The 70,685-nt window shown below is 45.2% G+C and overlaps 10 protein-coding genes across 10 annotated transcripts in view; all 10 read left to right on the top strand.

The window, feature by feature from the left end:
- Window positions 1–2,377, top strand: part of LOC128484019 (DC-STAMP domain-containing protein 2-like) — a 2,664-nt gene extending 287 nt beyond the window's left edge. Inside the window, exon 1 of the mRNA XM_053460339.1 lies at window positions 1–2,377. This exon is cut by the window's left edge and continues 287 nt beyond it. Coding sequence (XP_053316314.1) covers window positions 1–2,377 — 2,377 coding nt within the window.
- Window positions 2,378–6,273: 3,896 nt separating this feature from the next.
- LOC128484020 (DC-STAMP domain-containing protein 2-like) lies at window positions 6,274–8,937 on the top strand. The gene has a single exon (XM_053460340.1). The coding sequence runs from the start codon at window positions 6,274–6,276 to the stop codon at window positions 8,935–8,937; it is 2,664 nt and encodes an 887-aa protein (XP_053316315.1).
- A 3,905-nt stretch (window positions 8,938–12,842) lies between these two features.
- LOC128484021 (DC-STAMP domain-containing protein 2-like) lies at window positions 12,843–15,506 on the top strand. Its single transcript, XM_053460341.1, has one exon. It carries the CDS (start codon window positions 12,843–12,845, stop codon window positions 15,504–15,506), a length of 2,664 nt encoding a protein of 887 aa, XP_053316316.1.
- A 3,908-nt stretch (window positions 15,507–19,414) lies between these two features.
- Window positions 19,415–22,078, top strand: LOC128484022 (DC-STAMP domain-containing protein 2-like). Its single transcript, XM_053460342.1, has one exon. It carries the CDS (start codon window positions 19,415–19,417, stop codon window positions 22,076–22,078), a length of 2,664 nt encoding a protein of 887 aa, XP_053316317.1.
- A 3,896-nt stretch (window positions 22,079–25,974) lies between these two features.
- On the top strand, window positions 25,975–28,248 carry LOC128484023 (DC-STAMP domain-containing protein 2-like). The gene has a single exon (XM_053460343.1). It carries the CDS (start codon window positions 25,975–25,977, stop codon window positions 28,246–28,248), a length of 2,274 nt encoding a protein of 757 aa, XP_053316318.1.
- A 5,402-nt stretch (window positions 28,249–33,650) lies between these two features.
- Window positions 33,651–36,314, top strand: LOC128484024 (DC-STAMP domain-containing protein 2-like). The gene has a single exon (XM_053460344.1). It carries the CDS (start codon window positions 33,651–33,653, stop codon window positions 36,312–36,314), a length of 2,664 nt encoding a protein of 887 aa, XP_053316319.1.
- Window positions 36,315–42,392: 6,078 nt separating this feature from the next.
- On the top strand, window positions 42,393–45,056 carry LOC128484025 (DC-STAMP domain-containing protein 2-like). Its single transcript, XM_053460345.1, has one exon. It carries the CDS (start codon window positions 42,393–42,395, stop codon window positions 45,054–45,056), a length of 2,664 nt encoding a protein of 887 aa, XP_053316320.1.
- Window positions 45,057–48,965: 3,909 nt separating this feature from the next.
- On the top strand, window positions 48,966–51,629 carry LOC128484026 (DC-STAMP domain-containing protein 2-like). The gene has a single exon (XM_053460346.1). The coding sequence runs from the start codon at window positions 48,966–48,968 to the stop codon at window positions 51,627–51,629; it is 2,664 nt and encodes an 887-aa protein (XP_053316321.1).
- Window positions 51,630–54,525: 2,896 nt separating this feature from the next.
- On the top strand, window positions 54,526–57,189 carry LOC128484027 (DC-STAMP domain-containing protein 2-like). Its single transcript, XM_053460347.1, has one exon. The coding sequence runs from the start codon at window positions 54,526–54,528 to the stop codon at window positions 57,187–57,189; it is 2,664 nt and encodes an 887-aa protein (XP_053316322.1).
- A 2,902-nt stretch (window positions 57,190–60,091) lies between these two features.
- LOC128484028 (DC-STAMP domain-containing protein 2-like) lies at window positions 60,092–62,755 on the top strand. The gene has a single exon (XM_053460348.1). It carries the CDS (start codon window positions 60,092–60,094, stop codon window positions 62,753–62,755), a length of 2,664 nt encoding a protein of 887 aa, XP_053316323.1.
- The last annotated feature ends 7,930 nt before the right edge of the window (window positions 62,756–70,685 follow it).

The following is a 70,685-nucleotide window of genomic DNA, read 5'->3' on the forward strand; positions in this document are numbered from 1 at the left end:
AAAGGAGGTGAGAGCCCAACTCCGAGAGGACAACGCGGTGAAATCTTCTCTGAGGAGCTGTGGCGCCTTCACCTTTGGGTTGATTCTCACCGCCATGTATGCGGCCATCGTCCTCTTTGTGAAGAACTATAGCCTGAAGTACTGCATCGTGTCCTCAGTGGTCATCTGCATCCTCCTCACCCTCGGCATGGCCTTCTTCATGAAGATGCGGGTCACAGTGTTCCTTATGCTGCCCCAGCTCTTCTCAATTGAGGGCAAGACCATCGTGCTCCTGGTCGCCTTCTCGCTGGCCTTACAGGGACCTGCAGCCAACACCTTGGAGAATTTCCGGCGCTCATCTGAGTCCGTGTCCTGCGGCGTGGAACTGGCAATGAACCAGACCAAGGAGCTCCTGGAAAAAGTTAAAAGGCCGTTAGTGAGTGCGCTGGATATTCTGAGGAACATCGGCCAGAGGCTGAAAGGAGTGGCCGATCGGGCCAGAAAGTTCTTCAAGACGGTGACAGACGGAGTGAAGCACATCGGACGCGTCCTGCGGAATGTGTGGCGTTTTATCGCCAATATCGGGGAGGTCTGTAACGAGGAACTGGAAGTTCCCTATCTAAAGTGCAGGAAAATATTTGACACGGCACGGAATCAGTGCTTCCAGGTGATGCCATTCTTGTCATTCCTGTGCTACATTGTGGACGCCTTCAAACCGCTGTGTGGACTGGCTAAAACCGCTACAATCCTATGCCTCCTGCCAAAGTATCTCCAGAAATATGTCCGAAAGCATGTGAAAAACCCCATCATCAACATGCTCCGCAACATCAAGGACAAGTTTGAGTTTAACGTGACGGTTATTCACGACTTCGACATAAACCTGAACTCCAGCAAGAGCATCAAGCAGGTGGCAGTCGGCATCATGAGCGAAGTGCAGAGCACACTGAACCCCTATCTGGATGTGCTCAGCATGTTCAGCTATTCAATGACATTTGTTTGCCTCTTCATCTACATCATGGCCGCTCGGTACCAGCGCAAGTACCTCTATGAAGATAACCACGACAATATCTACATAACGCGGTCCTTCATAGAGCTGGACGTGATGAGAGCCAAGCAAGGGCGCAGAACCCTCCTGCCCCTTTCCGCCAGAGAGGCCTACAACTTCATCCTGCCAGGTTCGCTTTACCTGACCAAACGTGAGAGGAAGGGATATTCTTTTGACATCATCAACGTCTTCCGAAATGTTCTGGTGGTCGCATTTATGATGGTGATGGACTTCATCATCTACTGGGTGCTGGACATGGTGTATTACCTGCTGCAAGCAGACGTGGTTGCCAGAGCTCCGGTGACGTTCTCTGTGCTGATCAACGGCTCCGGTTATGCCAGCGAAATCTTCTCCAATGTGGTGTCTGCGTTTGACATCCTTCAGAGAGGGAACTTGACAGTTTTGTCAAAGAAATGCCTAGTCGCTCCGTCCGCCCCAGACTTTAAAGGATACATACTCATAGGTTCAATGTATGGCCTGTGCTTCCTCATTGCGATATTTGGCGTCTACATACGGAGGCTGCAGCGCGTAATCTGTGCCTATTATTACCCATCCCGTGAGCAGGAGCGCATCTGTTTTCTTTACAACAACTTGATAACCAAACGCACAAACATTGAGGACTCCTTGATCAGGAGCGTGAGAATGAATGCAGAGGACGGGGGGCACTCTAGCTTCCTGCAGGTCCTGGCGGCAAAACTCCCCGGGTGCCGCTGGTTTGCCCAGCTGTTGGGCACCAATGAGCAGTACTGCATGGCATGTGCCAAGACAATCACTGGCAGCGAGGGGCAGGACTGCGTGGCCTGCATCACCCCAGGCTGTAAAGGGATGTACTGCAGGGGCTGCTTTGAGATCCTTAATAACATCTGCACAATTTGTATGGCTCCACTGGCATACTCTGAGGCTATCGAAGAGGAGGTCGACTCCAGTGACGAAGAACAGGTCCACCTCTGGATCGATGCCATGAAAACCATTAAGGCTGAAGAGAAAGGAAAGAGGAAGAAGCTGAAAGAGGTTGTGAAGGATCGCCTCAAACAGGTTCTCCGTAGCCAGGGTAGCAGAGCAGCGTTAGGCGAGAAGCTCCTGGAGAAGTATAAGGAGGAGGTCCGTGGCAGGGAGGAAGATGAGAGCTCAGGAATCAGTGAGGTTGAATCCAGTGAGGACTCTGAAGATACAGATTTTGAATATCAGAACTCAACAGAGGACACTGGCTCTTCAGATTCTGAGGACCACACGACCCCCCCATTCACAAAGTGGACAGAAGCACGAAGGAAGAGGGATCTGGTCACCCCCGCGCGGCAGAGGCCACCCAGGAGGAGAGGACGGCGGGCGGTGAAGAATGGAGGTGGAAACTAGAATGGAATTCAGAACTATACCCACCCCTTCTTCTACCTAAATTTCCTTTGTAATCCCTTCACCACCAAGTGAATCGGCTTGCATCCTGTTCCTGCTGGTTTAGACCACAGTTTTTTGCGCCTTTCACTCTTAAATAAATTTTGACTTTGGGTTTGGGAAAACAAATAGCAGGTTTCTTTTAAGACATTTTAAATGTTCTTTTTTTATTATTTTTTTAGAAAACGAACAAAAAAGGATTAATACTTCAGGTCTACTGTACGTATTCCTTTCAATATTTAATGTCCCCAGATGTGAGTCGTTACTGCCAACTGAATGCCCAATCCATTCTTATGACAAGCAGATCCAACAGAAGCTAGCACTTTAGGTCAGTATTGCTGACAGTAGATCGTCTATACCTGCTGAATACAGAACTAGACTGATGCATCATTTTCAAAGAAATTCGCATCTGGGAGGTATTTAGTTTTGCTGGCTTTAATCGCCAAATTCACAGGTTTCAGCATCTCTTTAAATGTAATACTTATATTTTAATGCTACCGAAAAATATATAATGGGAAAACTAAAAAGAAAGTTACCCGAATGGTCAATTCCCGCATTCAGATTCAATGGTCATGTTGTAGTATAAGCTGCATAGCATAGTCCCAGATGTTTATGAGTACTAATGTGTACTGCTTCTATTTAAATTGTAGTAGATATGAACATAGGGATAAAAAAAGAAGATGGGGTGCAAGTCACATTTTACCACTCAGTAAATTAAGCCAAACACGCGTATAGATCATTCCCCATTATTATTATTATTATTATTATTATCTTTTATTTATATAGCGCCAATAGTTTACGCAGGGCTTACTACAGTACATGAATTCAAGGGATATGACAAGACAAGAATTGACAGAGAGAGCCCTGCTCGCAAGCTTACAATCTTGAGGGAATGGGGTGACAAACATAAGGCACAGAGAAACTGTGAGAGGTAGTGTGATGGTTGTATCAATGACAAGGAAGTTCTAGCAGCTAAGATGGTATGCTTCTCTGAAGAAGTGGGTTTTGAGATGTTTCTTGAATGTCGGGAGGGAGGGAGGGTGAATGCTGAAGGTTCCTTGGGAGTAGATTCCAGAGATATATGGCAGCTCGAGTGAAATCTTGTAGACGGGAAAAGGAAGAGGTGATAAGTGAGGAGGAGTGCCTTAGCCCATGGGAAGAACGTAGGGATCGAGTAAGAGAGTATTTGCTAATGAGGTCAGAAATGTATGGAGGAACCGTATAATGGATGGCCTTATATGTCAGTACCAGGATTTTAAATGTAATTCTAAAGGCAATTGGGAGCCAGTGGAGGGTTTCACAGAGTGGGGAAGCAGAAGAGGAGCGACGTGCAAGGAAGATAAGGAAGTCCCTCAGACCAGAGGAGGATGTCTGGAGAAAACCAGATCAAGTGAGTGTCCTCAGACCAGAGGAGGATGTCGGGGAGAGGAGTTTAGAGCTAGCAGAGTTGTTAGATATATCTAAAGGAATGTTAAAGTCACCCAGAATAAGGCAGGGGATATTAGGAGAGAGGAAGAAAGGGAGCCAGGCAGTCAAAGAACTGTGAGGTAGGGCCTGGAGGGCGATATATGACAGCAATTTGAAGAGAGAGTGGAGAGAAAAGATGGATTGTGTGAACTTCAAAGCAACAGAATGAGAGGGAGGGAGGGCTTGGTATATGCTGGAAGGTGCAGTCAGGTGAGAGAAGGATGCCTACACCACCACCCTTTCTGCCATCAGGCCTAGGAGTGTGGCATCCTGTTATCTATGAAATCAAAGAGTATTTTGTGTGTGGGGGGGAATCAGAGCTTTTGGCATACAAAGAAGAATGGATCCAGCCCCAAAATACCTTACCAACGATTAATGCATATTAAAGTACATAGGACCTACTTGAATATTTTGGGGTTTTGTTTACGTGAAAGAAAAGGAATAAACACCTGCTAGAGACACTGCGGCTCCAGAGCTGTTCAATGGAACGCATCTCCAGCAAGGCAAAAAGCTGAGGGCAGGGAAACAGCGCAAACGAGTTCTGATTAATCGCTCTATGCTTTTGCATAAAAAACAGGAAAATAATAGGTGACCCTCGGCTATCACAAACATCAAAAGACATATCGTGGCTAGAGTTTAACTTTAACCAATCTAGACCTTAGTTGGGTTTTCTCCACACTGTCCATCTCTCATTGTAATGTAGTGTAAAATAATTTAACCAACAAACTTTAAACAGAGTTTAAACACAGGTTTACTTTGAATCTACTTAAAATACATTTTGTACCTTTCACTTTCCTAGATTTCCTTTCAAGTCCTAGATTTTGCAGTTCCATACACTAAAACATATGCCACGATGTTTAAAGATTACAGATTTAAGACATTAATATATGCTTCAAAAAACTTCAAGGGGCAGGGAAATGACTAGATAATGCTGCCTGTTCCACAGTGAGACATAGATCTCAGCTTCCCTGAAGTAAACTAAATCACTACAAAATGACACTAATAAAACAATGTATCTCATTAGTTTATGAAACTGTTAGTATATGGCCAACTGAGGAGAGTTCAAAGATTCCAATATACTGATATGAATTTTGAAACAGCTGCCTCAGCGAAAAAGCTGCAAGGGTAAATCAATGTCAGGTTTGAACAGTATCAATGTATCTATTACTTATACAGCTAAGCCATTCTCCTAGCCAGTTTTAGTGGCTTCCACCCTGCATACACACATAAGCCGCTGAAATGAATCTTTCTGCGTGACACATTTTTTCTACTCTGCAATCTTGTGGTGTGGTGAAAATGTCATTAGGATGTAAGCCCCAAAAGGTAGACCGGCATTAACATACAGGCAACCCTGGGCAGGGCACCTAGATGGTAGGGGCACCTCTGCCAAGATGTCTGTTGGATTAGTAAGGCGGTATACACGAGGAGGCTCCAAAACCAGAGTTAGCCACAATTGACTCAATGACCTGACTAAACTTTAATTGATCTTAATGGTGTAAAACCAAATAAACACACTGGACAAGTAAAGCAAAAACAAAACCTTATAGCAAGGGTGTTTAACCCTCTCAATGCTGACCCAGTGACTTTGTCAAGTTCTGTGAATAATAGACTTAGAATTATAAGAGGCAAATGAGCCCAATTTCCGAGTTGCTGAGATCCTTGCATACTGTTAAGGGATTTCTGCCAAAGCAATAATTGGGCATTCAGTACTGTTCTGGGATCTCCACCAACTTAAATTAGAAACATGTGTCTGTCATTTTACACTTTAGATACCTCAGGTCTCTTTCTACAGTCCCTTTGGTCTAACTGCTGGTAAAGAGGTTTGGCTGCTCTCAAAGCAAACCCTTGTGGTTTCATTACGTGATATGGTCCTTACATGCATTTTGGCTCATACCCTTTATTATCTTTTAGTCAAGGACTGAATTGTGCCGCACAGATTTTTCTGACTACAACCAGATTTTATGGCTTAAAGGATATGTAATTTAATGTATATATATATAGAGAGAGAGAGAGAGAAAGAGAGAGATAAATATATATATATATATATATATATATATATAGTTTAATAAGCTTCTCATAACCGTTATGTCAGTTCATCTTTATAAAAAGCAAGGTGCCCCTCCCCCGTAGGTGCTGGCATGTGCCCTGCTCTCCCTGTCATGACAGCAGTGCTATTGTGACATCATCAGAGCATAATAACCTCACACTGGGCGTGGAGCTTCAGTACTAGAGGAGACAGCAAGCTACTTGTAGTGACTGAACCTCCAGTAGTGCAAAAGATTAGTAAAGAGACTGACTTTTATTTCTTCATTTTGACCCATTTCTCCTCCTGCTTTTGTGATCGCTGAGTGAGGCAAGTCAGGGCAGATATTGTCGCAAAAACAACTGACGAGATGGGGACAACACTAGGCCCCTGGGAATGGATGTGTACCTGCTGCAAAACCACATGTGGCCTATGCCGGCGTGCCTGCCCCTGCGCCTGTTCCTGCAACTGTCCTTGCTCCTGCAAGTGCCCCTGCAAGCGCAAGTGCCCCTGCGACTGCCCCTGCGACTGCCCGCGGGACTGCGACTGCCCTCGCGACTGCCCCTGTGACTGCTCCCGCGATTGCTTGTCAAACCTGTGCCCTGAAGAAGTGAAGGTCGAGGAAGTGAGCGCCGAGGATTACATTGACGAGGACAAAAAGGAGGTGAGAGCCCAACTCCGAGAGGACAACGCGGTGAAATCTTCTCTGAGGAGCTGTGGCGCCTTCACCTTTGGGTTGATTCTCACCGCCATGTATGCGGCCATCGTCCTCTTTGTGAAGAACTATAGCCTGAAGTACTGCATCGTGTCCTCAGTGGTCATCTGCATCCTCCTCACCCTCGGCATGGCCTTCTTCATGAAGATGCGGGTCACAGTGTTCCTTATGCTGCCCCAGCTCTTCTCAATTGAGGGCAAGACCATCGTGCTCCTGGTCGCCTTCTCGCTGGCCTTACAGGGACCTGCAGCCAACACCTTGGAGAATTTCCGGCGCTCATCTGAGTCCGTGTCCTGCGGCGTGGAACTGGCCATGAACCAGACCAAGGAGCTCCTGGAAAAAGTTAAAAGGCCGTTAGTGAGTGCGCTGGATATTCTGAGGAACATCGGCCAGAGGCTGAAAGGAGTGGCCGATCGGGCCAGAAAGTTCTTCAAGACGGTGACAGACGGAGTGAAGCACATCGGACGCGTCCTGCGGAATGTGTGGCGTTTTATCGCCAATATCGGGGAGGTCTGTAACGAGGAACTGGAAGTTCCCTATCTAAAGTGCAGGAAAATATTTGACACGGCACGGAATCAGTGCTTCCAGGTGATGCCATTCTTGTCATTCCTGTGCTACATTGTGGACGCCTTCAAACCGCTGTGTGGACTGGCTAAAACCGCTACAATCCTATGCCTCCTGCCAAAGTATCTCCAGAAATATGTCCGAAAGCATGTGAAAAACCCCATCATCAACATGCTCCGCAACATCAAGGACAAGTTTGAGTTTAACGTGACGGTTATTCACGACTTCGACATAAACCTGAACTCCAGCAAGAGCATCAAGCAGGTGGCAGTCGGCATCATGAGCGAAGTGCAGAGCACACTGAACCCCTATCTGGATGTGCTCAGCATGTTCAGCTATTCAATGACATTTGTTTGCCTCTTCATCTACATCATGGCCGCTCGGTACCAGCGCAAGTACCTCTATGAAGATAACCACGACAATATCTACATAACGCGGTCCTTCATAGAGCTGGACGTGATGAGAGCCAAGCAAGGGCGCAGAACCCTCCTGCCCCTTTCCGCCAGAGAGGCCTACAACTTCATCCTGCCAGGTTCGCTTTACCTGACCAAACGTGAGAGGAAGGGATATTCTTTTGACATCATCAACGTCTTCCGAAATGTTCTGGTGGTCGCATTTATGATGGTGATGGACTTCATCATCTACTGGGTGCTGGACATGGTGTATTACCTGCTGCAAGCAGACGTGGTTGCCAGAGCTCCGGTGACGTTCTCTGTGCTGATCAACGGCTCCGGTTATGCCAGCGAAATCTTCTCCAATGTGGTGTCTGCGTTTGACATCCTTCAGAGAGGGAACTTGACAGTTTTGTCAAAGAAATGCCTAGTCGCTCCGTCCGCCCCAGACTTTAAAGGATACATACTCATAGGTTCAATGTATGGCCTGTGCTTCCTCATTGCGATATTTGGCGTCTACATACGGAGGCTGCAGCGCGTAATCTGTGCCTATTATTACCCATCCCGTGAGCAGGAGCGCATCTGTTTTCTTTACAACAACTTGATAACCAAACGCACAAACATTGAGGACTCCTTGATCAGGAGCGTGAGGATGAATGCAGAGGACGGGGGGCACTCTAGCTTCCTGCAGGTCCTGGCGGCAAAACTCCCCGGGTGCCGCTGGTTTGCCCAGCTGTTGGGCACCAATGAGCAGTACTGCATGGCATGTGCCAAGACAATCACTGGCAGCGAGGGGCAGGACTGCGTGGCCTGCATCACCCCAGGCTGTAAAGGGATGTACTGCAGGGGCTGCTTTGAGATCCTTAATAACATCTGCACAATTTGTATGGCTCCACTGGCATACTCTGAGGCTATCGAAGAGGAGGTCGACTCCAGTGACGAAGAACAGGTCCACCTCTGGATCGATGCCATGAAAACCATTAAGGCTGAAGAGAAAGGAAAGAGGAAGAAGCTGAAAGAGGTTGTGAAGGATCGCCTCAAACAGGTTCTCCGTAGCCAGGGTAGCAGAGCAGCGTTAGGCGAGAAGCTCCTGGAGAAGTATAAGGAGGAGGTCCGTGGCAGGGAGGAAGATGAGAGCTCAGGAATCAGTGAGGTTGAATCCAGTGAGGACTCTGAAGATACAGATTTTGAATATCAGAACTCAACAGAGGACACTGACTCTTCAGATTCTGAGGACCACACGACCCCCCCATTCACAAAGTGGACAGAAGCACGAAGGAAGAGGGATCTGGTCACCCCCGCGCGGCAGAGGCCACCCAGGAGGAGAGGACGGCGGGCGGTGAAGAATGGAGGTGGAAACTAGAATGGAATTCAGAACTATACCCACCCCTTCTTCTACCTAAATTTCCTTTGTAATCCCTTCACCACCAAGTGAATCGGCTTGCATCCTGTTCCTGCTGGTTTAGACCACAGTTTTTTGCGCCTTTCACTCTTAAATAAATTTTGACTTTGGGTTTGGGAAAACAAATAGCAGGTTTCTTTTAAGACATTTTAAATGTTCTTTTTTTATTATTTTTTTAGAAAACGAACAAAAAAGGATTAATACTTCAGGTCTACTGTACGTATTCCTTTCAATATTTAATGTCCCCAGATGTGAGTCGTTACTGCCAACTGAATGCCCAATCCATTCTTATGACAAGCAGATCCAACAGAAGCTAGCACTTTAGGTCAGTATTGCTGACAGTAGATCGTCTATACCTGCTGAATACAGAACTAGACTGATGCATCATTTTCAAAGCCATTCGCATCTGGGAGGTATTTAGTTTTGCTGGCTTTAATCGCCAAATTCACAGGTTTCAGCATCTCTTTAAATGTAATACTTATATTTTAATGCTACCGAAAAATATATAATGGGAAAACTAAAAAGAAAGTTACCCGAATGGTCAATTCCCGCATTCAGATTCAATGGTCATGTTGTAGTATAAGCTGCATAGCATAGTCCCAGATGTTTATGAGTACTAATGTGTACTGCTTCTATTTAAATTGTAGTAGATATGAACATAGGGATAAAAAAAGAAGATGGGGTGCAAGTCACATTTTACCACTCAGTAAATTAAGCCAAACACGCGTATAGATCATTCCCCATTATTATTATTATTATTATTATCTTTTATTTATATAGCGCCAATAGTTTACGCAGGGCTTACTACAGTACATGAATTCAAGGGATATGACAAGACAAGAATTGACAGAGAGAGCCCTGCTCGCAAGCTTACAATCTTGAGGGAATGGGGTGACAAACATAAGGCACAGAGAAACTGTGAGAGGTAGTGTGATGGTTGTATCAATGACAAGGAAGTTCTAGCAGCTAAGATGGTATGCTTCTCTGAAGAAGTGGGTTTTGAGATGTTTCTTGAATGTCGGGAGGGAGGGAGGGTGAATGCTGAAGGTTCCTTGGGAGTAGATTCCAGAGATATATGGCAGCTCGAGTGAAATCTTGTAGACGGGAAAAGGAAGAGGTGATAAGTGAGGAGGAGTGCCTTAGCCCATGGGAAGAACGTAGGGATCGAGTAAGAGAGTATTTGCTAATGAGGTCAGAAATGTATGGAGGAACCGTATAATGGATGGCCTTATATGTCAGTACCAGGATTTTAAATGTAATTCTAAAGGCAATTGGGAGCCAGTGGAGGGTTTCACAGAGTGGGGAAGCAGAAGAGGAGCGACGTGCAAGGAAGATAAGGAAGTCCCTCAGACCAGAGGAGGATGTCTGGAGAAAACCAGATCAAGTGAGTGTCCTCAGACCAGAGGAGGATGTCGGGGAGAGGAGTTTAGAGCTAGCAGAGTTGTTAGATATATCTAAAGGAATGTTAAAGTCACCCAGAATAAGGCAGGGGATATTAGGAGAGAGGAAGAAAGGGAGCCAGGCAGTCAAAGAACTGTGAGGTAGGGCCTGGAGGGCGATATATGACAGCAATTTGAAGAGAGAGTGGAGAGAAAAGATGGATTGTGTGAACTTCAAAGCAACAGAATGAGAGGGAGGGAGGGCTTGGTATATGCTGGAAGGTGCAGTCAGGTGAGAGAAGGATGCCTACACCACCACCCTTTCTGCCATCAGGCCTAGGAGTGTGGCATCCTGTTATCTATGAAATCAAAGAGTATTTTGTGTGGGGGGGGGAATCAGAGCTTTTGGCATACAAAGAAGAATGGATCCAGCCCCAAAATACCTTACCAACGATTAATGCATATTAAAGTACATAGGACCTACTTGAATATTTTGGGGTTTTGTTTACGTGAAAGAAAAGGAATAAACACCTGCTGGAGACACTGCGGCTCCAGAGCTGTTCAATGGAACGCATCTCCAGCAAGGCAAAAAGCTGAGGGCAGGGAAACAGCGCAAACGAGTTCTGATTAATCGCTCTATGCTTTTGCATAAAAAACAGGAAAATAATAGGTGACCCTCGGCTATCACAAACATCAAAAGACATATCGTGGCTAGAGTTTAACTTTAACCAATCTAGACCTTAGTTGGGTTTTCTCCACACTGTCCATCTCTCATTGTAATGTAGTGTAAAATAATTTAACCAACAAACTTTAAACAGAGTTTAAACACAGGTTTACTTTGAATCTACTTAAAATACATTTTGTACCTTTCACTTTCCTAGATTTCCTTTCAAGTCCTAGATTTTGCAGTTCCATACACTAAAACATATGCCACGATGTTTAAAGATTACAGATTTAAGACATTAATATATGCTTCAAAAAACTTCAAGGGGCAGGGAAATGACTAGATAATGCTGCCTGTTCCACAGTGAGACATAGATCTCAGCTTCCCTGAAGTAAACTAAATCACTACAAAATGACACTAATAAAACAATGTATCTCATTAGTTTATGAAACTGTTAGTATATGGCCAACTGAGGAGAGTTCAAAGATTCCAATATACTGATATGAATTTTGAAACAGCTGCCTCAGCGAAAAAGCTGCAAGGGTAAATCAATGTCAGGTTTGAACAGTATCAATGTATCTATTACTTATACAGCTAAGCCATTCTCCTAGCCAGTTTTAGTGGCTTCCACCCTGCATACACACATAAGCCGCTGAAATGAATCTTTCTGCGTGACACATTTTTTCTACTCTGCAATCTTGTGGTGTGGTGAAAATGTCATTAGGATGTAAGCCCCAAAAGGTAGACCGGCATTAACATACAGGCAACCCTGGGCAGGGCACCTAGATGGTAGGGGCACCTCTGCCAGGATGTCTGTTGGATTAGTAAGGCGGTATACACGAGGAGGCTCCAAAACCAGAGTTAGCCACAATTGACTCAATGACCTGACTAAACTTTAATTGATCTTAATGGTGTAAAACCAAATAAACACACTGGACAAGTAAAGCAAAAACAAAACCTTATAGCAAGGGTGTTTAACCCTCTCAATGCTGACCCAGTGACTTTGTCAAGTTCTGTGAATAATAGACTTAGAATTATAAGAGGCAAATGAGCCCAATTTCCGAGTTGCTGAGATCCTTGCATACTGTTAAGGGATTTCTGCCAAAGCAATAATTGGGCATTCAGTACTGTTCTGGGATCTCCACCAACTTAAATTAGAAACATGTGTCTGTCATTTTACACTTTAGATACCTCAGGTCTCTTTCTACAGTCCCTTTGGTCTAACTGCTGGTAAAGAGGTTTGGCTGCTCTCAAAGCAAACCCTTGTGGTTTCATTACGTGATATGGTCCTTACATGCATTTTGGCTCATACCCTTTATTATCTTTTAGTCAAGGACTGAATTGTGCCGCACAGATTTTTCTGACTACAACCAGATTTTATGGCTTAAAGGATATGTAATTTAATGTATATATATATATAGAGAGAGAGAGAGAAAGAGAGAGATAAATATATATATATATATATATATATATATATATATATATATATAGTTTAATAAGCTTCTCATAACCGTTATGTCAGTTCATCTTTATAAAAAGCAAGGTGCCCCTCCCCCGTAGGTGCTGGCATGTGCCCTGCTCTCCCTGTCATGACAGCAGTGCTATTGTGACATCATCAGAGCATAATAACCTCACACTGGGCGTGGAGCTTCAGTACTAGAGGAGACAGCAAGCTACTTGTAGTGACTGAACCTCCAGTAGTGCAAAAGATTAGTAAAGAGACTGACTTTTATTTCTTCATTTTGACCCATTTCTCCTCCTGCTTTTGTGATCGCTGAGTGAGGCAAGTCAGGGCAGATATTGTCGCAAAAACAACTGACGAGATGGGGACAACACTAGGCCCCTGGGAATGGATGTGTACCTGCTGCAAAACCACATGTGGCCTATGCCGGCGTGCCTGCCCCTGCGCCTGTTCCTGCAACTGTCCTTGCTCCTGCAAGTGCCCCTGTAAGCGCAAGTGCCCCTGCGACTGCCCCTGCGACTGCCCGCGGGACTGCGACTGCCCTCGCGACTGCCCCTGTGACTGCTCCCGCGATTGCTTGTCAAACCTGTGCCCTGAAGAAGTGAAGGTCGAGGAAGTGAGCGCCGAGGATTACATTGACGAGGACAAAAAGGAGGTGAGAGCCCAACTCCGAGAGGACAACGCGGTGAAATCTTCTCTGAGGAGCTGTGGCGCCTTCACCTTTGGGTTGATTCTCACCGCCATGTATGCGGCCATCGTCCTCTTTGTGAAGAACTATAGCCTGAAGTACTGCATCGTGTCCTCAGTGGTCATCTGCATCCTCCTCACCCTCGGCATGGCCTTCTTCATGAAGATGCGGGTCACAGTGTTCCTTATGCTGCCCCAGCTCTTCTCAATTGAGGGCAAGACCATCGTGCTCCTGGTCGCCTTCTCGCTGGCCTTACAGGGACCTGCAGCCAACACCTTGGAGAATTTCCGGCGCTCATCTGAGTCCGTGTCCTGCGGCGTGGAACTGGCCATGAACCAGACCAAGGAGCTCCTGGAAAAAGTTAAAAGGCCGTTAGTGAGTGCGCTGGATATTCTGAGGAACATCGGCCAGAGGCTGAAAGGAGTGGCCGATCGGGCCAGAAAGTTCTTCAAGACGGTGACAGACGGAGTGAAGCACATCGGACGCGTCCTGCGGAATGTGTGGCGTTTTATCGCCAATATCGGGGAGGTCTGTAACGAGGAACTGGAAGTTCCCTATCTAAAGTGCAGGAAAATATTTGACACGGCACGGAATCAGTGCTTCCAGGTGATGCCATTCTTGTCATTCCTGTGCTACATTGTGGACGCCTTCAAACCGCTGTGTGGACTGGCTAAAACCGCTACAATCCTATGCCTCCTGCCAAAGTATCTCCAGAAATATGTCCGAAAGCATGTGAAAAACCCCATCATCAACATGCTCCGCAACATCAAGGACAAGTTTGAGTTTAACGTGACGGTTATTCACGACTTCGACATAAACCTGAACTCCAGCAAGAGCATCAAGCAGGTGGCAGTCGGCATCATGAGCGAAGTGCAGAGCACACTGAACCCCTATCTGGATGTGCTCAGCATGTTCAGCTATTCAATGACATTTGTTTGCCTCTTCATCTACATCATGGCCGCTCGGTACCAGCGCAAGTACCTCTATGAAGATAACCACGACAATATCTACATAACGCGGTCCTTCATAGAGCTGGACGTGATGAGAGCCAAGCAAGGGCGCAGAACCCTCCTGCCCCTTTCCGCCAGAGAGGCCTACAACTTCATCCTGCCAGGTTCGCTTTACCTGACCAAACGTGAGAGGAAGGGATATTCTTTTGACATCATCAACGTCTTCCGAAATGTTCTGGTGGTCGCATTTATGATGGTGATGGACTTCATCATCTACTGGGTGCTGGACATGGTGTATTACCTGCTGCAAGCGGACGTGGTTGCCAGAGCTCCGGTGACGTTCTCTGTGCTGATCAACGGCTCCGGTTATGCCAGCGAAATCTTCTCCAATGTGGTGTCTGCGTTTGACATCCTTCAGAGAGGGAACTTGACAGTTTTGTCAAAGAAATGCCTAGTCGCTCCGTCCGCCCCAGACTTTAAAGGATACATACTCATAGGTTCAATGTATGGCCTGTGCTTCCTCATTGCGATATTTGGCGTCTACATACGGAGGCTGCAGCGCGTAATCTGTGCCTATTATTACCCATCCCGTGAGCAGGAGCGCATCTGTTTTCTTTACAACAACTTGATAACCAAACGCACAAACATTGAGGACTCCTTGATCAGGAGCGTGAGGATGAATGCAGAGGACGGGGGGCACTCTAGCTTCCTGCAGGTCCTGGCGGCAAAACTCCCCGGGTGCCGCTGGTTTGCCCAGCTGTTGGGCACCAATGAGCAGTACTGCATGGCATGTGCCAAGACAATCACTGGCAGCGAGGGGCAGGACTGCGTGGCCTGCATCACCCCAGGCTGTAAAGGGATGTACTGCAGGGGCTGCTTTGAGATCCTTAATAACATCTGCACAATTTGTATGGCTCCACTGGCATACTCTGAGGCTATCGAAGAGGAGGTCGACTCCAGTGACGAAGAACAGGTCCACCTCTGGATCGATGCCATGAAAACCATTAAGGCTGAAGAGAAAGGAAAGAGGAAGAAGCTGAAAGAGGTTGTGAAGGATCGCCTCAAACAGGTTCTCCGTAGCCAGGGTAGCAGAGCAGCGTTAGGCGAGAAGCTCCTGGAGAAGTATAAGGAGGAGGTCCGTGGCAGGGAGGAAGATGAGAGCTCAGGAATCAGTGAGGTTGAATCCAGTGAGGACTCTGAAGATACAGATTTTGAATATCAGAACTCAACAGAGGACACTGACTCTTCAGATTCTGAGGACCACACGACCCCCCCATTCACAAAGTGGACAGAAGCACGAAGGAAGAGGGATCTGGTCACCCCCGCGCGGCAGAGGCCACCCAGGAGGAGAGGACGGCGGGCGGTGAAGAATGGAGGTGGAAACTAGAATGGAATTCAGAACTATACCCACCCCTTCTTCTACCTAAATTTCCTTTGTAATCCCTTCACCACCAAGTGAATCGGCTTGCATCCTGTTCCTGCTGGTTTAGACCACAGTTTTTTGCGCCTTTCACTCTTAAATAAATTTTGACTTTGGGTTTGGGAAAACAAATAGCAGGTTTCTTTTAAGACATTTTAAATGTTCTTTTTTTATTATTTTTTTAGAAAACGAACAAAAAAGGATTAATACTTCAGGTCTACTGTACGTATTCCTTTCAATATTTAATGTCCCCAGATGTGAGTCGTTACTGCCAACTGAATGCCCAATCCATTCTTATGACAAGCAGATCCAACAGAAGCTAGCACTTTAGGTCAGTATTGCTGACAGTAGATCGTCTATACCTGCTGAATACAGAACTAGACTGATGCATCATTTTCAAAGCCATTCGCATCTGGGAGGTATTTAGTTTTGCTGGCTTTAATCGCCAAATTCACAGGTTTCAGCATCTCTTTAAATGTAATACTTATATTTTAATGCTACCGAAAAATATATAATGGGAAAACTAAAAAGAAAGTTACCCGAATGGTCAATTCCCGCATTCAGATTCAATGGTCATGTTGTAGTATAAGCTGCATAGCATAGTCCCAGATGTTTATGAGTACTAATGTGTACTGCTTCTATTTAAATTGTAGTAGATATGAACATAGGGATAAAAAAAGAAGATGGGGTGCAAGTCACATTTTACCACTCAGTAAATTAAGCCAAACACGCGTATAGATCATTCCCCATTATTATTATTATTATTATTATTATTATCTTTTATTTATATAGCGCCAATAGTTTACGCAGGGCTTACTACAGTACATGAATTCAAGGGATATGACAAGACAAGAATTGACAGAGAGAGCCCTGCTCGCAAGCTTACAATCTTGAGGGAATGGGGTGACAAACATAAGGCACAGAGAAACTGTGAGAGGTAGTGTGATGGTTGTATCAATGACAAGGAAGTTCTAGCAGCTAAGATGGTATGCTTCTCTGAAGAAGTGGGTTTTGAGATGTTTCTTGAATGTCGGGAGGGAGGGAGGGTGAATGCTGAAGGTTCCTTGGGAGTAGATTCCAGAGATATATGGCAGCTCGAGTGAAATCTTGTAGACGGGAAAAGGAAGAGGTGGTAAGTGAGGAGGAGTGCCTTAGCCCATGGGAAGAACGTAGGGATCGAGTAAGAGAGTATTTGCTAATGAGGTCAGAAATGTATGGAGGAACCGTATTATGGATGGCCTTATATGTCAGTACCAGGATTTTAAATGTAATTCTAAAGGCAATTGGGAGCCAGTGGAGGGTTTCACAGAGTGGGGAAGCAGAAGAGGAGCGACGTGCAAGGAAGATAAGGAAGTCCCTCAGACCAGAGGAGGATGTCTGGAGAAAACCAGATCAAGTGAGTGTCCTCAGACCAGAGGAGGATGTCGGGGAGAGGAGTTTAGAGCTAGCAGAGTTGTTAGATATATCTAAAGGAATGTTAAAGTCACCCAGAATAAGGCAGGGGATATTAGGAGAGAGGAAGAAAGGGAGCCAGGCAGTCAAAGAACTGTGAGGTAGGGCCTGGAGGGCGATATATGACAGCAATTTGAAGAGAGAGTGGAGAGAAAAGATGGATTGTGTGAACTTCAAAGCAACAGAATGAGAGGGAGGGAGGGCTTGGTATATGCTGGAAGGTGCAGTCAGGTGAGAGAAGGATGCCTACACCACCACCCTTTCTGCCATCAGGCCTAGGAGTGTGGCATCCTGTTATCTATGAAATCAAAGAGTATTTTGTGTGGGGGGGGGGGGAATCAGAGCTTTTGGCATACAAAGAAGAATGGATCCAGCCCCAAAATACCTTACCAACGATTAATGCATATTAAAGTACATAGGACCTACTTGAATATTTTGGGGTTTTGTTTACGTGAAAGAAAAGGAATAAACACCTGCTGGAGACACTGCGGCTCCAGAGCTGTTCAATGGAACGCATCTCCAGCAAGGCAAAAAGCTGAGGGCAGGGAAACAGCGCAAACGAGTTCTGATTAATCGCTCTATGCTTTTGCATAAAAAACAGGAAAATAATAGGTGACCCTCGGCTATCACAAACATCAAAAGACATATCGTGGCTAGAGTTTAACTTTAACCAATCTAGACCTTAGTTGGGTTTTCTCCACACTGTCCATCTCTCATTGTAATGTAGTGTAAAATAATTTAACCAACAAACTTTAAACAGAGTTTAAACACAGGTTTACTTTGAATCTACTTAAAATACATTTTGTACCTTTCACTTTCCTAGATTTCCTTTCAAGTCCTAGATTTTGCAGTTCCATACACTAAAACATATGCCACGATGTTTAAAGATTACAGATTTAAGACATTAATATATGCTTTAAAAAACTTCAAGGGGCAGGGAAATGACTAGATAATGCTGCCTGTTCCACAGTGAGACATAGATCTCAGCTTCCCTGAAGTAAACTAAATCACTACAAAATGACACTAATAAAACAATGTATCTCATTAGTTTATGAAACTGTTAGTATATGGCCAACTGAGGAGAGTTCAAAGATTCCAATATACTGATATGAATTTTGAAACAGCTGCCTCAGCGAAAAAGCTGCAAGGGTAAATCAATGTCAGGTTTGAACAGTATCAATGTATCTATTACTTATACAGCTAAGCCATTCTCCTAGCCAGTTTTAGTGGCTTCCACCCTGCATACACACATAAGCCGCTGAAATGAATCTTTCTGCGTGACACATTTTTTCTACTCTGCAATCTTGTGGTGTGGTGAAAATGTCATTAGGATGTAAGCCCCAAAAGGTAGACCGGCATTAACATACAGGCAACCCTGGGCAGGGCACCTAGATGGTAGGGGCACCTCTGCCAAGATGTCTGTTGGATTAGTAAGGCGGTATACACGAGGAGGCTCCAAAACCAGAGTTAGCCACAATTGACTCAATGACCTGACTAAACTTTAATTGATCTTAATGGTGTAAAACCAAATAAACACACTGGACAAGTAAAGCAAAAACAAAACCTTATAGCAAGGGTGTTTAACCCTCTCAATGCTGACCCAGTGACTTTGTCAAGTTCTGTGAATAATAGACTTAGAATTATAAGAGGCAAATGAGCCCAATTTCCGAGTTGCTGAGATCCTTGCATACTGTTAAGGGATTTCTGCCAAAGCAATAATTGGGCATTCAGTACTGTTCTGGGATCTCCACCAACTTAAATTAGAAACATGTGTCTGTCATTTTACACTTTAGATACCTCAGGTCTCTTTCTACAGTCCCTTTGGTCTAACTGCTGGTAAAGAGGTTTGGCTGCTCTCAAAGCAAACCCTTGTGGTTTCATTACGTGATATGGTCCTTACATGCATTTTGGCTCATACCCTTTATTATCTTTTAGTCAAGGACTGAATTGTGCCGCACAGATTTTTCTGACTACAACCAGATTTTATGGCTTAAAGGATATGTAATTTAATGTATATATATATAGAGAGAGAGAGAGAGAAAGAGAGAGATAAATATATATATATATATATATATATATATATATATATAGTTTAATAAGCTTCTCATAACCGTTATGTCAGTTCATCTTTATAAAAAGCAAGGTGCCCCTCCCCCGTAGGTGCTGGCATGTGCCCTGCTCTCCCTGTCATGACAGCAGTGCTATTGTGACATCATCAGAGCATAATAACCTCACACTGGGCGTGGAGCTTCAGTACTAGAGGAGACAGCAAGCTACTTGTAGTGACTGAACCTCCAGTAGTGCAAAAGATTAGTAAAGAGACTGACTTTTATTTCTTCATTTTGACCCATTTCTCCTCCTGCTTTTGTGATCGCTGAGTGAGGCAAGTCAGGGCAGATATTGTCGCAAAAACAACTGACGAGATGGGGACAACACTAGGCCCCTGGGAATGGATGTGTACCTGCTGCAAAACCACATGTGGCCTATGCCGGCGTGCCTGCCCCTGCGCCTGTTCCTGCAACTGTCCTTGCTCCTGCAAGTGCCCCTGCAAGCGCAAGTGCCCCTGCGACTGCCCCTGCGACTGCCCGCGGGACTGCGACTGCCCTCGCGACTGCCCCTGTGACTGCTCCCGCGATTGCTTGTCAAACCTGTGCCCTGAAGAAGTGAAGGTCGAGGAAGTGAGCGCCGAGGATTACATTGACGAGGACAAAAAGGAGGTGAGAGCCCAACTCCGAGAGGACAACGCGGTGAAATCTTCTCTGAGGAGCTGTGGCGCCTTCACCTTTGGGTTGATTCTCACCGCCATGTATGCGGCCATCGTCCTCTTTGTGAAGAACTATAGCCTGAAGTACTGCATCGTGTCCTCAGTGGTCATCTGCATCCTCCTCACCCTCGGCATGGCCTTCTTCATGAAGATGCGGGTCACAGTGTTCCTTATGCTGCCCCAGCTCTTCTCAATTGAGGGCAAGACCATCGTGCTCCTGGTCGCCTTCTCACTGGCCTTACAGGGACCTGCAGCCAACACCTTGGAGAATTTCCGGCGCTCATCTGAGTCCGTGTCCTGCGGCGTGGAACTGGCCATGAACCAGACCAAGGAGCTCCTGGAAAAAGTTAAAAGGCCGTTAGTGAGTGCGCTGGATATTCTGAGGAACATCGGCCAGAGGCTGAAAGGAGTGGCCGATCGGGCCAGAAAGTTCTTCAAGACGGTGACAGACGGAGTGAAGCACATCGGACGCGTCCTGCGGAATGTGTGGCGTTTTATCGCCAATATCGGGGAGGTCTGTAACGAGGAACTGGAAGTTCCCTATCTAAAGTGCAGGAAAATATTTGACACGGCACGGAATCAGTGCTTCCAGGTGATGCCATTCTTGTCATTCCTGTGCTACATTGTGGACGCCTTCAAACCGCTGTGTGGACTGGCTAAAACCGCTACAATCCTATGCCTCCTGCCAAAGTATCTCCAGAAATATGTCCGAAAGCATGTGAAAAACCCCATCATCAACATGCTCCGCAACATCAAGGACAAGTTTGAGTTTAACGTGACGGTTATTCACGACTTCGACATAAACCTGAACTCCAGCAAGAGCATCAAGCAGGTGGCAGTCGGCATCATGAGCGAAGTGCAGAGCACACTGAACCCCTATCTGGATGTGCTCAGCATGTTCAGCTATTCAATGACATTTGTTTGCCTCTTCATCTACATCATGGCCGCTCGGTACCAGCGCAAGTACCTCTATGAAGATAACCACGACAATATCTACATAACGCGGTCCTTCATAGAGCTGGACGTGATGAGAGCCAAGCAAGGGCGCAGAACCCTCCTGCCCCTTTCCGCCAGAGAGGCCTACAACTTCATCCTGCCAGGTTCGCTTTACCTGACCAAACGTGAGAGGAAGGGATATTCTTTTGACATCATCAACGTCTTCCGAAATGTTCTGGTGGTCGCATTTATGATGGTGATGGACTTCATCATCTACTGGGTGCTGGACATGGTGTATTACCTGCTGCAAGCGGACGTGGTTGCCAGAGCTCCGGTGACGTTCTCTGTGCTGATCAACGGCTCCGGTTATGCCAGCGAAATCTTCTCCAATGTGGTGTCTGCGTTTGACATCCTTCAGAGAGGGAACTTGACAGTTTTGTCAAAGAAATGCCTAGTCGCTCCGTCCGCCCCAGACTTTAAAGGATACATACTCATAGGTTCAATGTATGGCCTGTGCTTCCTCATTGCGATATTTGGCGTCTACATACGGAGGCTGCAGCGCGTAATCTGTGCCTATTATTACCCATCCCGTGAGCAGGAGCGCATCTGTTTTCTTTACAACAACTTGATAACCAAACGCACAAACATTGAGGACTCCTTGATCAGGAGCGTGAGGATGAATGCAGAGGACGGGGGGCACTCTAGCTTCCTGCAGGTCCTGGCGGCAAAACTCCCCGGGTGCCGCTGGTTTGCCCAGCTGTTGGGCACCAATGAGCAGTACTGCATGGCATGTGCCAAGACAATCACTGGCAGCGAGGGGCAGGACTGCGTGGCCTGCATCACCCCAGGCTGTAAAGGGATGTACTGCAGGGGCTGCTTTGAGATCCTTAATAACATCTGCACAATTTGTATGGCTCCACTGGCATACTCTGAGGCTATCGAAGAGGAGGTCGACTCCAGTGACGAAGAACAGGTCCACCTCTGGATCGATGCCATGAAAACCATTAAGGCTGAAGAGAAAGGAAAGAGGAAGAAGCTGAAAGAGGTTGTGAAGGATCGCCTCAAACAGGTTCTCCGTAGCCAGGGTAGCAGAGCAGCGTTAGGCGAGAAGCTCCTGGAGAAGTATAAGGAGGAGGTCCGTGGCAGGGAGGAAGATGAGAGCTCAGGAATCAGTGAGGTTGAATCCAGTGAGGACTCTGAAGATACAGATTTTGAATATCAGAACTCAACAGAGGACACTGACTCTTCAGATTCTGAGGACCACACGACCCCCCCATTCACAAAGTGGACAGAAGCACGAAGGAAGAGGGATCTGGTCACCCCCGCGCGGCAGAGGCCACCCAGGAGGAGAGGACGGCGGGCGGTGAAGAATGGAGGTGGAAACTAGAATGGAATTCAGAACTATACCCACCCCTTCTTCTACCTAAATTTCCTTTGTAATCCCTTCACCACCAAGTGAATCGGCTTGCATCCTGTTCCTGCTGGTTTAGACCACAGTTTTTTGCGCCTTTCACTCTTAAATAAATTTTGACTTTGGGTTTGGGAAAACAAATAGCAGGTTTCTTTTAAGACATTTTAAATGTTCTTTTTTTATTATTTTTTTAGAAAACGAACAAAAAAGGATTAATACTTCAGGTCTACTGTACGTATTCCTTTCAATATTTAATGTCCCCAGATGTGAGTCGTTACTGCCAACTGAATGCCCAATCCATTCTTATGACAAGCAGATCCAACAGAAGCTAGCACTTTAGGTCAGTATTGCTGACAGTAGATCGTCTATACCTGCTGAATACAGAACTAGACTGATGCATCATTTTCAAAGCCATTCGCATCTGGGAGGTATTTAGTTTTGCTGGCTTTAATCGCCAAATTCACAGGTTTCAGCATCTCTTTAAATGTAATACTTATATTTTAATGCTACCGAAAAATATATAATGGGAAAACTAAAAAGAAAGTTACCCGAATGGTCAATTCCCGCATTCAGATTCAATGGTCATGTTGTAGTATAAGCTGCATAGCATAGTCCCAGATGTTTATGAGTACTAATGTGTACTGCTTCTATTTAAATTGTAGTAGATATGAACATAGGGATAAAAAAAGAAGATGGGGTGCAAGTCACATTTTACCACTCAGTAAATTAAGCCAAACACGCGTATAGATCATTCCCCATTATTATTATTATTATTATTATTATCTTTTATTTATATAGCGCCAATAGTTTACGCAGGGCTTACTACAGTACATGAATTCAAGGGATATGACAAGACAAGAATTGACAGAGAGAGCCCTGCTCGCAAGCTTACAATCTTGAGGGAATGGGGTGACAAACATAAGGCACAGAGAAACTGTGAGAGGTAGTGTGATGGTTGTATCAATGACAAGGAAGTTCTAGCAGCTAAGATGGTATGCTTCTCTGAAGAAGTGGGTTTTGAGATGTTTCTTGAATGTCGGGAGGGAGGGAGGGTGAATGCTGAAGGTTCCTTGGGAGTAGATTCCAGAGATATATGGCAGCTCGAGTGAAATCTTGTAGACGGGAAAAGGAAGAGGTGATAAGTGAGGAGGAGTGCCTTAGCCCATGGGAAGAACGTAGGGATCGAGTAAGAGAGTATTTGCTAATGAGGTCAGAAATGTATGGAGGAACCGTATAATGGATGGCCTTATATGTCAGTACCAGGATTTTAAATGTAATTCTAAAGGCAATTGGGAGCCAGTGGAGGGTTTCACAGAGTGGGGAAGCAGAAGAGGAGCGACGTGCAAGGAAGATAAGGAAGTCCCTCAGACCAGAGGAGGATGTCTGGAGAAAACCAGATCAAGTGAGTGTCCTCAGACCAGAGGAGGATGTCGGGGAGAGGAGTTTAGAGCTAGCAGAGTTGTTAGATATATCTAAAGGAATGTTAAAGTCACCCAGAATAAGGCAGGGGATATTAGGAGAGAGGAAGAAAGGGAGCCAGGCAGTCAAAGAACTGTGAGGTAGGGCCTGGAGGGCGATATATGACAGCAATTTGAAGAGAGAGTGGAGAGAAAAGATGGATTGTGTGAACTTCAAAGCAACAGAATGAGAGGGAGGGAGGGCTTGGTATATGCTGGAAGGTGCAGTCAGGTGAGAGAAGGATGCCTACACCACCACCCTTTCTGCCATCAGGCCTAGGAGTGTGGCATCCTGTTATCTATGAAATCAAAGAGTATTTTGTGTGGTGGGGGGGAATCAGAGCTTTTGGCATACAAAGAAGAATGGATCCAGCCCCAAAATACCTTACCAACGATTAATGCATATTAAAGTACATAGGACCTACTTGAATATTTTGGGGTTTTGTTTACGTGAAAGAAAAGGAATAAACACCTGCTGGAGACACTGCGGCTCCAGAGCTGTTCAATGGAACGCATCTCCAGCAAGGCAAAAAGCTGAGGGCAGGGAAACAGCGCAAACGAGTTCTGATTAATCGCTCTATGCTTTTGCATAAAAAACAGGAAAATAATAGGTGACCCTCGGCTATCACAAACATCAAAAGACATATCGTGGCTAGAGTTTAACTTTAACCAATCTAGACCTTAGTTGGGTTTTCTCCACACTGTCCATCTCTCATTGTAATGTAGTGTAAAATAATTTAACCAACAAACTTTAAACACAGGTTTACTTTGAATCTACTTAAAATACATTTTGTACCTTTCACTTTCCTAGATTTCCTTTCAAGTCCTAGATTTTGCAGTTCCATACACTAAAACATATGCCACGATGTTTAAAGATTACAGATTTAAGACATTAATATATGCTTCAAAAAACTTCAAGGGGCAGGGAAATGACTAGATAATGCTGCCTGTTCCACAGTGAGACATAGATCTCAGCTTCCCTGAAGTAAACTAAATCACTACAAAATGACACTAATAAAACAATGTATCTCATTAGTTTATGAAACTGTTAGTATATGGCCAACTGAGGAGAGTTCAAAGATTCCAATATACTGATATGAATTTTGAAACAGCTGCCTCAGCGAAAAAGCTGCAAGGGTAAATCAATGTCAGGTTTGAACAGTATCAATGTATCTATTACTTATACAGCTAAGCCATTCTCCTAGCCAGTTTTAGTGGCTTCCACCCTGCATACACACATAAGCCGCTGAAATGAATCTTTCTGCGTGACACATTTTTTCTACTCTGCAATCTTGTGGTGTGGTGAAAATGTCATTAGGATGTAAGCCCCAAAAGGTAGACCGGCATTAACATACAGGCAACCCTGGGCAGGGCACCTAGATGGTAGGGGCACCTCTGCCAGGATGTCTGTTGGATTAGTAAGGCGGTATACACGAGGAGGCTCCAAAACCAGAGTTAGCCACAATTGACTCAATGACCTGACTAAACTTTAATTGATCTTAATGGTGTAAAACCAAATAAACACACTGGACAAGTAAAGCAAAAACAAAACCTTATAGCAAGGGTGTTTAACCCTCTCAATGCTGACCCAGTGACTTTGTCAAGTTCTGTGAATAATAGACTTAGAATTATAAGAGGCAAATGAGCCCAATTTCCGAGTTGCTGAGATCCTTGCATACTGTTAAGGGATTTCTGCCAAAGCAATAATTGGGCATTCAGTACTGTTCTGGGATCTCCACCAACTTAAATTAGAAACATGTGTCTGTCATTTTACACTTTAGATACCTCAGGTCTCTTTCTACAGTCCCTTTGGTCTAACTGCTGGTAAAGAGGTTTGGCTGCTCTCAAAGCAAACCCTTGTGGTTTCATTACGTGATATGGTCCTTACATGCATTTTGGCTCATACCCTTTATTATCTTTTAGTCAAGGACTGAATTGTGCCGCACAGATTTTTCTGACTACAACCAGATTTTATGGCTTAAAGGATATGTAATTTAATGTATATATATATATAGAGAGAGAGAGAGAAAGAGAGAGATAAATATATATATATATATATATATATATATATATATATATATAGTTTAATAAGCTTCTCATAACCGTTATGTCAGTTCATCTTTATAAAAAGCAAGGTGCCCCTCCCCCGTAGGTGCTGGCATGTGCCCTGCTCTCCCTGTCATGACAGCAGTGCTATTGTGACATCATCAGAGCATAATAACCTCACACTGGGCGTGGAGCTTCAGTACTAGAGGAGACAGCAAGCTACTTGTAGTGACTGAACCTCCAGTAGTGCAAAAGATTAGTAAAGAGACTGACTTTTATTTCTTCATTTTGACCCATTTCTCCTCCTGCTTTTGTGATCGCTGAGTGAGGCAAGTCAGGGCAGATATTGTCGCAAAAACAACTGACGAGATGGGGACAACACTAGGCCCCTGGGAATGGATGTGTACCTGCTGCAAAACCACATGTGGCCTATGCCGGCGTGCCTGCCCCTGCGCCTGTTCCTGCAACTGTCCTTGCTCCTGCAAGTGCCCCTGCAAGCGCAAGTGCCCCTGCGACTGCCCCTGCGACTGCCCGCGGGACTGCGACTGCCCTCGCGACTGCCCCTGTGACTGCTCCCGCGATTGCTTGTCAAACCTGTGCCCTGAAGAAGTGAAGGTCGAGGAAGTGAGCGCCGAGGATTACATTGACGAGGACAAAAAGGAGGTGAGAGCCCAACTCCGAGAGGACAACGCGGTGAAATCTTCTCTGAGGAGCTGTGGCGCCTTCACCTTTGGGTTGATTCTCACCGCCATGTATGCGGCCATCGTCCTCTTTGTGAAGAACTATAGCCTGAAGTACTGCATCGTGTCCTCAGTGGTCATCTGCATCCTCCTCACCCTCGGCATGGCCTTCTTCATGAAGATGCGGGTCACAGTGTTCCTTATGCTGCCCCAGCTCTTCTCAATTGAGGGCAAGACCATCGTGCTCCTGGTCGCCTTCTCGCTGGCCTTACAGGGACCTGCAGCCAACACCTTGGAGAATTTCCGGCGCTCATCTGAGTCCGTGTCCTGCGGCGTGGAACTGGCCATGAACCAGACCAAGGAGCTCCTGGAAAAAGTTAAAAGGCCGTTAGTGAGTGCGCTGGATATTCTGAGGAACATCGGCCAGAGGCTGAAAGGAGTGGCCGATCGGGCCAGAAAGTTCTTCAAGACGGTGACAGACGGAGTGAAGCACATCGGACGCGTCCTGCGGAATGTGTGGCGTTTTATCGCCAATATCGGGGAGGTCTGTAACGAGGAACTGGAAGTTCCCTATCTAAAGTGCAGGAAAATATTTGACACGGCACGGAATCAGTGCTTCCAGGTGATGCCATTCTTGTCATTCCTGTGCTACATTGTGGACGCCTTCAAACCGCTGTGTGGACTGGCTAAAACCGCTACAATCCTATGCCTCCTGCCAAAGTATCTCCAGAAATATGTCCGAAAGCATGTGAAAAACCCCATCATCAACATGCTCCGCAACATCAAGGACAAGTTTGAGTTTAACGTGACGGTTATTCACGACTTCGACATAAACCTGAACTCCAGCAAGAGCATCAAGCAGGTGGCAGTCGGCATCATGAGCGAAGTGCAGAGCACACTGAACCCCTATCTGGATGTGCTCAGCATGTTCAGCTATTCAATGACATTTGTTTGCCTCTTCATCTACATCATGGCCGCTCGGTACCAGCGCAAGTACCTCTATGAAGATAACCACGACAATATCTACATAACGCGGTCCTTCATAGAGCTGGACGTGATGAGAGCCAAGCAAGGGCGCAGAACCCTCCTGCCCCTTTCCGCCAGAGAGGCCTACAACTTCATCCTGCCAGGTTCGCTTTACCTGACCAAACGTGAGAGGAAGGGATATTCTTTTGACATCATCAACGTCTTCCGAAATGTTCTGGTGGTCGCATTTATGATGGTGATGGACTTCATCATCTACTGGGTGCTGGACATGGTGTATTACCTGCTGCAAGCGGACGTGGTTGCCAGAGCTCCGGTGACGTTCTCTGTGCTGATCAACGGCTCCGGTTATGCCAGCGAAATCTTCTCCAATGTGGTGTCTGCGTTTGACATCCTTCAGAGAGGGAACTTGACAGTTTTGTCAAAGAAATGCCTAGTCGCTCCGTCCGCCCCAGACTTTAAAGGATACATACTCATAGGTTCAATGTATGGCCTGTGCTTCCTCATTGCGATATTTGGCGTCTACATACGGAGGCTGCAGCGCGTAATCTGTGCCTATTATTACCCATCCCGTGAGCAGGAGCGCATCTGTTTTCTTTACAACAACTTGATAACCAAACGCACAAACATTGAGGACTCCTTGATCAGGAGCGTGAGGATGAATGCAGAGGACGGGGGGCACTCTAGCTTCCTGCAGGTCCTGGCGGCAAAACTCCCCGGGTGCCGCTGGTTTGCCCAGCTGTTGGGCACCAATGAGCAGTACTGCATGGCATGTGCCAAGACAATCACTGGCAGCGAGGGGCAGGACTGCGTGGCCTGCATCACCCCAGGCTGTAAAGGGATGTACTGCAGGGGCTGCTTTGAGATCCTTAATAACATCTGCACAATTTGTATGGCTCCACTGGCATACTCTGAGGCTATCGAAGTCGACCTGACTCCAGTGACGAAGAACAGGTCCACCTCTGGATCGATGCCATGAAAACCATTAAGGCTGAAGAGAAAGGAAAGAGGAAGAAGCTGAAAGAGGTTGTGAAGGATCGCCTCAAACAGGTTCTCCGTAGCCAGGGTAGCAGAGCAGCGTTAGGCGAGAAGCTCCTGGAGAAGTATAAGGAGGAGGTCCGTGGCAGGGAGGAAGATGAGAGCTCAGGAATCAGTGAGGTTGAATCCAGTGAGGACTCTGAAGATACAGATTTTGAATATCAGAACTCAACAGAGGACACTGACTCTTCAGATTCTGAGGACCACACGACCCCCCCATTCACAAAGTGGACAGAAGCACGAAGGAAGAGGGATCTGGTCACCCCCGCGCGGCAGAGGCCACCCAGGAGGAGAGGACGGCGGGCGGTGAAGAATGGAGGTGGAAACTAGAATGGAATTCAGAACTATACCCACCCCTTCTTCTACCTAAATTTCCTTTGTAATCCCTTCACCACCAAGTGAATCGGCTTGCATCCTGTTCCTGCTGGTTTAGACCACAGTTTTTTGCGCCTTTCACTCTTAAATAAATTTTGACTTTGGGTTTGGGAAAACAAATAGCAGGTTTCTTTTAAGACATTTTAAATGTTCTTTTTTTATTATTTTTTTAGAAAACGAACAAAAAAGGATTAATACTTCAGGTCTACTGTACGTATTCCTTTCAATATTTAATGTCCCCAGATGTGAGTCGTTACTGCCAACTGAATGCCCAATCCATTCTTATGACAAGCAGATCCAACAGAAGCTAGCACTTTAGGTCAGTATTGCTGACAGTAGATCGTCTATACCTGCTGAATACAGAACTAGACTGATGCATCATTTTCAAAGCCATTCGCATCTGGGAGGTATTTAGTTTTGCTGGCTTTAATCGCCAAATTCACAGGTTTCAGCATCTCTTTAAATGTAATACTTATATTTTAATGCTACCGAAAAATATATAATGGGAAAACTAAAAAGAAAGTTACCCGAATGGTCAATTCCCGCATTCAGATTCAATGGTCATGTTGTAGTATAAGCTGCATAGCATAGTCCCAGATGTTTATGAGTACTAATGTGTACTGCTTCTATTTAAATTGTAGTAGATATGAACATAGGGATAAAAAAAGAAGATGGGGTGCAAGTCACATTTTACCACTCAGTAAATTAAGCCAAACACGCGTATAGATCATTCCCCATTATTATTATTATTATTATTATTATCTTTTATTTATATAGCGCCAATAGTTTACGCAGGGCTTACTACAGTACATGAATTCAAGGGATATGACAAGACAAGAATTGACAGAGAGAGCCCTGCTCGCAAGCTTACAATCTTGAGGGAATGGGGTGACAAACATAAGGCACAGAGAAACTGTGAGAGGTAGTGTGATGGTTGTATCAATGACAAGGAAGTTCTAGCAGCTAAGATGGTATGCTTCTCTGAAGAAGTGGGTTTTGAGATGTTTCTTGAATGTCGGGAGGGAGGGAGGGTGAATGCTGAAGGTTCCTTGGGAGTAGATTCCAGAGATATATGGCAGCTCGAGTGAAATCTTGTAGACGGGAAAAGGAAGAGGTGGTAAGTGAGGAGGAGTGCCTTAGCCCATGGGAAGAACGTAGGGATCGAGTAAGAGAGTATTTGCTAATGAGGTCAGAAATGTATGGAGGAACCGTATTATGGATGGCCTTATATGTCAGTACCAGGATTTTAAATGTAATTCTAAAGGCAATTGGGAGCCAGTGGAGGGTTTCACAGAGTGGGGAAGCAGAAGAGGAGCGACGTGCAAGGAAGATAAGGAAGTCCCTCAGACCAGAGGAGGATGTCTGGAGAAAACCAGATCAAGTGAGTGTCCTCAGACCAGAGGAGGATGTCGGGGAGAGGAGTTTAGAGCTAGCAGAGTTGTTAGATATATCTAAAGGAATGTTAAAGTCACCCAGAATAAGGCAGGGGATATTAGGAGAGAGGAAGAAAGGGAGCCAGGCAGTCAAAGAACTGTGAGGTAGGGCCTGGAGGGCGATATATGACAGCAATTTGAAGAGAGAGTGGAGAGAAAAGATGGATTGTGTGAACTTCAAAGCAACAGAATGAGAGGGAGGGAGGGCTTGGTATATGCTGGAAGGTGCAGTCAGGTGAGAGAAGGATGCCTACACCACCACCCTTTCTGCCATCAGGCCTAGGAGTGTGGCATCCTGTTATCTATGAAATCAAAGAGTATTTTGTGTGGGGGGGGGGAATCAGAGCTTTTGGCATACAAAGAAGAATGGATCCAGCCCCAAAATACCTTACCAACGATTAATGCATATTAAAGTACATAGGACCTACTTGAATATTTTGGGGTTTTGTTTACGTGAAAGAAAAGGAATAAACACCTGCTGGAGACACTGCGGCTCCAGAGCTGTTCAATGGAACGCATCTCCAGCAAGGCAAAAAGCTGAGGGCAGGGAAACAGCGCAAACGAGTTCTGATTAATCGCTCTATGCTTTTGCATAAAAAACAGGAAAATAATAGGTGACCCTCGGCTATCACAAACATCAAAAGACATATCGTGGCTAGAGTTTAACTTTAACCAATCTAGACCTTAGTTGGGTTTTCTCCACACTGTCCATCTCTCATTGTAATGTAGTGTAAAATAATTTAACCAACAAACTTTAAACAGAGTTTAAACACAGGTTTACTTTGAATCTACTTAAAATACATTTTGTACCTTTCACTTTCCTAGATTTCCTTTCAAGTCCTAGATTTTGCAGTTCCATACACTAAAACATATGCCACGATGTTTAAAGATTACAGATTTAAGACATTAATACCGTATTTGCTCGATTATAAGACGACCCCGATTATAAGACGACCCCCCAAAATCAAAATATTAATTTAGGAAAAAAACAAAAAGCCTGAATATAAGACGACCCTATAGGAAAAAAGTTTTACCAGTAAATATTAATTCATGTAAATTATTTTTTCATGTTTAATAAAAGCTATGATTGAGAAAAATATATTTTTTAAATTTCCTTTTATTTGCCAACCTGCCCCCCCCCAGTTATGCCACTCTGCCCCCAGAAATGCTTTATACCCCCCTATTTGCCACTCTGCCCCATGATATGCCTTATACCCCTATATGCCACTCTGGCATATAGGGGGTTAAAAGGCATATCATGGGGCTGAGTGGCATATAGGGGGTTAAAATGCATTTCTGGAGGTATATAGGCATATCATGGGGCTGAGTGGCATATAGGGGGTTAAAATGCATTTCTGGAGGTCCAGAAATGCATTTTAACCCCCTATATGTCACTCAGCCCCATGATATGCCTTTTAACCCAGCATGTACTGGCTGCCTTGGCTTGATAGGAGTGTGATTGATGTTAGCAGTTTGATATATATATATATATATCAAACTGCTAACAGCAATCACACTCCTATCAAGCCAAGGCAGCCAGTACATGCTGGAACCTGGGGATGATAGTAGTGGGATTACAGCCTCCCTATGCCATGCTACAACCCCCACCCCCCTTACACATCCATGCTATCACACACAAACACATTTAAATACTCATTCATTCCATTAATCACACATACTTCACACATTAAACACACATACTTACCCAAAAACCCTCCCCCACCCCCTTACCTGAACTGCAGATCTCTCACTCGAAGACTTCTGCAGGGGACCGGCTGTAGAGCAACTTCTCTGGCCCCGCCCCCAGAGGAGGGAGGGGGAGATAGAGCTCTGTGAGGACGCTGCAAGCTTCCTGTCCTCCTGCTTCTAACAGAAGAGACGCTGCACGCGACCGGTAAGCAGCATGGCCCCATCAGACATTTTTTGGGGGGTCTGAGAAGACGACCCCGATTATAAGACGAGGGGTATTTTTCAGAGCATTTGCTCTGGAAAAAACCTCGTCTTATAATCGAGCAAATACGGTATATGCTTTAAAAAACTTCAAGGGGCAGGGAAATGACTAGATAATGCTGCCTGTTCCACAGTGAGACATAGATCTCAGCTTCCCTGAAGTAAACTAAATCACTACAAAATGACACTAATAAAACAATGTATCTCATTAGTTTATGAAACTGTTAGTATATGGCCAACTGAGGAGAGTTCAAAGATTCCAATATACTGATATGAATTTTGAAACAGCTGCCTCAGCGAAAAAGCTGCAAGGGTAAATCAATGTCAGGTTTGAACAGTATCAATGTATCTATTACTTATACAGCTAAGCCATTCTCCTAGCCAGTTTTAGTGGCTTCCACCCTGCATACACACATAAGCCGCTGAAATGAATCTTTCTGCGTGACACATTTTTTCTACTCTGCAATCTTGTGGTGTGGTGAAAATGTCATTAGGATGTAAGCCCCAAAAGGTAGACCGGCATTAACATACAGGCAACCCTGGGCAGGGCACCTAGATGGTAGGGGCACCTCTGCCAAGATGTCTGTTGGATTAGTAAGGCGGTATACACGAGGAGGCTCCAAAACCAGAGTTAGCCACAATTGACTCAATGACCTGACTAAACTTTAATTGATCTTAATGGTGTAAAACCAAATAAACACACTGGACAAGTAAAGCAAAAACAAAACCTTATAGCAAGGGTGTTTAACCCTCTCAATGCTGACCCAGTGACTTTGTCAAGTTCTGTGAATAATAGACTTAGAATTATAAGAGGCAAATGAGCCCAATTTCCGAGTTGCTGAGATCCTTGCATACTGTTAAGGGATTTCTGCCAAAGCAATAATTGGGCATTCAGTACTGTTCTGGGATCTCCACCAACTTAAATTAGAAACATGTGTCTGTCATTTTACACTTTAGATACCTCAGGTCTCTTTCTACAGTCCCTTTGGTCTAACTGCTGGTAAAGAGGTTTGGCTGCTCTCAAAGCAAACCCTTGTGGTTTCATTACGTGATATGGTCCTTACATGCATTTTGGCTCATACCCTTTATTATCTTTTAGTCAAGGACTGAATTGTGCCGCACAGATTTTTCTGACTACAACCAGATTTTATGGCTTAAAGGATATGTAATTTAATGTATATATATATAGAGAGAGAGAGAGAGAAAGAGAGAGATAAATATATATATATATATATATATATATATATATATAGTTTAATAAGCTTCTCATAACCGTTATGTCAGTTCATCTTTATAAAAAGCAAGGTGCCCCTCCCCCGTAGGTGCTGGCATGTGCCCTGCTCTCCCTGTCATGACAGCAGTGCTATTGTGACATCATCAGAGCATAATAACCTCACACTGGGCGTGGAGCTTCAGTACTAGAGGAGACAGCAAGCTACTTGTAGTGACTGAACCTCCAGTAGTGCAAAAGATTAGTAAAGAGACTGACTTTTATTTCTTCATTTTGACCCATTTCTCCTCCTGCTTTTGTGATCGCTGAGTGAGGCAAGTCAGGGCAGATATTGTCGCAAAAACAACTGACGAGATGGGGACAACACTAGGCCCCTGGGAATGGATGTGTACCTGCTGCAAAACCACATGTGGCCTATGCCGGCGTGCCTGCCCCTGCGCCTGTTCCTGCAACTGTCCTTGCTCCTGCAAGTGCCCCTGCAAGCGCAAGTGCCCCTGCGACTGCCCCTGCGACTGCCCGCGGGACTGCGACTGCCCTCGCGACTGCCCCTGTGACTGCTCCCGCGATTGCTTGTCAAACCTGTGCCCTGAAGAAGTGAAGGTCGAGGAAGTGAGCGCCGAGGATTACATTGACGAGGACAAAAAGGAGGTGAGAGCCCAACTCCGAGAGGACAACGCGGTGAAATCTTCTCTGAGGAGCTGTGGCGCCTTCACCTTTGGGTTGATTCTCACCGCCATGTATGCGGCCATCGTCCTCTTTGTGAAGAACTATAGCCTGAAGTACTGCATCGTGTCCTCAGTGGTCATCTGCATCCTCCTCACCCTCGGCATGGCCTTCTTCATGAAGATGCGGGTCACAGTGTTCCTTATGCTGCCCCAGCTCTTCTCAATTGAGGGCAAGACCATCGTGCTCCTGGTCGCCTTCTCACTGGCCTTACAGGGACCTGCAGCCAACACCTTGGAGAATTTCCGGCGCTCATCTGAGTCCGTGTCCTGCGGCGTGGAACTGGCCATGAACCAGACCAAGGAGCTCCTGGAAAAAGTTAAAAGGCCGTTAGTGAGTGCGCTGGATATTCTGAGGAACATCGGCCAGAGGCTGAAAGGAGTGGCCGATCGGGCCAGAAAGTTCTTCAAGACGGTGACAGACGGAGTGAAGCACATCGGACGCGTCCTGCGGAATGTGTGGCGTTTTATCGCCAATATCGGGGAGGTCTGTAACGAGGAACTGGAAGTTCCCTATCTAAAGTGCAGGAAAATATTTGACACGGCACGGAATCAGTGCTTCCAGGTGATGCCATTCTTGTCATTCCTGTGCTACATTGTGGACGCCTTCAAACCGCTGTGTGGACTGGCTAAAACCGCTACAATCCTATGCCTCCTGCCAAAGTATCTCCAGAAATATGTCCGAAAGCATGTGAAAAACCCCATCATCAACATGCTCCGCAACATCAAGGACAAGTTTGAGTTTAACGTGACGGTTATTCACGACTTCGACATAAACCTGAACTCCAGCAAGAGCATCAAGCAGGTGGCAGTCGGCATCATGAGCGAAGTGCAGAGCACACTGAACCCCTATCTGGATGTGCTCAGCATGTTCAGCTATTCAATGACATTTGTTTGCCTCTTCATCTACATCATGGCCGCTCGGTACCAGCGCAAGTACCTCTATGAAGATAACCACGACAATATCTACATAACGCGGTCCTTCATAGAGCTGGACGTGATGAGAGCCAAGCAAGGGCGCAGAACCCTCCTGCCCCTTTCCGCCAGAGAGGCCTACAACTTCATCCTGCCAGGTTCGCTTTACCTGACCAAACGTGAGAGGAAGGGATATTCTTTTGACATCATCAACGTCTTCCGAAATGTTCTGGTGGTCGCATTTATGATGGTGATGGACTTCATCATCTACTGGGTGCTGGACATGGTGTATTACCTGCTGCAAGCGGACGTGGTTGCCAGAGCTCCGGTGACGTTCTCTGTGCTGATCAACGGCTCCGGTTATGCCAGCGAAATCTTCTCCAATGTGGTGTCTGCGTTTGACATCCTTCAGAGAGGGAACTTGACAGTTTTGTCAAAGAAATGCCTAGTCGCTCCGTCCGCCCCAGACTTTAAAGGGTACATACTCATAGGTTCAATGTATGGCCTGTGCTTCCTCATTGCGATATTTGGCGTCTACATACGGAGGCTGCAGCGCGTAATCTGTGCCTATTATTACCCATCCCGTGAGCAGGAGCGCATCTGTTTTCTTTACAACAACTTGATAACCAAACGCACAAACATTGAGGACTCCTTGATCAGGAGCGTGAGGATGAATGCAGAGGACGGGGGGCACTCTAGCTTCCTGCAGGTCCTGGCGGCAAAACTCCCCGGGTGCCGCTGGTTTGCCCAGCTGTTGGGCACCAATGAGCAGTACTGCATGGCATGTGCCAAGACAATCACTGGCAGCGAGGGGCAGGACTGCGTGGCCTGCATCACCCCAGGCTGTAAAGGGATGTACTGCAGGGGCTGCTTTGAGATCCTTAATAACATCTGCACAATTTGTATGGCTCCACTGGCATACTCTGAGGCTATCGAAGAGGAGGTCGACTCCAGTGACGAAGAACAGGTCCACCTCTGGATCGATGCCATGAAAACCATTAAGGCTGAAGAGAAAGGAAAGAGGAAGAAGCTGAAAGAGGTTGTGAAGGATCGCCTCAAACAGGTTCTCCGTAGCCAGGGTAGCAGAGCAGCGTTAGGCGAGAAGCTCCTGGAGAAGTATAAGGAGGAGGTCCGTGGCAGGGAGGAAGATGAGAGCTCAGGAATCAGTGAGGTTGAATCCAGTGAGGACTCTGAAGATACAGATTTTGAATATCAGAACTCAACAGAGGACACTGACTCTTCAGATTCTGAGGACCACACGACCCCCCCATTCACAAAGTGGACAGAAGCACGAAGGAAGAGGGATCTGGTCACCCCCGCGCGGCAGAGGCCACCCAGGAGGAGAGGACGGCGGGCGGTGAAGAATGGAGGTGGAAACTAGAATGGAATTCAGAACTATACCCACCCCTTCTTCTACCTAAATTTCCTTTGTAATCCCTTCACCACCAAGTGAATCGGCTTGCATCCTGTTCCTGCTGGTTTAGACCACAGTTTTTTGCGCCTTTCACTCTTAAATAAATTTTGACTTTGGGTTTGGGAAAACAAATAGCAGGTTTCTTTTAAGACATTTTAAATGTTCTTTTTTTATTATTTTTTTAGAAAACGAACAAAAAAGGATTAATACTTCAGGTCTACTGTACGTATTCCTTTCAATATTTAATGTCCCCAGATGTGAGTCGTTACTGCCAACTGAATGCCCAATCCATTCTTATGACAAGCAGATCCAACAGAAGCTAGCACTTTAGGTCAGTATTGCTGACAGTAGATCGTCTATACCTGCTGAATACAGAACTAGACTGATGCATCATTTTCAAAGCCATTCGCATCTGGGAGGTATTTAGTTTTGCTGGCTTTAATCGCCAAATTCACAGGTTTCAGCATCTCTTTAAATGTAATACTTATATTTTAATGCTACCGAAAAATATATAATGGGAAAACTAAAAAGAAAGTTACCCGAATGGTCAATTCCCGCATTCAGATTCAATGGTCATGTTGTAGTATAAGCTGCATAGCATAGTCCCAGATGTTTATGAGTACTAATGTGTACTGCTTCTATTTAAATTGTAGTAGATATGAACATAGGGATAAAAAAAGAAGATGGGGTGCAAGTCACATTTTACCACTCAGTAAATTAAGCCAAACACGCGTATAGATCATTCCCCATTATTATTATTATTATTATTATTATCTTTTATTTATATAGCGCCAATAGTTTACGCAGGGCTTACTACAGTACATGAATTCAAGGGATATGACAAGACAAGAATTGACAGAGAGAGCCCTGCTCGCAAGCTTACAATCTTGAGGGAATGGGGTGACAAACATAAGGCACAGAGAAACTGTGAGAGGTAGTGTGATGGTTGTATCAATGACAAGGAAGTTCTAGCAGCTAAGATGGTATGCTTCTCTGAAGAAGTGGGTTTTGAGATGTTTCTTGAATGTCGGGAGGGAGGGAGGGTGAATGCTGAAGGTTCCTTGGGAGTAGATTCCAGAGATATATGGCAGCTCGAGTGAAATCTTGTAGACGGGAAAAGGAAGAGGTGATAAGTGAGGAGGAGTGCCTTAGCCCATGGGAAGAACGTAGGGATCGAGTAAGAGAGTATTTGCTAATGAGGTCAGAAATGTATGGAGGAACCGTATAATGGATGGCCTTATATGTCAGTACCAGGATTTTAAATGTAATTCTAAAGGCAATTGGGAGCCAGTGGAGGGTTTCACAGAGTGGGGAAGCAGAAGAGGAGCGACGTGCAAGGAAGATAAGGAAGTCCCTCAGACCAGAGGAGGATGTCTGGAGAAAACCAGATCAAGTGAGTGTCCTCAGACCAGAGGAGGATGTCGGGGAGAGGAGTTTAGAGCTAGCAGAGTTGTTAGATATATCTAAAGGAATGTTAAAGTCACCCAGAATAAGGCAGGGGATATTAGGAGAGAGGAAGAAAGGGAGCCAGGCAGTCAAAGAACTGTGAGGTAGGGCCTGGAGGGCGATATATGACAGCAATTTGAAGAGAGAGTGGAGAGAAAAGATGGATTGTGTGAACTTCAAAGCAACAGAATGAGAGGGAGGGAGGGCTTGGTATATGCTGGAAGGTGCAGTCAGGTGAGAGAAGGATGCCTACACCACCACCCTTTCTGCCATCAGGCCTAGGAGTGTGGCATCCTGTTATCTATGAAATCAAAGAGTATTTTGTGTGGGGGGGGGAATCAGAGCTTTTGGCATACAAAGAAGAATGGATCCAGCCCCAAAATACCTTACCAACGATTAATGCATATTAAAGTACATAGGACCTACTTGAATATTTTGGGGTTTTGTTTACGTGAAAGAAAAGGAATAAACACCTGCTGGAGACACTGCGGCTCCAGAGCTGTTCAATGGAACGCATCTCCAGCAAGGCAAAAAGCTGAGGGCAGGGAAACAGCGCAAACGAGTTCTGATTAATCGCTCTATGCTTTTGCATAAAAAACAGGAAAATAATAGGTGACCCTCGGCTATCACAAACATCAAAAGACATATCGTGGCTAGAGTTTAACTTTAACCAATCTAGACCTTAGTTGGGTTTTCTCCACACTGTCCATCTCTCATTGTAATGTAGTGTAAAATAATTTAACCAACAAACTTTAACCCCTTAATGACAATTGCCGGTCCTGGCACGGCACGGAAAAGCATGTGCTTTACGACAATTGACGTGCCAGGACCGGCACGTCTTTAAACGGGTGCAGAAAGCGATCTACTATCGCTTTCTGCACCCAAAAAGCGTTGCTGAATGCCTCGACCTCGAGGCATTCAGCAACGCCGCGATCGGCACGAAGGGGCCATCTCTGGCCCCTCCACGGGGCGTCAACATCCGCCATACTTTGTATGGCGGCGGACGCCCGTTTTAAAAGCGTTTAGGAGGCGATCGACGATCGCCTCCTAAACTTAAATGGTGTCGCTGGAATGCCTCGATCAGGAGGCATCCAGCGACACCAAACACTAACCTTTTGATGGGCTGTGACCGCTCCGGAGAGCGGTCACAGCCGCAGCTGCCGGCAATCTTCGCCATCAAGGAAGATGGCCGCCGTCCTGTAACAGGAACCACAAATTTTAAAACTTCGCTAGATGGTCCAGACCATCTAGAGAACTTTGGCTCCACTTGCAGGTTGAATACAGGTACTGCATTCACCATGCAAGTCAATGGAGCCCAGCTTTCTAATCACAGTGTGATTAGTAAAAATAAATTAAAAAATAAAATAAAATTAATAATAATTAGAAAAAAATAGTAAAAAAACAGTAAAATGTAAAAATCATTTCCCACTGATGTCACTATCAGGGGAACCTCCAAGTTGAAAAAAAATGTTAAAATTTTTTTAAAAAAAAATAATAAAAAAAAAAATATATATATATAAAAAATATATTTTTGTGAGCAAGTCCTAAAATAAGCATATTAGCTTAAAACAATTCTCGCATGGAAAGAGTTAAAATACTGGCATATTAAATGCCCGTGGGGTGTCTACTTTTAAAAAATGTATGATTTGATGGGGTAAATTGAATTGGCCGGGTTCAACAACGTCCCAATTAACACGGGGGGAAGGATGGCCACACATCTAATTTCCAATTAGAAAAATGCACACGTACCAAATGTGGCCTTTTAGTTCCCCCAAAAAATGACACACCCATGCATGTGGGGTATCACTGCACTCAGGAGATGTTGCTGAACACATTATGGGGTGTCGTGTGACAGCGGCATATACCAGGAGCTGTAAATTCATACATAAAGTAGGTGTGTGTGGGAAAAATACACACACAAAAATATTACTGCAAACTTTGAAAAAATGCTGGTGGTAAAATGTGTGCATGCAAAGAGTTAAAATACCAGCATTTAAAATACCCTGTGGTGTCTAGTTTTGAAAAATATATGGTTTTCTTGGGCACACTGAAATGGCCCGGCTCAAAGATGTACCAAATAGGGCATGGGCAGTGGATCCCAAATGCCAAAGTTCAACATTGAAAAAAGCGCATGCCCCAAATGTGGCCCTTTTGCCCCAAAACAGCCAGGCAAAATCATTCATGTGAGGTATCGCTGTACTCAGGAGATGTTGCTGAACACATATTGGGGTGTTTTGTGATAGTGACATATACGAGAACATTTTAATTCATACCTGAATTAAAATGTGTGTGGAAAACCAAATGCAAAAAAATGACTACCATAAAGTTTGACAAAGACTGGTGGTAGATATGGTGCATGGAAAGAGTTAAAATACTAGCATTTGGAATACCCTGGGCTGTCTAGTTTTCAAAAATATATGACTTGATGGGGTAAATTGCATTGGCCGGGTTCAAAGATACCTGAAATGGCACAAGGGAGGAAGAATTACCAGATTTGGAAAAAATGGCTTTGAAATAGCAAAACGCTACCTGTACTTATTGCCCCATAATGGGTAGAAAAAAGCAAAAAAACATAAAAACATTGGGTATTTCTAAACTCAGGACAAATCGTAGAATCTATTTAGCAGGTTTTTTCATTACCTTTTATAGATGAGTAAAAGATTTTTCAACTAAAAGTTAGAAACAGTCATTTTTTTCTAAATTTTTCACCATATTTTATAATTTTTTTAATAGTAAATAATATGATACAATCAAAACAATGTCATCTAAAGAAAGCCCTTCTTGTCCTGAAAAAAACAATATCTAATGTGTGTGGGTTCAGTAAACGGGAAAGAAGAAAATTACAGCTAAACACAAGCAGCGCAGAAATGTTAAAACGGCCATTGTCACAAAGGGTACAAAAAGTAAAATCAGCCTTTGTCTCGAAGGGGTTAAACAGAGTTTAAACACAGGTTTACTTTGAATCTACTTAAAATACATTTTGTACCTTTCACTTTCCTAGATTTCCTTTCAAGTCCTAGATTTTGCAGTTCCATACACTAAAACATATGCCACGATGTTTAAAGATTACAGATTTAAGACATTAATATATGCTTCAAAAAACTTCAAGGGGCAGGGAAATGACTAGATAATGCTGCCTGTTCCACAGTGAGACATAGATCTCAGCTTCCCTGAAGTAAACTAAATCACTACAAAATGACACTAATAAAACAATGTATCTCATTAGTTTATGAAACTGTTAGTATATGGCCAACTGAGGAGAGTTCAAAGATTCCAATATACTGATATGAATTTTGAAACAGCTGCCTCAGCGAAAAAGCTGCAAGGGTAAATCAATGTCAGGTTTGAACAGTATCAATGTATCTATTACTTATACAGCTAAGCCATTCTCCTAGCCAGTTTTAGTGGCTTCCACCCTGCATACACACATAAGCCGCTGAAATGAATCTTTCTGCGTGACACATTTTTTCTACTCTGCAATCTTGTGGTGTGGTGAAAATGTCATTAGGATGTAAGCCCCAAAAGGTAGACCGGCATTAACATACAGGCAACCCTGGGCAGGGCACCTAGATGGTAGGGGCACCTCTGCCAAGATGTCTGTTGGATTAGTAAGGCGGTATACACGAGGAGGCTCCAAAACCAGAGTTAGCCACAATTGACTCAATGACCTGACTAAACTTTAATTGATCTTAATGGTGTAAAACCAAATAAACACACTGGACAAGTAAAGCAAAAACAAAACCTTATAGCAAGGGTGTTTAACCCTCTCAATGCTGACCCAGTGACTTTGTCAAGTTCTGTGAATAATAGACTTAGAATTATAAGAGGCAAATGAGCCCAATTTCCGAGTTGCTGAGATCCTTGCATACTGTTAAGGGATTTCTGCCAAAGCAATAATTGGGCATTCAGTACTGTTCTGGGATCTCCACCAACTTAAATTAGAAACATGTGTCTGTCATTTTACACTTTAGATACCTCAGGTCTCTTTCTACAGTCCCTTTGGTCTAACTGCTGGTAAAGAGGTTTGGCTGCTCTCAAAGCAAACCCTTGTGGTTTCATTACGTGATATGGTCCTTACATGCATTTTGGCTCATACCCTTTATTATCTTTTAGTCAAGGACTGAATTGTGCCGCACAGATTTTTCTGACTACAACCAGATTTTATGGCTTAAAGGATATGTAATTTAATGTATATATATATATATAGAGAGAGAGAGAAAGAGAGAGATAAATATATATATATATATATATATATATATATATATAGTTTAATAAGCTTCTCATAACCGTTATGTCAGTTCATCTTTATAAAAAGCAAGGTGCCCCTCCCCCGTAGGTGCTGGCATGTGCCCTGCTCTCCCTGTCATGACAGCAGTGCTATTGTGACATCATCAGAGCATAATAACCTCACACTGGGCGTGGAGCTTCAGTACTAGAGGAGACAGCAAGCTACTTGTAGTGACTGAACCTCCAGTAGTGCAAAAGATTAGTAAAGAGACTGACTTTTATTTCTTCATTTTGACCCATTTCTCCTCCTGCTTTTGTGATCGCTGAGTGAGGCAAGTCAGGGCAGATATTGTCGCAAAAACAACTGACGAGATGGGGACAACACTAGGCCCCTGGGAATGGATGTGTACCTGCTGCAAAACCACATGTGGCCTATGCCGGCGTGCCTGCCCCTGCGCCTGTTCCTGCAACTGTCCTTGCTCCTGCAAGTGCCCCTGCAAGCGCAAGTGCCCCTGCGACTGCCCCTGCGACTGCCCGCGGGACTGCGACTGCCCTCGCGACTGCCCCTGTGACTGCTCCCGCGATTGCTTGTCAAACCTGTGCCCTGAAGAAGTGAAGGTCGAGGAAGTGAGCGCCGAGGATTACATTGACGAGGACAAAAAGGAGGTGAGAGCCCAACTCCGAGAGGACAACGCGGTGAAATCTTCTCTGAGGAGCTGTGGCGCCTTCACCTTTGGGTTGATTCTCACCGCCATGTATGCGGCCATCGTCCTCTTTGTGAAGAACTATAGCCTGAAGTACTGCATCGTGTCCTCAGTGGTCATCTGCATCCTCCTCACCCTCGGCATGGCCTTCTTCATGAAGATGCGGGTCACAGTGTTCCTTATGCTGCCCCAGCTCTTCTCAATTGAGGGCAAGACCATCGTGCTCCTGGTCGCCTTCTCGCTGGCCTTACAGGGACCTGCAGCCAACACCTTGGAGAATTTCCGGCGCTCATCTGAGTCCGTGTCCTGCGGCGTGGAACTGGCCATGAACCAGACCAAGGAGCTCCTGGAAAAAGTTAAAAGGCCGTTAGTGAGTGCGCTGGATATTCTGAGGAACATCGGCCAGAGGCTGAAAGGAGTGGCCGATCGGGCCAGAAAGTTCTTCAAGACGGTGACAGACGGAGTGAAGCACATCGGACGCGTCCTGCGGAATGTGTGGCGTTTTATCGCCAATATCGGGGAGGTCTGTAACGAGGAACTGGAAGTTCCCTATCTAAAGTGCAGGAAAATATTTGACACGGCACGGAATCAGTGCTTCCAGGTGATGCCATTCTTGTCATTCCTGTGCTACATTGTGGACGCCTTCAAACCGCTGTGTGGACTGGCTAAAACCGCTACAATCCTATGCCTCCTGCCAAAGTATCTCCAGAAATATGTCCGAAAGCATGTGAAAAACCCCATCATCAACATGCTCCGCAACATCAAGGACAAGTTTGAGTTTAACGTGACGGTTATTCACGACTTCGACATAAACCTGAACTCCAGCAAGAGCATCAAGCAGGTGGCAGTCGGCATCATGAGCGAAGTGCAGAGCACACTGAACCCCTATCTGGATGTGCTCAGCATGTTCAGCTATTCAATGACATTTGTTTGCCTCTTCATCTACATCATGGCCGCTCGGTACCAGCGCAAGTACCTCTATGAAGATAACCACGACAATATCTACATAACGCGGTCCTTCATAGAGCTGGACGTGATGAGAGCCAAGCAAGGGCGCAGAACCCTCCTGCCCCTTTCCGCCAGAGAGGCCTACAACTTCATCCTGCCAGGTTCGCTTTACCTGACCAAACGTGAGAGGAAGGGATATTCTTTTGACATCATCAACGTCTTCCGAAATGTTCTGGTGGTCGCATTTATGATGGTGATGGACTTCATCATCTACTGGGTGCTGGACATGGTGTATTACCTGCTGCAAGCGGACGTGGTTGCCAGAGCTCCGGTGACGTTCTCTGTGCTGATCAACGGCTCCGGTTATGCCAGCGAAATCTTCTCCAATGTGGTGTCTGCGTTTGACATCCTTCAGAGAGGGAACTTGACAGTTTTGTCAAAGAAATGCCTAGTCGCTCCGTCCGCCCCAGACTTTAAAGGATACATACTCATAGGTTCAATGTATGGCCTGTGCTTCCTCATTGCGATATTTGGCGTCTACATACGGAGGCTGCAGCGCGTAATCTGTGCCTATTATTACCCATCCCGTGAGCAGGAGCGCATCTGTTTTCTTTACAACAACTTGATAACCAAACGCACAAACATTGAGGACTCCTTGATCAGGAGCGTGAGGATGAATGCAGAGGACGGGGGGCACTCTAGCTTCCTGCAGGTCCTGGCGGCAAAACTCCCCGGGTGCCGCTGGTTTGCCCAGCTGTTGGGCACCAATGAGCAGTACTGCATGGCATGTGCCAAGACAATCACTGGCAGCGAGGGGCAGGACTGCGTGGCCTGCATCACCCCAGGCTGTAAAGGGATGTACTGCAGGGGCTGCTTTGAGATCCTTAATAACATCTGCACAATTTGTATGGCTCCACTGGCATACTCTGAGGCTATCGAAGAGGAGGTCGACTCCAGTGACGAAGAACAGGTCCACCTCTGGATCGATGCCATGAAAACCATTAAGGCTGAAGAGAAAGGAAAGAGGAAGAAGCTGAAAGAGGTTGTGAAGGATCGCCTCAAACAGGTTCTCCGTAGCCAGGGTAGCAGAGCAGCGTTAGGCGAGAAGCTCCTGGAGAAGTATAAGGAGGAGGTCCGTGGCAGGGAGGAAGATGAGAGCTCAGGAATCAGTGAGGTTGAATCCAGTGAGGACTCTGAAGATACAGATTTTGAATATCAGAACTCAACAGAGGACACTGACTCTTCAGATTCTGAGGACCACACGACCCCCCCATTCACAAAGTGGACAGAAGCACGAAGGAAGAGGGATCTGGTCACCCCCGCGCGGCAGAGGCCACCCAGGAGGAGAGGACGGCGGGCGGTGAAGAATGGAGGTGGAAACTAGAATGGAATTCAGAACTATACCCACCCCTTCTTCTACCTAAATTTCCTTTGTAATCCCTTCACCACCAAGTGAATCGGCTTGCATCCTGTTCCTGCTGGTTTAGACCACAGTTTTTTGCGCCTTTCACTCTTAAATAAATTTTGACTTTGGGTTTGGGAAAACAAATAGCAGGTTTCTTTTAAGACATTTTAAATGTTCTTTTTTTATTATTTTTTTAGAAAACGAACAAAAAAGGATTAATACTTCAGGTCTACTGTACGTATTCCTTTCAATATTTAATGTCCCCAGATGTGAGTCGTTACTGCCAACTGAATGCCCAATCCATTCTTATGACAAGCAGATCCAACAGAAGCTAGCACTTTAGGTCAGTATTGCTGACAGTAGATCGTCTATACCTGCTGAATACAGAACTAGACTGATGCATCATTTTCAAAGCCATTCGCATCTGGGAGGTATTTAGTTTTGCTGGCTTTAATCGCCAAATTCACAGGTTTCAGCATCTCTTTAAATGTAATACTTATATTTTAATGCTACCGAAAAATATATAATGGGAAAACTAAAAAGAAAGTTACCCGAATGGTCAATTCCCGCATTCAGATTCAATGGTCATGTTGTAGTATAAGCTGCATAGCATAGTCCCAGATGTTTATGAGTACTAATGTGTACTGCTTCTATTTAAATTGTAGTAGATATGAACATAGGGATAAAAAAAGAAGATGGGGTGCAAGTCACATTTTACCACTCAGTAAATTAAGCCAAACACGCGTATAGATCATTCCCCATTATTATTATTATTATTATTATTATCTTTTATTTATATAGCGCCAATAGTTTACGCAGGGCTTACTACAGTACATGAATTCAAGGGATATGACAAGACAAGAATTGACAGAGAGAGCCCTGCTCGCAAGCTTACAATCTTGAGGGAATGGGGTGACAAACATAAGGCACAGAGAAACTGTGAGAGGTAGTGTGATGGTTGTATCAATGACAAGGAAGTTCTAGCAGCTAAGATGGTATGCTTCTCTGAAGAAGTGGGTTTTGAGATGTTTCTTGAATGTCGGGAGGGAGGGAGGGTGAATGCTGAAGGTTCCTTGGGAGTAGATTCCAGAGATATATGGCAGCTCGAGTGAAATCTTGTAGACGGGAAAAGGAAGAGGTGATAAGTGAGGAGGAGTGCCTTAGCCCATGGGAAGAACGTAGGGATCGAGTAAGAGAGTATTTGCTAATGAGGTCAGAAATGTATGGAGGAACCGTATTATGGATGGCCTTATATGTCAGTACCAGGATTTTAAATGTAATTCTAAAGGCAATTGGGAGCCAGTGGAGGGTTTCACAGAGTGGGGAAGCAGAAGAGGAGCGACGTGCAAGGAAGATAAGGAAGTCCCTCAGACCAGAGGAGGATGTCTGGAGAAAACCAGATCAAGTGAGTGTCCTCAGACCAGAGGAGGATGTCGGGGAGAGGAGTTTAGAGCTAGCAGAGTTGTTAGATATATCTAAAGGAATGTTAAAGTCACCCAGAATAAGGCAGGGGATATTAGGAGAGAGGAAGAAAGGGAGCCAGGCAGTCAAAGAACTGTGAGGTAGGGCCTGGAGGGCGATATATGACAGCAATTTGAAGAGAGAGTGGAGAGAAAAGATGGATTGTGTGAACTTCAAAGCAACAGAATGAGAGGGAGGGAGGGCTTGGTATATGCTGGAAGGTGCAGTCAGGTGAGAGAAGGATGCCTACACCACCACCCTTTCTGCCATCAGGCCTAGGAGTGTGGCATCCTGTTATCTATGAAATCAAAGAGTATTTTGTGTGGGGGGGGGGAATCAGAGCTTTTGGCATACAAAGAAGAATGGATCCAGCCCCAAAATACCTTACCAACGATTAATGCATATTAAAGTACATAGGACCTACTTGAATATTTTGGGGTTTTGTTTACGTGAAAGAAAAGGAATAAACACCTGCTGGAGACACTGCGGCTCCAGAGCTGTTCAATGGAACGCATCTCCAGCAAGGCAAAAAGCTGAGGGCAGGGAAACAGCGCAAACGAGTTCTGATTAATCGCTCTATGCTTTTGCATAAAAAACAGGAAAATAATAGGTGACCCTCGGCTATCACAAACATCAAAAGACATATCGTGGCTAGAGTTTAACTTTAACCAATCTAGACCTTAGTTGGGTTTTCTCCACACTGTCCATCTCTCATTGTAATGTAGTGTAAAATAATTTAACCAACAAACTTTAAACAGAGTTTAAACACAGGTTTACTTTGAATCTACTTAAAATACATTTTGTACCTTTCACTTTCCTAGATTTCCTTTCAAGTCCTAGATTTTGCAGTTCCATACACTAAAACATATGCCACGATGTTTAAAGATTACAGATTTAAGACATTAACATATGCTTCAAAAAACTTCAAGGGGCAGGGAAATGACTAGATAATGCTGCCTGTTCCACAGTGAGACATAGATCTCAGCTTCCCTGAAGTAAACTAAATCACTACAAAATGACACTAATAAAACAATGTATCTCATTAGTTTATGAAACTGTTAGTATATGGCCAACTGAGGAGAGTTCAAAGATTCCAATATACTGATATGAATTTTGAAACAGCTGCCTCAGCGAAAAAGCTGCAAGGGTAAATCAATGTCAGGTTTGAACAGTATCAATGTATCTATTACTTATACAGCTAAGCCATTCTCCTAGCCAGTTTTAGTGGCTTCCACCCTGCATACACACATAAGCCGCTGAAATGAATCTTTCTGCGTGACACATTTTTTCTACTCTGCAATCTTGTGGTGTGGTGAAAATGTCATTAGGATGTAAGCCCCAAAAGGTAGACCGGCATTAACATACAGGCAACCCTGGGCAGGGCACCTAGATGGTAGGGGCACCTCTGCCAAGATGTCTGTTGGATTAGTAAGGCGGTATACACGAGGAGGCTCCAAAACCAGAGTTAGCCACAATTGACTCAATGATCTGACTAAACTTTAATTGATCTTAATGGTGTAAAACCAAATAAACACACTGGACAAGTAAAGCAAAAACAAAACCTTATAGCAAGGGTGTTTAACCCTCTCAATGCTGACCCAGTGACTTTGTCAAGTTCTGTGAATAATAGACTTAGAATTATAAGAGGCAAATGAGCCCAATTTCCGAGTTGCTGAGATCCTTGCATACTGTTAAGGGATTTCTGCCAAAGCAATAATTGGGCATTCAGTACTGTTCTGGGATCTCCACCAACTTAAATTAGAAACATGTGTCTGTCATTTTACACTTTAGATACCTCAGGTCTCTTTCTACAGTCCCTTTGGTCTAACTGCTGGTAAAGAGGTTTGGCTGCTCTCAAAGCAAACCCTTGTGGTTTCATTACGTGATATGGTCCTTACATGCATTTTGGCTCATACCCTTTATTATCTTTTAGTCAAGGACTGAATTGTGCCGCACAGATTTTTCTGACTACAACCAGATTTTATGGCTTAAAGGATATGTAATTTAATGTATATATATATAGAGAGAGAGAGAGAGAAAGAGAGAGATAAATATATATATATATATATATATATATATATATATATATATATAGTTTAATAAGCTTCTCATAACCGTTATGTCAGTTCATCTTTATAAAAAGCAAGGTGCCCCTCCCCCGTAGGTGCTGGCATGTGCCCTGCTCTCCCTGTCATGACAGCAGTGCTATTGTGACATCATCAGAGCATAATAACCTCACACTGGGCGTGGAGCTTCAGTACTAGAGGAGACAGCAAGCTACTTGTAGTGACTGAACCTCCAGTAGTGCAAAAGATTAGTAAAGAGACTGACTTTTATTTCTTCATTTTGACCCATTTCTCCTCCTGCTTTTGTGATCGCTGAGTGAGGCAAGTCAGGGCAGATATTGTCGCAAAAACAACTGACGAGATGGGGACAACACTAGGCCCCTGGGAATGGATGTGTACCTGCTGCAAAACCACATGTGGCCTATGCCGGCGTGCCTGCCCCTGCGCCTGTTCCTGCAACTGTCCTTGCTCCTGCAAGTGCCCCTGCAAGCGCAAGTGCCCCTGCGACTGCCCCTGCGACTGCCCGCGGGACTGCGACTGCCCTCGCGACTGCCCCTGTGACTGCTCCCGCGATTGCTTGTCAAACCTGTGCCCTGAAGAAGTGAAGGTCGAGGAAGTGAGCGCCGAGGATTACATTGACGAGGACAAAAAGGAGGTGAGAGCCCAACTCCGAGAGGACAACGCGGTGAAATCTTCTCTGAGGAGCTGTGGCGCCTTCACCTTTGGGTTGATTCTCACCGCCATGTATGCGGCCATCGTCCTCTTTGTGAAGAACTATAGCCTGAAGTACTGCATCGTGTCCTCAGTGGTCATCTGCATCCTCCTCACCCTCGGCATGGCCTTCTTCATGAAGATGCGGGTCACAGTGTTCCTTATGCTGCCCCAGCTCTTCTCAATTGAGGGCAAGACCATCGTGCTCCTGGTCGCCTTCTCGCTGGCCTTACAGGGACCTGCAGCCAACACCTTGGAGAATTTCCGGCGCTCATCTGAGTCCGTGTCCTGCGGCGTGGAACTGGCCATGAACCAGACCAAGGAGCTCCTGGAAAAAGTTAAAAGGCCGTTAGTGAGTGCGCTGGATATTCTGAGGAACATCGGCCAGAGGCTGAAAGGAGTGGCCGATCGGGCCAGAAAGTTCTTCAAGACGGTGACAGACGGAGTGAAGCACATCGGACGCGTCCTGCGGAATGTGTGGCGTTTTATCGCCAATATCGGGGAGGTCTGTAACGAGGAACTGGAAGTTCCCTATCTAAAGTGCAGGAAAATATTTGACACGGCACGGAATCAGTGCTTCCAGGTGATGCCATTCTTGTCATTCCTGTGCTACATTGTGGACGCCTTCAAACCGCTGTGTGGACTGGCTAAAACCGCTACAATCCTATGCCTCCTGCCAAAGTATCTCCAGAAATATGTCCGAAAGCATGTGAAAAACCCCATCATCAACATGCTCCGCAACATCAAGGACAAGTTTGAGTTTAACGTGACGGTTATTCACGACTTCGACATAAACCTGAACTCCAGCAAGAGCATCAAGCAGGTGGCAGTCGGCATCATGAGCGAAGTGCAGAGCACACTGAACCCCTATCTGGATGTGCTCAGCATGTTCAGCTATTCAATGACATTTGTTTGCCTCTTCATCTACATCATGGCCGCTCGGTACCAGCGCAAGTACCTCTATGAAGATAACCACGACAATATCTACATAACGCGGTCCTTCATAGAGCTGGACGTGATGAGAGCCAAGCAAGGGCGCAGAACCCTCCTGCCCCTTTCCGCCAGAGAGGCCTACAACTTCATCCTGCCAGGTTCGCTTTACCTGACCAAACGTGAGAGGAAGGGATATTCTTTTGACATCATCAACGTCTTCCGAAATGTTCTGGTGGTCGCATTTATGATGGTGATGGACTTCATCATCTACTGGGTGCTGGACATGGTGTATTACCTGCTGCAAGCAGACGTGGTTGCCAGAGCTCCGGTGACGTTCTCTGTGCTGATCAACGGCTCCGGTTATGCCAGCGAAATCTTCTCCAATGTGGTGTCTGCGTTTGACATCCTTCAGAGAGGGAACTTGACAGTTTTGTCAAAGAAATGCCTAGTCGCTCCGTCCGCCCCAGACTTTAAAGGATACATACTCATAGGTTCAATGTATGGCCTGTGCTTCCTCATTGCGATATTTGGCGTCTACATACGGAGGCTGCAGCGCGTAATCTGTGCCTATTATTACCCATCCCGTGAGCAGGAGCGCATCTGTTTTCTTTACAACAACTTGATAACCAAACGCACAAACATTGAGGACTCCTTGATCAGGAGCGTGAGGATGAATGCAGAGGACGGGGGGCACTCTAGCTTCCTGCAGGTCCTGGCGGCAAAACTCCCCGGGTGCCGCTGGTTTGCCCAGCTGTTGGGCACCAATGAGCAGTACTGCATGGCATGTGCCAAGACAATCACTGGCAGCGAGGGGCAGGACTGCGTGGCCTGCATCACCCCAGGCTGTAAAGGGATGTACTGCAGGGGCTGCTTTGAGATCCTTAATAACATCTGCACAATTTGTATGGCTCCACTGGCATACTCTGAGGCTATCGAAGAGGAGGTCGACTCCAGTGACGAAGAACAGGTCCACCTCTGGATCGATGCCATGAAAACCATTAAGGCTGAAGAGAAAGGAAAGAGGAAGAAGCTGAAAGAGGTTGTGAAGGATCGCCTCAAACAGGTTCTCCGTAGCCAGGGTAGCAGAGCAGCGTTAGGCGAGAAGCTCCTGGAGAAGTATAAGGAGGAGGTCCGTGGCAGGGAGGAAGATGAGAGCTCAGGAATCAGTGAGGTTGAATCCAGTGAGGACTCTGAAGATACAGATTTTGAATATCAGAACTCAACAGAGGACACTGACTCTTCAGATTCTGAGGACCACACGACCCCCCCATTCACAAAGTGGACAGAAGCACGAAGGAAGAGGGATCTGGTCACCCCCGCGCGGCAGAGGCCACCCAGGAGGAGAGGACGGCGGGCGGTGAAGAATGGAGGTGGAAACTAGAATGGAATTCAGAACTATACCCACCCCTTCTTCTACCTAAATTTCCTTTGTAATCCCTTCACCACCAAGTGAATCGGCTTGCATCCTGTTCCTGCTGGTTTAGACCACAGTTTTTTGCGCCTTTCACTCTTAAATAAATTTTGACTTTGGGTTTGGGAAAACAAATAGCAGGTTTCTTTTAAGACATTTTAAATGTTCTTTTTTTATTATTTTTTTAGAAAACGAACAAAAAAGGATTAATACTTCAGGTCTACTGTACGTATTCCTTTCAATATTTAATGTCCCCAGATGTGAGTCGTTACTGCCAACTGAATGCCCAATCCATTCTTATGACAAGCAGATCCAACAGAAGCTAGCACTTTAGGTCAGTATTGCTGACAGTAGATCGTCTATACCTGCTGAATACAGAACTAGACTGATGCATCATTTTCAAAGCCATTCGCATCTGGGAGGTATTTAGTTTTGCTGGCTTTAATCGCCAAATTCACAGGTTTCAGCATCTCTTTAAATGTAATACTTATATTTTAATGCTACCGAAAAATATATAATGGGAAAACTAAAAAGAAAGTTACCCGAATGGTCAATTCCCGCATTCAGATTCAATGGTCATGTTGTAGTATAAGCTGCATAGCATAGTCCCAGATGTTTATGAGTACTAATGTGTACTGCTTCTATTTAAATTGTAGTAGATATGAACATAGGGATAAAAAAAGAAGATGGGGTGCAAGTCACATTTTACCACTCAGTAAATTAAGCCAAACACGCGTATAGATCATTCCCCATTATTATTATTATTATTATTATTATCTTTTATTTATATAGCGCCAATAGTTTACGCAGGGCTTACTACAGTACATGAATTCAAGGGATATGACAAGACAAGAATTGACAGAGAGAGCCCTGCTCGCAAGCTTACAATCTTGAGGGAATGGGGTGACAAACATAAGGCACAGAGAAACTGTGAGAGGTAGTGTGATGGTTGTATCAATGACAAGGAAGTTCTAGCAGCTAAGATGGTATGCTTCTCTGAAGAAGTGGGTTTTGAGATGTTTCTTGAATGTCGGGAGGGAGGGAGGGTGAATGCTGAAGGTTCCTTGGGAGTAGATTCCAGAGATATATGGCAGCTCGAGTGAAATCTTGTAGACGGGAAAAGGAAGAGGTGATAAGTGAGGAGGAGTGCCTTAGCCCATGGGAAGAACGTAGGGATCGAGTAAGAGAGTATTTGCTAATGAGGTCAGAAATGTATGGAGGAACCGTATTATGGATGGCCTTATATGTCAGTACCAGGATTTTAAATGTAATTCTAAAGGCAATTGGGAGCCAGTGGAGGGTTTCACAGAGTGGGGAAGCAGAAGAGGAGCGACGTGCAAGGAAGATAAGGAAGTCCCTCAGACCAGAGGAGGATGTCTGGAGAAAACCAGATCAAGTGAGTGTCCTCAGACCAGAGGAGGATGTCGGGGAGAGGAGTTTAGAGCTAGCAGAGTTGTTAGATATATCTAAAGGAATGTTAAAGTCACCCAGAATAAGGCAGGGGATATTAGGAGAGAGGAAGAAAGGGAGCCAGGCAGTCAAAGAACTGTGAGGTAGGGCCTGGAGGGCGATATATGACAGCAATTTGAAGAGAGAGTGGAGAGAAAAGATGGATTGTGTGAACTTCAAAGCAACAGAATGAGAGGGAGGGAGGGCTTGGTATATGCTGGAAGGTGCAGTCAGGTGAGAGAAGGATGCCTACACCACCACCCTTTCTGCCATCAGGCCTAGGAGTGTGGCATCCTGTTATCTATGAAATCAAAGAGTATTTTGTGTGGGGGGGGGAATCAGAGCTTTTGGCATACAAAGAAGAATGGATCCAGCCCCAAAATACCTTACCAACGATTAATGCATATTAAAGTACATAGGACCTACTTGAATATTTTGGGGTTTTGTTTACGTGAAAGAAAAGGAATAAACACCTGCTGGAGACACTGCGGCTCCAGAGCTGTTCAATGGAACGCATCTCCAGCAAGGCAAAAAGCTGAGGGCAGGGAAACAGCGCAAACGAGTTCTGATTAATCGCTCTATGCTTTTGCATAAAAAACAGGAAAATAATAGGTGACCCTCGGCTATCACAAACATCAAAAGACATATCGTGGCTAGAGTTTAACTTTAACCAATCCTTGCATACTGTTAAGGGATTTCTGCCAAAGCAATAATTGGGCATTCAGTACTGTTCTGGGATCTCCACCAACTTAAATTAGAAACATGTGTCTGTCATTTTACACTTTAGATACCTCAGGTCTCTTTCTACAGTCCCTTTGGTCTAACTGCTGGTAAAGAGGTTTGGCTGCTCTCAAAGCAAACCCTTGTGGTTTCATTACGTGATATGGTCCTTACATGCATTTTGGCTCATACCCTTTATTATCTTTTAGTCAAGGACTGAATTGTGCCGCACAGATTTTTCTGACTACAACCAGATTTTATGGCTTAAAGGATATGTAATTTAATGTATATATATATAGAGAGAGAGAGAGAGAAAGAGAGAGATAAATATATATATATATATATATATATATATATATATATAGTTTAATAAGCTTCTCATAACCGTTATGTCAGTTCATCTTTATAAAAAGCAAGGTGCCCCTCCCCCGTAGGTGCTGGCATGTGCCCTGCTCTCCCTGTCATGACAGCAGTGCTATTGTGACATCATCAGAGCATAATAACCTCACACTGGGCGTGGAGCTTCAGTACTAGAGGAGACAGCAAGCTACTTGTAGTGACTGAACCTCCAGTAGTGCAAAAGATTAGTAAAGAGACTGACTTTTATTTCTTCATTTTGACCCATTTCTCCTCCTGCTTTTGTGATCGCTGAGTGAGGCAAGTCAGGGCAGATATTGTCGCAAAAACAACTGACGAGATGGGGACAACACTAGGCCCCTGGGAATGGATGTGTACCTGCTGCAAAACCACATGTGGCCTATGCCGGCGTGCCTGCCCCTGCGCCTGTTCCTGCAACTGTCCTTGCTCCTGCAAGTGCCCCTGCAAGCGCAAGTGCCCCTGCGACTGCCCCTGCGACTGCCCGCGGGACTGCGACTGCCCTCGCGACTGCCCCTGTGACTGCTCCCGCGATTGCTTGTCAAACCTGTGCCCTGAAGAAGTGAAGGTCGAGGAAGTGAGCGCCGAGGATTACATTGACGAGGACAAAAAGGAGGTGAGAGCCCAACTCCGAGAGGACAACGCGGTGAAATCTTCTCTGAGGAGCTGTGGCGCCTTCACCTTTGGGTTGATTCTCACCGCCATGTATGCGGCCATCGTCCTCTTTGTGAAGAACTATAGCCTGAAGTACTGCATCGTGTCCTCAGTGGTCATCTGCATCCTCCTCACCCTCGGCATGGCCTTCTTCATGAAGATGCGGGTCACAGTGTTCCTTATGCTGCCCCAGCTCTTCTCAATTGAGGGCAAGACCATCGTGCTTCTGGTCGCCTTCTCGCTGGCCTTACAGGGACCTGCAGCCAACACCTTGGAGAATTTCCGGCGCTCATCTGAGTCCGTGTCCTGCGGCGTGGAACTGGCCATGAACCAGACCAAGGAGCTCCTGGAAAAAGTTAAAAGGCCGTTAGTGAGTGCGCTGGATATTCTGAGGAACATCGGCCAGAGGCTGAAAGGAGTGGCCGATCGGGCCAGAAAGTTCTTCAAGACGGTGACAGACGGAGTGAAGCACATCGGACGCGTCCTGCGGAATGTGTGGCGTTTTATCGCCAATATCGGGGAGGTCTGTAACGAGGAACTGGAAGTTCCCTATCTAAAGTGCAGGAAAATATTTGACACGGCACGGAATCAGTGCTTCCAGGTGATGCCATTCTTGTCATTCCTGTGCTACATTGTGGACGCCTTCAAACCGCTGTGTGGACTGGCTAAAACCGCTACAATCCTATGCCTCCTGCCAAAGTATCTCCAGAAATATGTCCGAAAGCATGTGAAAAACCCCATCATCAACATGCTCCGCAACATCAAGGACAAGTTTGAGTTTAACGTGACGGTTATTCACGACTTCGACATAAACCTGAACTCCAGCAAGAGCATCAAGCAGGTGGCAGTCGGCATCATGAGCGAAGTGCAGAGCACACTGAACCCCTATCTGGATGTGCTCAGCATGTTCAGCTATTCAATGACATTTGTTTGCCTCTTCATCTACATCATGGCCGCTCGGTACCAGCGCAAGTACCTCTATGAAGATAACCACGACAATATCTACATAACGCGGTCCTTCATAGAGCTGGACGTGATGAGAGCCAAGCAAGGGCGCAGAACCCTCCTGCCCCTTTCCGCCAGAGAGGCCTACAACTTCATCCTGCCAGGTTCGCTTTACCTGACCAAACGTGAGAGGAAGGGATATTCTTTTGACATCATCAACGTCTTCCGAAATGTTCTGGTGGTCGCATTTATGATGGTGATGGACTTCATCATCTACTGGGTGCTGGACATGGTGTATTACCTGCTGCAAGCGGACGTGGTTGCCAGAGCTCCGGTGACGTTCTCTGTGCTGATCAACGGCTCCGGTTATGCCAGCGAAATCTTCTCCAATGTGGTGTCTGCGTTTGACATCCTTCAGAGAGGGAACTTGACAGTTTTGTCAAAGAAATGCCTAGTCGCTCCGTCCGCCCCAGACTTTAAAGGATACATACTCATAGGTTCAATGTATGGCCTGTGCTTCCTCATTGCGATATTTGGCGTCTACATACGGAGGCTGCAGCGCGTAATCTGTGCCTATTATTACCCATCCCGTGAGCAGGAGCGCATCTGTTTTCTTTACAACAACTTGATAACCAAACGCACAAACATTGAGGACTCCTTGATCAGGAGCGTGAGGATGAATGCAGAGGACGGGGGGCACTCTAGCTTCCTGCAGGTCCTGGCGGCAAAACTCCCCGGGTGCCGCTGGTTTGCCCAGCTGTTGGGCACCAATGAGCAGTACTGCATGGCATGTGCCAAGACAATCACTGGCAGCGAGGGGCAGGACTGCGTGGCCTGCATCACCCCAGGCTGTAAAGGGATGTACTGCAGGGGCTGCTTTGAGATCCTTAATAACATCTGCACAATTTGTATGGCTCCACTGGCATACTCTGAGGCTATCGAAGAGGAGGTCGACTCCAGTGACGAAGAACAGGTCCACCTCTGGATCGATGCCATGAAAACCATTAAGGCTGAAGAGAAAGGAAAGAGGAAGAAGCTGAAAGAGGTTGTGAAGGATCGCCTCAAACAGGTTCTCCGTAGCCAGGGTAGCAGAGCAGCGTTAGGCGAGAAGCTCCTGGAGAAGTATAAGGAGGAGGTCCGTGGCAGGGAGGAAGATGAGAGCTCAGGAATCAGTGAGGTTGAATCCAGTGAGGACTCTGAAGATACAGATTTTGAATATCAGAACTCAACAGAGGACACTGACTCTTCAGATTCTGAGGACCACACGACCCCCCCATTCACAAAGTGGACAGAAGCACGAAGGAAGAGGGATCTGGTCACCCCCGCGCGGCAGAGGCCACCCAGGAGGAGAGGACGGCGGGCGGTGAAGAATGGAGGTGGAAACTAGAATGGAATTCAGAACTATACCCACCCCTTCTTCTACCTAAATTTCCTTTGTAATCCCTTCACCACCAAGTGAATCGGCTTGCATCCTGTTCCTGCTGGTTTAGACCACAGTTTTTTGCGCCTTTCACTCTTAAATAAATTTTGACTTTGGGTTTGGGAAAACAAATAGCAGGTTTCTTTTAAGACATTTTAAATGTTCTTTTTTTATTATTTTTTTAGAAAACGAACAAAAAAGGATTAATACTTCAGGTCTACTGTACGTATTCCTTTCAATATTTAATGTCCCCAGATGTGAGTCGTTACTGCCAACTGAATGCCCAATCCATTCTTATGACAAGCAGATCCAACAGAAGCTAGCACTTTAGGTCAGTATTGCTGACAGTAGATCGTCTATACCTGCTGAATACAGAACTAGACTGATGCATCATTTTCAAAGCCATTCGCATCTGGGAGGTATTTAGTTTTGCTGGCTTTAATCGCCAAATTCACAGGTTTCAGCATCTCTTTAAATGTAATACTTATATTTTAATGCTACCGAAAAATATATAATGGGAAAACTAAAAAGAAAGTTACCCGAATGGTCAATTCCCGCATTCAGATTCAATGGTCATGTTGTAGTATAAGCTGCATAGCATAGTCCCAGATGTTTATGAGTACTAATGTGTACTGCTTCTATTTAAATTGTAGTAGATATGAACATAGGGATAAAAAAAGAAGATGGGGTGCAAGTCACATTTTACCACTCAGTAAATTAAGCCAAACACGCGTATAGATCATTCCCCATTATTATTATTATTATTATTATTATTATCTTTTATTTATATAGCGCCAATAGTTTACGCAGGGCTTACTACAGTACATGAATTCAAGGGATATGACAAGACAAGAATTGACAGAGAGAGCCCTGCTCGCAAGCTTACAATCTTGAGGGAATGGGGTGACAAACATAAGGCACAGAGAAACTGTGAGAGGTAGTGTGATGGTTGTATCAATGACAAGGAAGTTCTAGCAGCTAAGATGGTATGCTTCTCTGAAGAAGTGGGTTTTGAGATGTTTCTTGAATGTCGGGAGGGAGGGAGGGTGAATGCTGAAGGTTCCTTGGGAGTAGATTCCAGAGATATATGGCAGCTCGAGTGAAATCTTGTAGACGGGAAAAGGAAGAGGTGATAAGTGAGGAGGAGTGCCTTAGCCCATGGGAAGAACGTAGGGATCGAGTAAGAGAGTATTTGCTAATGAGGTCAGAAATGTATGGAGGAACCGTATTATGGATGGCCTTATATGTCAGTACCAGGATTTTAAATGTAATTCTAAAGGCAATTGGGAGCCAGTGGAGGGTTTCACAGAGTGGGGAAGCAGAAGAGGAGCGACGTGCAAGGAAGATAAGGAAGTCCCTCAGACCAGAGGAGGATGTCTGGAGAAAACCAGATCAAGTGAGTGTCCTCAGACCAGAGGAGGATGTCGGGGAGAGGAGTTTAGAGCTAGCAGAGTTGTTAGATATATCTAAAGGAATGTTAAAGTCACCCAGAATAAGGCAGGGGATATTAGGAGAGAGGAAGAAAGGGAGCCAGGCAGTCAAAGAACTGTGAGGTAGGGCCTGGAGGGCGATATATGACAACAATTTGAAGAGAGAGTGGAGAGAAAAGATGGATTGTGTGAACTTCAAAGCAACAGAATGAGAGGGAGGGAGGGCTTGGTATATGCTGGAAGGTGCAGTCAGGTGAGAGAAGGATGCCTACACCACCACCCTTTCTGCCATCAGGCCTAGGAGTGTGGCATCCTGTTATCTATGAAATCAAAGAGTATTTTGTGTGGGGGGGGAATCAGAGCTTTTGGCATACAAAGAAGAATGGATCCAGCCCCAAAATACCTTACCAACGATTAATGCATATTAAAGTACATAGGACCTACTTGAATATTTTGGGGTTTTGTTTACGTGAAAGAAAAGGAATAAACACCTGCTGGAGACACTGCGGCTCCAGAGCTGTTCAATGGAACGCATCTCCAGCAAGGCAAAAAGCTGAGGGCAGGGGAACAGCGCAAACGAGTTCTGATTAATCGCTCTATGCTTTTGCATAAAAAACAGGAAAATAATAGGTGACCCTCGGCTATCACAAACATCAAAAGACATATCGTGGCTAGAGTTTAACTTTAACCAATCCTTGCATACTGTTAAGGGATTTCTGCCAAAGCAATAATTGGGCATTCAGTACTGTTCTGGGATCTCCACCAACTTAAATTAGAAACATGTGTCTGTCATTTTACACTTTAGATACCTCAGGTCTCTTTCTACAGTCCCTTTGGTCTAACTGCTGGTAAAGAGGTTTGGCTGCTCTCAAAGCAAACCCTTGTGGTTTCATTACGTGATATGGTCCTTACATGCATTTTGGCTCATACCCTTTATTATCTTTTAGTCAAGGACTGAATTGTGCCGCACAGATTTTTCTGACTACAACCAGATTTTATGGCTTAAAGGATATGTAATTTAATGTATATATATATAGAGAGAGAGAGAGAGAAAGAGAGAGATAAATATATATATATATATATATATATATATATATATATATATAGTTTAATAAGCTTCTCATAACCGTTATGTCAGTTCATCTTTATAAAAAGCAAGGTGCCCCTCCCCCGTAGGTGCTGGCATGTGCCCTGCTCTCCCTGTCATGACAGCAGTGCTATTGTGACATCATCAGAGCATAATAACCTCACACTGGGCGTGGAGCTTCAGTACTAGAGGAGACAGCAAGCTACTTGTAGTGACTGAACCTCCAGTAGTGCAAAAGATTAGTAAAGAGACTGACTTTTATTTCTTCATTTTGACCCATTTCTCCTCCTGCTTTTGTGATCGCTGAGTGAGGCAAGTCAGGGCAGATATTGTCGCAAAAACAACTGACGAGATGGGGACAACACTAGGCCCCTGGGAATGGATGTGTACCTGCTGCAAAACCACATGTGGCCTATGCCGGCGTGCCTGCCCCTGCGCCTGTTCCTGCAACTGTCCTTGCTCCTGCAAGTGCCCCTGCAAGCGCAAGTGCCCCTGCGACTGCCCCTGCGACTGCCCGCGGGACTGCGACTGCCCTCGCGACTGCCCCTGTGACTGCTCCCGCGATTGCTTGTCAAACCTGTGCCCTGAAGAAGTGAAGGTCGAGGAAGTGAGCGCCGAGGATTACATTGACGAGGACAAAAAGGAGGTGAGAGCCCAACTCCGAGAGGACAACGCGGTGAAATCTTCTCTGAGGAGCTGTGGCGCCTTCACCTTTGGGTTGATTCTCACCGCCATGTATGCGGCCATCGTCCTCTTTGTGAAGAACTATAGCCTGAAGTACTGCATCGTGTCCTCAGTGGTCATCTGCATCCTCCTCACCCTCGGCATGGCCTTCTTCATGAAGATGCGGGTCACAGTGTTCCTTATGCTGCCCCAGCTCTTCTCAATTGAGGGCAAGACCATCGTGCTTCTGGTCGCCTTCTCGCTGGCCTTACAGGGACCTGCAGCCAACACCTTGGAGAATTTCCGGCGCTCATCTGAGTCCGTGTCCTGCGGCGTGGAACTGGCCATGAACCAGACCAAGGAGCTCCTGGAAAAAGTTAAAAGGCCGTTAGTGAGTGCGCTGGATATTCTGAGGAACATCGGCCAGAGGCTGAAAGGAGTGGCCGATCGGGCCAGAAAGTTCTTCAAGACGGTGACAGACGGAGTGAAGCACATCGGACGCGTCCTGCGGAATGTGTGGCGTTTTATCGCCAATATCGGGGAGGTCTGTAACGAGGAACTGGAAGTTCCCTATCTAAAGTGCAGGAAAATATTTGACACGGCACGGAATCAGTGCTTCCAGGTGATGCCATTCTTGTCATTCCTGTGCTACATTGTGGACGCCTTCAAACCGCTGTGTGGACTGGCTAAAACCGCTACAATCCTATGCCTCCTGCCAAAGTATCTCCAGAAATATGTCCGAAAGCATGTGAAAAACCCCATCATCAACATGCTCCGCAACATCAAGGACAAGTTTGAGTTTAACGTGACGGTTATTCACGACTTCGACATAAACCTGAACTCCAGCAAGAGCATCAAGCAGGTGGCAGTCGGCATCATGAGCGAAGTGCAGAGCACACTGAACCCCTATCTGGATGTGCTCAGCATGTTCAGCTATTCAATGACATTTGTTTGCCTCTTCATCTACATCATGGCCGCTCGGTACCAGCGCAAGTACCTCTATGAAGATAACCACGACAATATCTACATAACGCGGTCCTTCATAGAGCTGGACGTGATGAGAGCCAAGCAAGGGCGCAGAACCCTCCTGCCCCTTTCCGCCAGAGAGGCCTACAACTTCATCCTGCCAGGTTCGCTTTACCTGACCAAACGTGAGAGGAAGGGATATTCTTTTGACATCATCAACGTCTTCCGAAATGTTCTGGTGGTCGCATTTATGATGGTGATGGACTTCATCATCTACTGGGTGCTGGACATGGTGTATTACCTGCTGCAAGCGGACGTGGTTGCCAGAGCTCCGGTGACGTTCTCTGTGCTGATCAACGGCTCCGGTTATGCCAGCGAAATCTTCTCCAATGTGGTGTCTGCGTTTGACATCCTTCAGAGAGGGAACTTGACAGTTTTGTCAAAGAAATGCCTAGTCGCTCCGTCCGCCCCAGACTTTAAAGGATACATACTCATAGGTTCAATGTATGGCCTGTGCTTCCTCATTGCGATATTTGGCGTCTACATACGGAGGCTGCAGCGCGTAATCTGTGCCTATTATTACCCATCCCGTGAGCAGGAGCGCATCTGTTTTCTTTACAACAACTTGATAACCAAACGCACAAACATTGAGGACTCCTTGATCAGGAGCGTGAGGATGAATGCAGAGGACGGGGGGCACTCTAGCTTCCTGCAGGTCCTGGCGGCAAAACTCCCCGGGTGCCGCTGGTTTGCCCAGCTGTTGGGCACCAATGAGCAGTACTGCATGGCATGTGCCAAGACAATCACTGGCAGCGAGGGGCAGGACTGCGTGGCCTGCATCACCCCAGGCTGTAAAGGGATGTACTGCAGGGGCTGCTTTGAGATCCTTAATAACATCTGCACAATTTGTATGGCTCCACTGGCATACTCTGAGGCTATCGAAGAGGAGGTCGACTCCAGTGACGAAGAACAGGTCCACCTCTGGATCGATGCCATGAAAACCATTAAGGCTGAAGAGAAAGGAAAGAGGAAGAAGCTGAAAGAGGTTGTGAAGGATCGCCTCAAACAGGTTCTCCGTAGCCAGGGTAGCAGAGCAGCGTTAGGCGAGAAGCTCCTGGAGAAGTATAAGGAGGAGGTCCGCGGCAGGGAGGAAGATGAGAGCTCAGGAATCAGTGAGGTTGAATCCAGTGAGGACTCTGAAGATACAGATTTTGAATATCAGAACTCAACAGAGGACATTGACTCTTCAGATTCTGAGGACCACACGACCCCCCCATTCACAAAGTGGACAGAAGCACGAAGGAAGAGGGATCTGGTCACCCCCGCGCGGCAGAGGCCACCCAGGAGGAGAGGACGGCGGGCGGTGAAGAATGGAGGTGGAAACTAGAATGGAATTCAGAACTATACCCACCCCTTCTTCTACCTAAATTTCCTTTGTAATCCCTTCACCACCAAGTGAATCGGCTTGCATCCTGTTCCTGCTGGTTTAGACCACAGTTTTTTGCGCCTTTCACTCTTAAATAAATTTTGACTTTGGGTTTGGGAAAACAAATAGCAGGTTTCTTTTAAGACATTTTAAATGTTCTTTTTTTATTATTTTTTTAGAAAACGAACAAAAAAGGATTAATACTTCAGGTCTACTGTACGTATTCCTTTCAATATTTAATGTCCCCAGATGTGAGTCATTACTGCCAACTGAATGCCCAATCCATTCTTATGACAAGCAGATCCAACAGAAGCTAGCACTTTAGGTCAGTATTGCTGACAGTAGATCGTCTATACCTGCTGAATACAGGGGTTAGCACTGGAGAAAAGGATAAAAGGGGGTGGTCAGACAGAGGGAAGTGGTAGATGGAGAAATCTGAAAGGGAGCATGATCTGGAGAAAACCAGATCAAGTGAGTGTCCCTCAGACCAGAGGAGGATGTCTGGAGAAAACCAGATCAAGTGAGTGTCCTCAGACCAGAGGAGGATGTCGGGGAGAGGAGTTTGGAGCTAGCAGATTGTTAGATATATCTAAAGGAATGTTAAAGTCACCCAGAATAAGGCAGGGAATATTAGGAGAGAGGAAGAAAGGGAGCCAGGCAGTCAAAGAACTATGAGGTAGGGCCTGGAGGGCGATATATGACAGAAATTTGAAGAGAGAGTGGAGAGAAAAGATGGATTGTGTGAACTTCAAAGCAACAGAATGAGAGGGAGGGAGGGCTTGGTATATGCTGGAAGGTGCAGTCAGGTGAGAGAAGGATGCCTACACCACCACCCTTTCTGCCATCAGGCCTAGGAGTGTGGCATCCTGTTATCTATGAAATCAAAGAGTATGTTGTGGGGGGGGGAATCAGAGCTTTTGGCATACAAAGAGGAATGGATCCAGCCCCAAAATGCCTTACCAACGATTAATGCATATTAAAGTACATAGGACCTACTTGAATATTTTGGGGTTTTGTTTACGTGAAAGAAAAGGAATAAACACCTGCTGGAGACACTGTGGCTCCAGAGCTGTTCAATGGAACGCATCTCCAGCGAGGCAAAAAGCTGAGGGCGGGGAAACAGCGCAAACGAGTTCTGATTAATCGCTTTATGCTTTTGCATAAAAAACAGGAAAATAATAGGTGACCCTCGGCTATCACAAACATCAAAAGACATATCGTGGCTAGAGTTTAACTTTAACCAATCTAGACCTTAGTTGGGTTTTCTCCACACTGTCCATCTCTCATTGTAATATAGTGTAAAATAATTTAACCAACAAACTTTAAACAGAGTTTAAACACAGGTTTACTTTGAATCTACTTAAAATACATTTTGGGAACCTTTTATGCCTTTCACTTTCCCCAAGTCCTAGATTTTGCAGTTCCATACGCTAAAACATATGCCACGATGTTTAAAGATTACAGATTTAAGACACTAATATATGCTTCAAAAAACTTCAAGGGGCAGGGAAATGACTAGATAATGCTGCCTGTTCCACAGTGAGACATAGAGCTCAGCTTCTCTGAAGTAAACTAAATCACAAAAAAATTACACTAATAAAACAATGTATCTCATTAGTTTATGAAACTGTTAGTATATGGCCAACTGAGGAGAGTTCAAAGATTCCAATATACTGATATGAATTTTGAAACAGCTGCCTCAGCGAAAAAGCTGCAAGGGTAAATCAATGTCAGGTTTGAACAGTATCAATGTATCTATTACTTATACAGCTAAGCCATTCTCCTAGCCAGTTTTAGTGGCTTCCACCCTGCATACACACATAAGCCGCTGAAATGAATCTTTCTGCGTGACACATTTTTTCTACTCTGCAATCTTGTGGTGTGGTGAAAATGTCATTAGGATGTAAGCCCCAAAAGGTAGACCGGCATTAACATACAGGCAACCCTGGGCAGGGAACCTAGATGGTAGGGGCACCTCTGCCAGGATGTCTGTTGGATTAGTAAGGCGGTATACACGAGGAGGCTCCAAAACCAGAGTTAGCCACAATTGACTCAATGACCTGACTAAACTTTAATTGATCTTAATGGTGTAAAACCAAATAAACACACTGGACAAGTAAAGCAAAAACAAAACCTTATAGCAAGGGTATTTAACCCTCTCAATGCTGACCCAGTGACTTTGTCAAGTTCTGTGAATAATAGACTTGGAATTATAAGAGGCAAATGAGCCCAATTTCCGAGTTGCTGAGATCCTTGCATTCTGTTAAGGGATTTCTGCCAAAGCAATAATTTCGCATTCAGTACTGTTCTGGGATCTCCACCAACTTAAATTAGAAACATGTGTCTGTCATTTTACACTTTAGATACCTCAGGTCTCTTTCTACAGTCCCTTTGGTCTAACTGCTGGTAAAGAGGTTTGGCTGCTCTCAAAGCAAACCCTTGTGGTTTCATTACGTGATTTGGTCCTTACATGCATTTTGGCTCATACCCTTTATTATCTTTTAGTCAAGGACTGAATTGTGCCGCACAGATTTTTCTGACTACAACCAGATTTTATGGCTTAAAGGATATGTAATTTAATGTATATATATATATATATAGAGAGAGAGAGAGAGAGAGAGAGATAAATAAATATATATATATAGTTTAACCCCTTAACGTCCATTGCCGGGTCAGGCACGTCATGCAAAACGGTCACTTAACGACCTATGACGTGCCTGACACGTCATCAGACTTAAACAAGCTTAGAAAGTGATCAACGATCACTTTCTAAGCTTAAACGATGTTGCTGTAATGCCTCGATGAATATCTCTTTATGGTTTTAAAGAAAATTGCATTTCCAGATGATTTTATTCAGCATTTAATGTTTTATATAAGTTGTCTTTTAGCAAAATTTTAATCAAAGGCTTTTTAACTCAGAAAGTCTCTCTTAAATCTGGGGTGAAGCAGGGATGTCCGCTTTCACCCCTTCTCTTTGTCTGTGCCATTGAACCCCTTTCAGCCCTTCTACGAAAGGATAAGTTTTTCCGGGGCGCCCCCAATCCGGGGGGGGGGTACAGGTGAAGGCTCTGGGCCACATGGATGATGTTAGTGTATATTGCACAACCCCAGAGTCCTTGAAAAGAGCTATTAGAACGACTGAGTATTTTACATGTGCCTCTGGTTTGAAACTGAATCTTAACAAATGTGACTGTTTTGCTATTGGTGATTGAAATGGCAGTCAGACACCTGCTGTCCAGACCCAAGGTGACAGTATTAAAATTCTGGGAGTGGTTTTTGATTATGCAAATAATGGAGAGAGATCATGGGATATTGTTTTAGAAAAAATAGAATTATGGCAAACCCGAAAGCTGACAATGCAAGGGAGAATTTTAATCAAAGCAATACTCTTGTCAATAATGATGTATTTAGGAGGAGCGGTATTTCCCCCTTCTACGCAAAGAAACTTATGCATGTTTATTTTATGTTTTTCTAGAACTACAGAAGTGAGAAACTAAAAAGAGAGAAAGCGTGCAAACAAAACGTGAATGGTGGTAAAGGGATGCCTGATGTGAAGCGTATTTTATATATGGAAAAAGAGTATATACTTTTCTTTTATACCGGATACCCAGCTGCAGCCCTTAACGACACACTCCTGGTGTCGGAAAGGTAAATTTGGTCCACTATGGGGCGCTTGTAAAAACTGGTTTGCAGTTGAAAAATAAGAAGAAAAAAAAAGAGGAAGAAAAAAAAAAAAGAGGTTTACAGTTCAAAAATAAGAAGAACCACTGCACCATCATAGTTTTTTTTTCTTATTATTTTTGAACTGCAAACCGGTTTACACAAGTGCCCCATAGTGGACCAAATGCTGCTATATTATCAAAGGAACAAACTGAACAAGTGGCACAATACTCTCTCATAGAGTCCAGAGTAGTCTGGCAGAATATATGTCGCCACTTTCTTGCCAACTCTGAGAGAGCTCTTGCATGACAGGAAGTGCAAAAATGTTTGCCAACTAGACAATTTCAGCACAGGAGAGGTTTTGGTGACACTGCTAAGTGCCCCAGAGATCAGTGTATCCAAGATGAGACAGTGTTGCATATATTTTGGAACTGCTTTTATGCACAAGACATATGGAAAAAAGCAGGCCCACTTTTAAAATGGATTTGTGGCCTTCAGTTTTTAAGACATACAGTTGTTTTATATGGGCTTTTTACCTGTCCCACAGCTGACCAGTCGTGTGATTTATGGATTATGATAAATTGTATAAAAGAAGCAATTTGGAAGACCAGGATTATTTTATTGCTTCATAAAGAATATATAGACCCCTCCATTTGTCTTAAGATGGCTTTAAGTGATATGTGTCACGGTCAGGACTACCGTATTTGCTTGATTATAAGACGACCCTGATTATAAGACGACCCCCCAAAATCTGAATATTAAATTAGGAAAAAAAAGAAAAAGCCTGAATATAAGACGACCCTAAAGGAAAAAAGTTTTACCAGTAAATGTTAATTCATGTAAACTATTTTTTTTAATAAAAGCTATGATTGAGAAAAATATTTTTTTGTTTTTATTTCCTTGTATTTTCCAACCTGTCCCCCAGTTACGCACATCTGCCCCCAGGCTTGCCACACCAATATGGCACTGTGGCCCATGATATGCCTTCTAACCCTCTATATGCCACTGTGCCCCATGGTATGCCTTTTGACCCCCTATGTGCCACTCTGCCTCCAGAAATGCCTTATACCCCTATATCCCATTCTGGCATTTAGGGGGTTAAAATGCATATTATGGGGCAGAGTGGCATATAGGGAGGTATAAGGCATTCCAGGAGGCAGAGTGGCATTAAGGGAGTTAAAAGGCATTGTATAGAGCACTCTGCCTCCAGAAATGCCTTATACCTCCCTATATGCCACTCTGCCTCATAATATGTCTTTTAACCCCCTAAGTGCCAGAGTGGCATATAGGGGTATAAGGCATTCCAGAAATGCCCTATGCCCCCATTTAACACACACACACACACTTACCGGTGCTTCCAATTTCCTGCTGTATTGCCGGGGCAGCGAGTTGATGTCTCCTTCCGCTACAGTCGGAAGGAGGTGGAGTTGGCAGCGGGGGTTTGTCTGCGTCCGTCGCGCATACCTTCCCCGGCTGCAGCTCTGATCTCTGACAGTCGGGGAAGGTTTGCAGGACGGACGCAGACAACCCCCGCTGCTAGCCACACCTCCTTCCGGCTGCAGCAGACGTTGTCTACGCGGATCGCGTAGACGTCAACCCGCTGCCCCGGCAATACAGCAGGAAGCACCGGTAAGTGTGTGTGTGGGGGTGTTAAATGGGGGGGGCAGGAGGATCCAGGTCCCCTGCAGCGGTGCGGGGGATCTGGATCTTAGTCTCATAATCAGACCTCTATTTGAGGTCTGATTAGAAGACGACCCCGATTAGAAGACGAGGGGTATTTTTCAGAGCATTTGCATGATTGAGAAAAAAATATTTTGTTTTTATTTCCTTTTATTTTCCAACCTGCCCCCCGTTATGCACATCTGCCCCAGAAATGCCTTATACCCCCTATATGCCACTGTGCCCCATGATATGCCTTTTAACCCTCTAAGTGCCACTGTGCCCCATGATATGTCTTTTAACCCTCTATATGCCACTGTGCCCAATGATATGCCTTTTGACCCCTTATGTGCCATTCTGCCTCCAGAAATGCCTTATACCCCTATATGCCAATCTGACATTTAGGGGGTTAAAAGGCATATTATGGGGCAGAGTGTCATATAAGGAGGTATAAGGCATTTCAGGAGGCAGCGTGGCATATGTCCTGGGACTTGGAGTGATCCCCAGAGAAACATTCAGGTAGCTGTACTTGAGGTTCAGGTGCAATAAGAGGAGCTGCAGGGCTGCTATCTGTTGTGTGAGTGCCATGATAGCATCAGCGACTCCTGCAGGCTCCATAATGGCGTGACTGTTATGTCAGGTATGTAGGGGTTGGAGCACAGTGCAGAGAGACAGGTAAAGTAGCAGATGCAAAAAACAGGGTACAGTGCAACAGCAAAGGTTTTATTCCACTGTTCAATAATAAAAGGCAAAAACAGTATTGTACAGCAATCCGTGGTCTGGGGAGAGAGAATCAGCAAAGTCTGTTAAGCAAGCCAAGGTCAAAGTCCGCAGAATCCAAAAAACAAGAATCCAGCAAGGAGGTATGGGAATACAATACAGTGATGGATCATTGCTGGAGGTTTAAATAGCCCGCCAAAGCCTGACTCCTCCCCCAGCTCACCTTCTCCTATACCCATTGTCAATGGTGACCTGTCAGTCACCACTTATCCCGCCCCCTGGTCTGCCCTCCTGCGTCATGGGACCGCAGGACATGGCCACCGCCCTCACTCCTTTTCCAAGACGCGCCCTGTGCGGCACACGCCACACCAGAGGCCGGGATGCGGCCTGGACTTCGTTGATGCAGTCCGCAGCGTCTGCCGCCGACCACATGGTCCGCAGTGGAGTCCCCGCCAGGTAAAGGTACCCACGGACGATGGATGTAGTTACCTGACAGAACCATTCTTTTGATGGGTGACTTTAACTGTATGATGGATCCTCAGATAGATAGTAGGAACATGCGAGACAAAGTTACGAACAGGAATTCGATCAGTAACTCTAGACAACTGCAAGAATTTTTTCTGGTTAGATTTATGGCGGATTTTTCACCCCGCCATAAACCTCGGCAAATCTAGAGAAGTCCCTTCGGACAGGTGAAGGACTTGGCAAAGGTTGTGAATTACCGCCCCGTAGCGCTAATGAACACAGATGTAAAACTATACTCTTCCGTGTTGGCGGAGAGATTGAAGCAGGTTGTGGCAGGAGTGGTCAATAATGACCAAGTCAGGATACCCATGACGACTCTGTCATTAGATGCCGAGAAGGCTTTTGACAAGGTCAGCTGGACGCTCATGGGGGAGGCCCTGAAGGCGTTTGAGATGAAAGCTCAAATGTTGGCTCTATATGTCTGTCTCACAGTTAGACACCAGAATCAGGAATCTGCACTCACTCCCCACAGGAACTCAGGTGCTTAGCTGTGCCAGGAAGGGCCAGCTCCCCAGTAAATCAAAATAGAAAAAGGCTCCAGGCACTCAAGGGTTCCATCAGGCAGATTTATTGAAAGAGACGAACAACAACGTTTCGACCTCACGATGAGGTCTTTATCAAGTTGACCACACGAGTAAAAAGTAAAGGTTTAAATAGCACATATCAATAAATGGATAGCCAATCAAAAGACCGATCTAATCTAACACCATGTGTAGTATAATTGATAATCATGCATTAACATAAGTAAATATTCAAAAGTATACATCGCATAATAAATAAATGATACTTGCAGATGTTAAAAGAAACCAGTGACAAATAAAGAAATATATTAAGATCCATATGGATTAAATAACCAAAGGGAATATATTAAGAAAATACCCATAAAGTATGTGCAATCAGTGTCTGTAATAGACACTTACAGAGATTTAACTAGTGCAGTTCCATGTAAACACAATCAGTGTTAAAACTCCAAAAGAAGTGTGAATTAAATCAAACCAAACAACCAAATCGGCAAAAGCAAATATGCTGATTAACCCCTTCGTGACAAAGGTTGATTTTACTTTTTGTACCCTTCGTGACAATGGCCGTTTTAACATTTCTGCGCTGCTCGTGTTTAGCTGTAATTGTCTTCTTTCCCGTTTACTGAACCCACACACATTAGATATTGTTTTTTTCAGGACAAGAAGGGCTTTCTTTAGATGACATTGTTTTGATTGTATCATATTATTTACTATTAAAAAAAAGTATAAAATATGGTGAAACATTTAGAAAAAAATGACTGTTTCTAACTTTTAGTTGAAAAATCTTTTACTCATCTATAAAAGGT

This window comes from Spea bombifrons, chromosome 3 (assembly GCF_027358695.1).
Source record: "Spea bombifrons isolate aSpeBom1 chromosome 3, aSpeBom1.2.pri, whole genome shotgun sequence".
NCBI classification, from domain to species: domain Eukaryota; kingdom Metazoa; phylum Chordata; class Amphibia; order Anura; family Pelobatidae; genus Spea; species Spea bombifrons.

What these genes read in the sequence shown, in the direction of transcription:
- LOC128484020 (XM_053460340.1), top strand. Translation starts at nt 6,274, where the DNA reads ATGGGGACAACACTAGGCCCCTGGGAATGGATGTGTACCTGCTGCAAA.
- LOC128484021 (XM_053460341.1), top strand. Translation starts at nt 12,843, where the DNA reads ATGGGGACAACACTAGGCCCCTGGGAATGGATGTGTACCTGCTGCAAA.
- LOC128484022 (XM_053460342.1), top strand. Translation starts at nt 19,415, where the DNA reads ATGGGGACAACACTAGGCCCCTGGGAATGGATGTGTACCTGCTGCAAA.
- LOC128484023 (XM_053460343.1), top strand. Translation starts at nt 25,975, where the DNA reads ATGGGGACAACACTAGGCCCCTGGGAATGGATGTGTACCTGCTGCAAA.
- LOC128484024 (XM_053460344.1), top strand. Translation starts at nt 33,651, where the DNA reads ATGGGGACAACACTAGGCCCCTGGGAATGGATGTGTACCTGCTGCAAA.
- LOC128484025 (XM_053460345.1), top strand. Translation starts at nt 42,393, where the DNA reads ATGGGGACAACACTAGGCCCCTGGGAATGGATGTGTACCTGCTGCAAA.
- LOC128484026 (XM_053460346.1), top strand. Translation starts at nt 48,966, where the DNA reads ATGGGGACAACACTAGGCCCCTGGGAATGGATGTGTACCTGCTGCAAA.
- LOC128484027 (XM_053460347.1), top strand. Translation starts at nt 54,526, where the DNA reads ATGGGGACAACACTAGGCCCCTGGGAATGGATGTGTACCTGCTGCAAA.
- LOC128484028 (XM_053460348.1), top strand. Translation starts at nt 60,092, where the DNA reads ATGGGGACAACACTAGGCCCCTGGGAATGGATGTGTACCTGCTGCAAA.